The sequence below is a fragment of the Myripristis murdjan genome, chromosome 18 (genome assembly GCF_902150065.1).
Source record: "Myripristis murdjan chromosome 18, fMyrMur1.1, whole genome shotgun sequence".
Taxonomy (NCBI): domain Eukaryota; kingdom Metazoa; phylum Chordata; class Actinopteri; order Holocentriformes; family Holocentridae; genus Myripristis; species Myripristis murdjan.
The window spans coordinates 1,864,218-1,924,217 of NC_043997.1; the positions used below are offsets into that span (position 1 = coordinate 1,864,218).

Here is a 60,000-nt window from a genome sequence, read left to right on the forward strand (position 1 = left end):
GGCGGGGCTGCTGGTTGGACAGTGACATTCGGGCTGCTGATTGGACAATAACATTAAGACCTAGACCAGCAAAATAAACTCTTTTTTCTCTTTTTTTTTTTTTTTTTTTTGTTTGTCTTTAGGAGGGCGATGCACTCTCACCCACTATGGACCAGCCACCCCTGATTTGACGCTCGGTGATTGACAGCTGCTCTCCTGACAGGAAACCAGACCAACATGGAGCATCCTGTTTATTCCCAACAGGAAATCCAGAAACCACCAGTGTGACACGGTTAGGGTTAGGGTTAAAGCAGGTAATCTGTGGTGGGTACAGATTACAGCGCTGAGGCATCACTCCTCTGCACAATAATCTAAAAATACAAGTCGACTCGCTGTAAAACTTCCCTCATTTCCCTTGTTTTAGAGGAAGTGGAAACTAAAAATGTGCAGTGACTGGTCTGCATGCTGACTGTGAGTCACACACACACACACACACACACACACACAGGGTACGGTGTGTGTATAGTTTTATTGGTGGGATACAAGGTTATACAAAGCAAATTTTTCACTTTTTTTTTTTTTTACACAAAACATACAATCAGTTCATAAAGCACTTAAATCCATATAACCAAACAGTGACACTCTTCATCGTCATCATCATCATCATCATCATCATCATCATCAACATCAACATCATCAACAACAACAGTGATAACAAAGTATAACAGCTAAATCAGGAAGTGACATCACAAACAAACAAGTACACACAAACATACAGTCTCTCACATACACACACACTGATATGTGTGTGTGCCTATACACGACTACACATCCACACACACACACACACACCACAGTCTGGCCCTGTGTAATAAGCATGACATACAAAAAGCTGTAGAAAAATAGTTTTAAAAAACCAAACCCACAAAAAAACAACAACAACAACAACAACAACAACCACTTGGAATGTTCCAGACTTCAGATAGACCTTAGCGTGGGATCAGACACCGGGCAGCTCGCTGGGCAACAAGCTGGGCAACTTTCCCCGGGACAGGCAACAAGAGAGTGGAACCAGCAGCCGGGAGTGAAAAACCAAACCGACTTCAGGCGGACAGGAGACACACATCCTCACACATCCTCACACATCCTCACACATCCTCACACTGTCAGCACACACACATCCTCACACATCCTCACACATCCTCACACTGTCAGCACACACACATCCTCACACTGTCAGCGCACACACATCCTCACACATCCTCACACTGTCAGCACACACACATCCTCACACATCCTCACACTGTTAGCACACACACATCCTCACACTGTTAGCACACACACATCCTCACACATCCTCAGGCTGTCAGCACACACACATCCTCACACATCCTCACACTGTCAGCACACACACATCCTCACACATCCTCACACTGTTAGCACACACACATCCTCACACATCCTCACACTGTTAGCACACACACATCCTCACACTGTTAGCACACACACATCCTCACACATCCTCAGGCTGTCAGCACACACACATCCTCACACATCCTCACACTGTCAGCACACACACATCCTCACACATCCTCACACATCCTCACACTGTTAGCACACACACATCCTCACGCTGTCAGCACACACACATCCTCACACTGTCAGCACACACACATCCTGACACTGTCCGCGCACACACATCCTCACACATCCTCACGCTGTCAGCACACACACATCCTCACACATCCTCACGCTGTCAGCACACACACATCCTCACACATCCTCAGGCTGTCACTTAGCCAACTGCTAACATTAGCTGTCATTATGGATGATATAAAGCTAATGTAGATCAAATAAAGCTGATGTAGGTGAAGGCTAACATTAGCTAAAGGATGAAGCTGGTTTGAAGACGAGGTCACATCAGTGTCTTTCAGAGAGACTGAAGCCTCAGTTTGGTTGAACTGTATATTTTTTATTTTGTCTCAAGTCTGGCTTGTCTTTGTTTATTTTATATTTGACTTTCTCCTTCTGCTTCTCATCTCTAGTGCAAAGTAAATCAAATATGGCTGCCATGAAAAGAAAATGGATTCCAATTGAGAAGATGTTGCTATGGAAAAAAAAAAAATTAAATTAAAAACAAAAACAGCGAAAGCAGTGAGGAGGCCCACCAGGCCACGTTGCCCAAACAGCTGCCCGGTGTGGCACTGCATTTAGAAGCACAAAGTCATCACACACACACACACACACACACACACACACACACACACACACACACACAGACTGTAGCTTACTGAGGACGTCACACACACATGTACAGTACAACAGTGTACAGGTAACAAGGTTGTTTTCTTACTGCTAAGTTTAAGTACAGGCACTATAGAGTGAAGCATTGTGGGAAGTCGAGTGCTCAGCTCGCCTGCTGTGTTTTAGCTAGCAGCTCGTAGCGCTGACACTAAACTCTTATTTTGAAGCGCAATAATCGTTTGACAGAGACTCTTATTTTTTTTTTCCTCTAACCCTGAAGAATGAATGAAGTGATGACAAACTGGAAATAACATGTATGGAGTGTGTGTGTATATGTGTGTGTGTGTATGTATGTGTGTGTGTGTGTGTTGTGTCTCTGTAAAGGCAGTGTTGATATCCAACACACACACACACACACACACACAGTGCAGTTCAGTGTTTTGTCCACCGGGGGGGCAGCAGCTAAACAGAGGAGGACACACGGCGGTCAGCGGCTGATGGTGCGTTCCCTCTGACTGGAGAAGTCAGGATTTCTGGTTTCCCAGTCAGGAATTTCAAACGGAGCGCCCCCTGATGTTGGAATTCTGACTCGGAAAGTTGGAGGAACCTCACCCACCCCCGCCCTGCTCATCCAAGATGGCCGCTCCACACGTCCACAGCAGCAAAGGCCGTAGTGATTTACTGTTTAACTTGTTGGCACAGCGGGGCGTCGTCGGCGTACGTGATTCGTCATGTTTGAAATTTCCCTCTGTTCTCTCTTCTTCTCTGTCTCTGGTATCGTAATGACATCACTAACCATACTGCAATGAGATAGCTTAGCTTAGCTTAGCTTAGCTTAACGAGGGGCTCAGTGTTTTCCTTTGGGACGGGGGGGCAGACAGGACTCTTTGGGGTCGTGGTTCCGTTCTTTTTAAACCTCCAGGAGCGGCACAAGGAGCATTTTTTTTTTTTAAAAAAAAGTGGCGTTGATGTTATTTGTGTTTGTGATGTGCGCTGAACTGAAGGCCTCGTCCTGAGCAGCTGATATGAACACGTGCAGCGTTGCGCCCCCTAGCTGCTGCAGTGTCCGAATGCACAAAACATGTCATAATGCCTTGTTATCAACTGGCACTGCTAAGAGCGGCTAACCTGGCCCCGAACGGGACGTGACATCGATGCTCTAAAATGATCAGTCCATTTGATTCCAGATATTGATCAGTAACTGGACTGTCAATATTTCTAATGCAGACAGAATTGTGTGCTAAAGCCCCACTGACCGCTGTTCATCTGACTCTGTTTAGCCTCGGCGGCGCCCCCTGCAGGTGAAAACACAGAGGTATTTACCTCAGTGTCCATGGTCGCTTGGTGATTTTCAGTCTGATTGGACAACAAATTAGTTTTTGTTCGTTTTGACAAAATCAAGCGTGAGACAAATTTTTAACGACGATTTCTGAAAATGTGACTCAATCATTTTGTTCAATACGACGAGATTTCAGACACATGAGGCATTTTATGATACATGTCAGTGTTTAAAAAAAAAAAAAATCTTTATGTGTATCATGAGTTTGATCACGTGGCCTCAGCCTGAACTAATCACATTCGTTTTGAAAGGAGTTATATTAGCGTTACATTGTGTTTTGTCTCTGTCTTCATGATGATAATTTTGTTTCTTGTGAAGTGAATCGAGCAGCTACTTGACCACGACGAGGAACACGAGTGAGCATCAGTGAGACTAGTTAGAACTACCAGTTATACCAGTTAGCTTCTGAAGGCTTATAGTATGGATATATAGGCACAGATAGAAGAAGAGTGTGTGCATGTGTGTGTGTGTGTGTGTGTGTGTGTGTGTGTGTGTGTGTGTGTGTGTGTGTACAAACGCGAACAACGCAGACAGAGATCGACGATGACATCACTTCCTCTTGGAATGCTGGATGGTGGAAGCAGAGAGGAGGGAAGGAAGGCTGAGAGTCTCTCTCTCTCTCTCTCTCTCTCTCTCTCTCTCTCTCTGTGTGTGTATGTGTGTGTGTGTGTGTGTGTGTGTGTGTGTGTGTGTGTCAGTCCAGCAGGTAGGTGTGTATGTAGATCTGCTGCTGGATCCAGGGCGTGAAGTGTGTGACGTTGCTGTAGACGCCGGGGCCGAGCACCTTGCTGAAGCACACGCTGCCCCAGGACGTCAGGCCGAAGAGCGTCCAGTGAGCGCTGCTGTCCTCACACACCAGGGGGCCGCCGCTGTCACCCTGCGCGAGCACACACACATACACACACACACACACACACACACACACGTACACATTGTGCATTGTGGTTACCCAAGTAGTCCAGTCATTTTAGGCCAAAACTGGGGTCAACCTCGGACAAACTGCAAGAGAAGCAAACTCAACTGATTTTGGATCCTCAGTTTGTCCTGAGTGAGGGGAAAAAAGTCCCAAGGAATCCCACTGGTGGAAAGTTTTAAAATTAAAAGGTTACTATATATATATAGTAACCTTTTAATTCACTGTTTAAATGTCTGTTCTGGCATTTATTACTTATACAGTGGTCCCTCGTTTATCGCGGGAGTTACGTTCTAAAAATAACCCCCAATAGGCGAAATCCCTGAAGTAGTCAGCTTTATTTTTTACAATTATTCTAGATGTTTTAAGGCTGTAAAACCCCTCACTACACACTTTATACACTTTTCTCAGACAGGCATTAACATTTTCTCACTTTTCTCTCTTGTTTAAACTCTCAAAGTTCAAACCTTCGTAGAAAAATAAGTCCAGTATTATAGAATGAACGCATTCTGTACTGTACAGGAGACACGGCACAGAGGAGACTGATTGACAATGGTCTACAGTCCCTTAGCCAATCAGGACGCAGAACACAATGCACTGTTAAAAAAAAAAAAAAAAAAAAGCATGCAAAATTGCACTAAAAAAATCCGCAAAACTGCAAGGCCGCGAAAGGTGAACCGCGTTACAGCGAGGGACCACTGTATCCCTTATTAGCCCATATCAAATCAGATAATGTGTGATATGCATGTGTAAACAGAATAATTCAAAGAACTTGTAATAGACTTTTTTTCTTGTCTTTGTGTGTGTAATCATCTTGTGAATTTTTATAGTGATATCTGAAAGTAAAATGTTGACCCCCTTTCCCCTGTGTGTTAAAAACAGTGTTTTTGGTATTATATGGTCATATAGAGGTGATTTTCTAAACTTTCCACCAATGGGATTTCATGGGACTTTTTTCCCCTCACTCAGGACAAACTGAGGATACAAAATCAGTTGAGTTTGTCTGAGGATTTTTCATAAAATGACTGGACCAAAAACTAAGATTTAAAACTAGAGTTCAGAACAAAACTGTGCTCTTACAAAACCAACTGAAATTGAATAAAAACACACAGTTTGCGTCTGTGTCAGAACGAGGAGGCGCTGCTTGGTGCTGATGTTTATTGAGACAAAAATTGTGGATTCAACACGAAATTTGATGATTTGGTCTTCATGGTTTTTGTCAAAAGACCCGATTGGAAGAAAAAGACAAAAAGAAAAATCATGCATGAAATTGCGCCTGCTGGGTCGGTTGAGTTTATTGATAATATTGAGCGTGTGTGTATGTGTGTGTGTGTGTGTGTGTGTGTGTGTGTGTGTGTGTGTGTTACCATGCAGGAGTCGACGGTCCCCGCCTCGTAGCCGGCACACAGCATCCTGGTCGTGATCGTCTTCATGTCGAAGTAAGACTGACACTGGGACAGGGAGATGATGCGCACCTCCCCCTCCTGCAGCTTGAAGGGCACTGGACACACACACACACACACACACACACACACACAGAGAGAGAGAGAGAGAGAGAGAGCCCAGATTAGGCAAAGTTTACAGCTGCCACTCAGGGCTGTGCCTTAACCAGGTCGTCAGCGTTGTGTTAACGTTAACGAACGTTAGCTTGTTAGCACTTTGGTTAGTCTTGTTAGCTTCGTTAGCCAGCAGAACGTCTTGGTTATGGTTAGGAAAAGGTCAGGGTTAACATTAGGACACATTTGCTAACATTTGCTAATATTAGCTAGCTAAGTTAGCTAAAAAAAAAAAAAAAAAAAAAACACAGAATCTCCAAAATTAAAGTGGAAAATTTATAAGAAAAAAACTCACAAATTTATTTAAAAAAAAGAAAAAAACTTGAAAATGCTGAAATTATAAATTCACAATTTTACGAGAAAATAATTCAGAAAAATACTAATATTGTTATTAGACTCTAATGCTTAAAAAGGAACCACATGGCTTCAGAATTTTCTAGTTTTTTTTCTCAGAAATTTGTGACTTTAATTGTGAAATGTCAGAGTTTTAGAGTAGAAATTCTTAATTTTAATGTTAATAAGCCTTCGACCTGCAAAGATAAACATATTTTCAAGGCTAAAAAGCATTTGATACACTGATGTGTGTTTGTTTTTTGTGGTTGTAATGATTCTTGTTGTTGTTTGTTTGTTTGTTTGTTTGTTTTTAAATGTGTACTGCAGCTCATACAGGTGGTGCCATGTGCTGAATAAATGTAAAAGGCGGGATTTCACTTGAAATTCAAATAAAAATATTGTGGGGAGGAAAAAAAATCCTCATTTTGCATTACCAGTTTACTTGAAGGACACACACACACACACACACACACACACACACACACACACACACACACACAGGGTGCAGAACAGCAAGTCTATTTTAAATCTTTAGACAGCAGACTGGTGTGTGTGCTGCCCCCTGGTGGAGGCAAAGGCAACACACTGACGCACCAGTTCACTGTGAGAAACCTAACACCAGTTAACCCAGTCAAAGTCAGTGCAGTGGATTTTTTTTTTTTTTTTTTTTTTTTTTTTTTTCAAATTATGTCCAGGAGTTTGACAGAAAAAAATAAGGAAAAAAATATGTTTAAACTGAAGAAAACTGATAAAAAAAAAAAAAAAAAACAACCCAGAAAGGATGGTGATAATGAAACTTATAAAACATAAAACTTAAATAAAAATCTGTCCAAACTAAGGGTGCAGTGGACTGGTGTTCTTTAGTAAATTATGTCCAATATTTCTGGTTTAATGAGAGGAACACACACGCACACACACACACATCACCTAACAAGCAGACTGTGAAAAAAAATGTTGAAAAATACAAAAAGGACACACAATATAAACCATAGGGTAAGGAAAAGTGTATTTAAGTGTATTTGTAAGTGTAAGTGTGTGTGTGTGTGTGTGGGAGGTGATGTGGTGTAAGTGTGAGTGACAGAAGTGTGTGTGACGTGTCACAAACTCATATTTTTGCAGATGATTTTGCGTAGGTTTTGGGAGTGACTCGTGTACCTGTGACTGTGCGATGTGTGTGTGTGTGTGTGTGTGTGCTCACTCCGGTTGCCCATGTGGCCCCAGCCTGTGATGTAGCAGTAGGAGTCGGGGGAGGGCAGCTGGCCGGGCCGTGGAAGACAGACGGGTCTGACGAAGGCCGTCTCCTCGATCTGCAAACACACACACACACACACACACACACACACACACCTGATCAATACCACCCAGATCAATACGTTACCACAGCAACCACACCTCCAAATAAACTGATCAGTGCTAGAAATATCAACACTAAGGCTACCAGTCCTACCAGTGGCCTTATAAATATCATCAATAATCATGTAAATATGAAAGTGATGAACTTCTCTCTCTCTCTCCCTCTCTCTCTCTCCCTCCCTCTCTCTCTCTCACCTCGGCGTCCAGCTCGACCACGCTGATGTCGTAGTCGACCACGGCCCGGTTGTAGCGCGGGTGGACGATGATGGAGCGAACGCCCCGGCTCTGGCTGTGTGCGCCCGGGTGGTCCAGGTTATTCAAACCCAACACCACCTTCCACAGCTCGGCGCTCTCTCTCCTGGACGAGAGACACACACACACACAGGGAGAGAGAGAGAGAGTGAGAGAGAAACTCACCATCAGTTTGAACATTTCTTTAATCTCTTGTTCCTGCGACGGCGTGTCACCGCTGCAAAAACTCAAAATTTTACCAAGAATATTTGTCTTATTTCAAGTCAGAATATCTCATTACACTTAAAATAAGACACGATCACCTCAGAAGTAACTTGTATTTAGACAATTTTCACTTGTTTCATTGGCAAAATTTGTGAGTGGAAAAAGTGAAAATTCACTTGAAACAAGTGAAAATTGTCTAAAAACAAGTTACTTTTGAGTTGATCATGTCTTATTTTAAGTGTAATGAGATATTTTTACTTGAAATAAGGCAAATATTCCTGGTAAAATTTTGAGTGTTTTGCAGTCAGAGCCGCTGCAGCCAGAAAATTAAAATTCCAAGAAAAAATAAATTGAGATCAAAGTCGTAAATGTACGGAAAAACAATCAGAATACTCTGAGACTGAAGTGGTAAATTTATGAGAAAAAAGTCACAAATTTATGAGAAAAACTCAAAAATTCTGAGATTAAAGTTGGAAATTTTAGAGGAAAAAAAAAAGTTTTTCTTTTGCGACAGGATTTAGCCAGATAACAAAGATAAGCTTAAGAAAATGTATTTTTCTGAGTTTTTTCTCATAAATTTGTGACTCTATAATCTCAGAATTTTTAATTTTTTCCCCACAATTTATCTTTTTTTTCTCTCAAATTTTTGATTTTTTTTTCTTTTAAATTTAGAGCTTTGATCTCAGAATTTCTGGTGATTTTTTTTTCTTGCAGATTTGTGACTTTATAATCTCAGAATTTTCAAGTTTTTTTCTTGCAAATTTACGACTTTAATCTCAAAAATTTGGAGTTTTTTTTCTCCGATTATTACTACTACTATGACCCCAGCACGCCATCACACACTGACAACTCTTTGTCACACACACACACACACACACACACACACACTCACCCCTCGAAGCAGTGTGCGACGGTCAGCGCCCACTTCCTGCCGATCAGCACGCAGCCGCACACATGGCCACTCTGGCCGCTCTGCAGCGAGCACTGCCAGGGCCACGCCCCCCGCCGCGACACGCGACCTCCCAGAATCCTCTTCTTCCTGTGGGGGGCTGCCGACATCGCCGGACGCAGCCCGCAGTCTGAGAGAGAGAGAGAGAGAGAGAGAGAGGGAATGTTATTGTTTTTAAATTCTGGTGTTTGGGTTAATTCATTCCAGTGAAGTCGCACTAAATGACTTAAAAACAAAAACAACATTTCAGAACTGAAAAATAATTGATCATCCATTACTGATCAGATTATCTAATCGCAGCACCACATGATCGTCAAATCCCTCAGACGGTCCACATGAAATCTGAAATCCTCCTCGCTCTGGATTTCACTGAAGTCGCTGCCATTTCTTTGCATTTCAATTTCAGTTTGAATTTACGTTTGAGTTTCCTGAATAAAACATTTCAAAGTAAAGGTCTGAGCCTTTAACATGGAGACAGTTCACTGGAAACAGCTGTGAAACCCTGAAAGATCACCTGATTTCTTATTTAAGGGAGCTGTAAAACTGTAATAAAGATTAAAGTGGTAAATTTACGAGAAAAAATTAGATTAGAGTGGTAAATTATGAGAAAAAAAAAATAGGAAACTAGGGGTGTTTTATACTGTGATACCCAGCAAGTGGCAGCAAAGTCAGGCCATGTGCTTCCTGGACTAAAACATAAAAGTATTGTGAGTTTTTTTCTCAAAACTTCCTGAGTTTAATCTTGGATTCTGAGTTTTTTTCTCTTGATAATCCCCCTCTCCATATTTCCCCCTGTTATGACCCTGATAATAAAGAGTGAAGAAGGACTTGGATTTTTCTGATTTTCCCTCTGAGAAAAGCAAACCGGCTCCTTTAACTGGCCCTTAGCCTGAGCGCCACTAGGTGGAGCTGTAGTTCAGCGTTTGGCTCAGTAAAGAGGCCGGCAGAGAAACAGAAACAGAAAACAAACTGACAAGAAGCTGCAACTCAAATGAACCACAGGCCTTCTGACCCTGTTTGTCTGTAGAGAGCACCACTGCTACTGCTACTACTAGTACTACCACTACTGCATGTAGTACTGTAGTACTGTAGCACTGGGGTACTGGAGTACTGGGGTACTGGGGTACTGGAGTACTAGGGGTACTGGGGTACTGGAGTACTGGGGTATTGGGGTACTGGGGTAGTGGAGTACTGGGGTACTGGGATACTGGGGTACTGGGGTACTGGAGTATTGGGGTACTGGAGTACTAGGGGTACTGGGGTACTGGAGTACTAGGGTACTGGGGTACTGGAGTACTGGAGTACTGGGGTACTGGAGTACTAGGGGTACTGGGGTACTGGAGTACTAGGGTACTGGAGTACTGGAGTACTGGGGTACTGGGGTACTGGGGTAGTGGAGTACTGGGGTACTGGGATACTGGGGTACTGGAGTACTGGGGTACTGGGGTACTGGGGTACTGGAGTACTGGGGTACTGGAGTACTGGAGTACTGGAGTACTGGGGTACTGGAGTACTGGGGTACTGGAGTACTGGAGTACTGGAGTACTGGGGTACTGGGGTACTGGGGTAGTGGAGTACTGGGGTACTGGGGTACTGGAGTATTGGAGTACTGGGGTACTGGGGTACTGGGGTACTGCAGTAATTAAACCAAACAGCAGCTCAGATTAAGATTTAATGATTAAAGAGTTCAGTGAGACAGAGAGTTTTACCTTCTCTGGTGCAGAGGACCGACACTCTCCTCCTGGAATGACACGCATGGCTGAGAGACAGACAGGCAGAGAGACAGACAGGCAGAGAGAGAGACAGGCAGAGAGAGAGAGAGAGAGAGAGAGAGAGAGAGAGAGAGACAGGCAGAGAGAGAGAGACAGACAAGCAGAGAGAGAGAGAGAGAGACAGACAGGCAGAGAGAGAGAGACAGACAGGCACAAAGAGAGAGAGTTTGTTGTTAAAGGCTTGTCATAAAACAGTCTTGAGGTTTGGGTTCACTGTCAGTTCATGTTCTATGTTCTATGTTCTGGAACTTCACATCTAGAACCTAAGATGAATCCAACATGACAGAGAACCTCAGACACTCAGCCTGTCTGTGTTCTAGAGGGTTCTCAGCTGTTCTCTGAGGTTCTGGAGTTTAGACTTTAGGCTGCATTTACACCACAGGTCTGAATGTTCTCATTTAGACTGACTGCCAGTTTCCCTGAGACAGGCAGGTAAAAAAAAAACACGCAGGTAAACAACCATACGCAAGTAAACAACAACATGCAGGTACACAAACCGAAGTGACAACAACAACAACAACAACAACAACGCTGTAATGACTCCACTGGTCTTCCCTATGTAACGGTGCAGCCGCGAGGACAGGTGTGCTGTTTGTTCTGACAGACAGACAGGTGTGAACCAGGCTTCAGGTAAATGTAGCTTTGTTGAGAGTTCCGTTGAGGTTCCACTAAGGTTCTCTGTTGGTTCTATTATCATACTAAAGGTCTATTCATTTTAATCTGTGTGGTCTGGCTTCGTTCTACATGGTTCTGTCATGTGGTTGTTCTGTCATGTTGTTCTGTCATGTTGTTCTGTCATGTTGTTGTTCTGTCATGTGGTTCTGTGATGTTGTTGTTCTGTCATGTTGTTCTGTCATGTTGTTCTGTCATGTTGTTGTTCTGTCATGTTGTTGTTCTGTCGTGTTGTTGTTCTGTCGTGTTGTTCTGTCATGTTGTTGTTCTGTCATGTTATTCTGTCACGTTGTTGTCATGTTGTTCTGTCATGTTGTTGTCATGTTGTTCTCTCATGTTGTTCTGTCATGTTGTTGTTCTGTCGTGTTGTTCTGTCAAGTTGTTGTTCTGTCACGTTGTTCTGTCAAGTTGTTGTTCTGTCATGTTGTTCTGTCATGTTGTTGTTCTGTCGTGTTGTTCTGTCATGTTGTTGTTCTGTCACGTTGTTCTGTCAAGTTGTTGTTCTGTCATGTTGTTCTGTCATGTTGTTCTGTCATGTTATTCTGTCACGTTGTTCTGTCATGTTGTTGTTCTGTCGTGTTGTTCTGTCATGTTGTTCTGTCACGTTGTTGTTCTGTCGTGTTGTTCTGTCATGTTGTTGTTCTGTCGTGTTGTTCTGTCATGTTATTCTGTCACGTTGTTCTGTCATGTTGTTCTGTCATGTTGTTGTTCTGTTGTGTTGTTCTGTCATGTTTTTGTTCTGTCATGTTGTTCTGTCATGTTGTTGTTCTGTCATGTTGTTCTGTCATGTTGTTGTTCTGTCACGTTGTTGTTCTGTCATGTTGTTGTTCTGTCACGTTGTTCTGTCGTGTTGTTCTGTCATGTTGTTGTTCTGTCATGTTGTTCTGTCATGTTGTTGTTCTGTCATGTTGTTCTGTCATGTTGTTCTGTCATGTTGTTCTGTCATGTTGTTATTCTGTCACGTTGTTCTGTCATGTTGTTCTGTCATGTTGTTGTTCTGTCATGTTGTTCTGTCATGTTGTTGTTCTGTCATGCTGTTCTGTCATGTTGTTGTTCTGTCACGTTGTTCTGTCATGTTGTTGTTCTGTCACGTTGTTCTGTCATGTTGTTCTGTCATGTTGTTGTTCTGTCATGTTGTTCTGTCATGTTGTTGTTCTGTCATGCTGTTCTGTCATGTTGTTCTGTCATGTTGTTCTGTCATGTTGTTGTTCTGTCACGTTGTTCTGTCGTGTTGTTCTGTCATGTTGTTGTTCTGTCATGTTGTTCTGTCGTGTTGTTCTGTCAAGTTGTTCTGTCATGTTGTTCTGTCATGTTGTTGTTCTGTCATGTTGTTCTGTCATGTTGTTGTTCTGTCGTGTTATTCTGTCATGTTGTTGTTCTGTCATGTTGTTCTGTCATGTTGTTGTTCTGTCACGTTGTTGTTCTGTCACGTTGTTCTGTCATGTTGTTCTGTCATGTTGTTGTTCTGTCACGTTGTTCTGTCGTGTTGTTCTGTCATGTTGTTGTTCTGTCATGTTGTTCTGTCATGTTGTTGTTCTGTCATGCTGTTCTGTCATGTTGTTCTGTCATGTTGTTCTGTCATGTTGTTATTCTGTCACGTTGTTCTGTCATGTTGTTCTGTCATGTTGTTGTTCTGTCATGTTGTTCTGTCATGTTGTTGTTCTGTCATGCTGTTCTGTCATGTTGTTCTGTCATGTTGTTCTGTCATGTTGTTGTTCTGTCACGTTGTTCTGTCGTGTTGTTCTGTCATGTTGTTGTTCTGTCATGTTGTTCTGTCGTGTTGTTCTGTCAAGTTGTTCTGTCATGTTGTTCTGTCATGTTGTTGTTCTGTCATGTTGTTCTGTCATGTTGTTGTTCTGTCGTGTTATTCTGTCATGTTGTTGTTCTGTCATGTTGTTGTTCTGTCATATTGTTGTTCTGTCGTATACAACAAGCCAGCTAATACAGTAAAATAACACTCTATGTTGCAAGCAGGTACAACATTTTTATATACTTGTACTAAGTTTTAACTACTATTGGATAATACACTTAAACTTAAAGTATATCAAGTATGTTATACTTGGAGTATACTTAAACTTTATATTCCTGATAGTACATTCAAAGTAATCTGAAAAGTATACTTACCTAAGTATTAGTTCACAGAAAGTATACTTAGTTCATAAAAAGTATACTTATAAGTATACTTGAGTATACTCCTTTTTGGAAAGGAAGTTTTGAATGCCATGCCTATTTGTCACATTTGCTCTCACAGGGTTGGCGCCCAAACCCTGTAACACTTTCATTCAGTACCTCGCATTTTTCAGTTCTTCGTTCATTAAAGTGCATTTTTTTCCAAGAGTTGTTTATTCACATGAGATACCTCTCCACTCAGCTATTTGATTCAAAGCAGACTGTGCCAACTCAGTAGCCTAGTGGTAGAGCGTCCGCCCTGAGACTGGGAGGTTGTTCTGTCATGTTGTTCTGTCATGTTGTTGTTCTGCCTGTGTTCCCTGTGTTCCGTGTGTTTACCTTCTCTTCTCCAGTCTGGCCTGCAGAGCCGAGCCGTTCCTGTGGTTCCACTCCGGGTGGACGTGTAACCAACGACGACGGCCCTGGACGCCGGGCTGGTCCGGTACCATGGAAACAGAGGAGGGAACCCTGCAGGAACACACACACACACACACACACACACACACACACACGCATGTTCTGGTGAAGACAGGTTGTTTAGAAGAGAACACCTCCAGAACTCTTCACCATGTTGGCTTTATATGCAAATTATTTAACACTAAGATCAGAGGTGTGTGTTTCTGTGTGTGTGTGTGTGTGTGTGTGTGTTACTAACCTTACCCTAGTCCCAGCTGGTTGCAGGTCAGCAGGCTCAGCTCGTGGTTCCACTCGTCGGCACACACCTGGTACTCCGCCGCCGTCCTGAACACCGTCAGCACCGAGCCCGATCGATCGGACAGGGACACTGCACACACAACCAGATAAATACTGAACCTGATCAATCAGACAGGGACACTGCACACACAACCGGATCAATACTGAACCTGATCGATCAGACAGGGACACTGCACACACAACCAGATCAATACTGACCCCTATCGATCAGACAGGGATCAATACTGACCCCTATCGATCAGACAGGGATCAATACTGACCCCATCGATCAGACAGGGATATGATGATATAATATAATATAATGTGTGTGTGTCTGTGTGTGTGTGTGTGTCTGTGTGTGTGTGAGAGTGAGTGTGTGTGTGTGTGTACCACAGTCCCACTCGTCGGAGCTGTCTGAGCAGTGTGTGTGTGTGAGTGAGTGAGTGTGTGTGTGTGTGTGTGTGTGTGTGTGTGTGTACCACAGTCCCACTCGTCGGAGCTGTCTGAGCAGTGCTTCTTGCCATCACACCACAGCGTGCGGTGAACACACTGGTGGTTGTTGCAGGCGAGCTCGTTGTCCCGGCACATCGCTGCACGCACACACACACACACACACACACACACACACACACACACACACACACACCAACAAGAAGAGCAACAATGTAACCAACTGCACAGACTGTCATCAGCGCTCATTATCTGAACTGAATAGAAGTGAATTGAACTGAACTGAATTGAATTGAACTAAGTTGAACTGAATTGAATTGAACTGAACTGAACTGAACTGAATTGAACTGAACTGAATTGAATTGAATTGAACTGAATTGAATTGAACTGAATTGAATTGAACTGAATTGAATTGAACTGAGTTGAACTGAATTGAATTGAACTGAACTGAATTGAACTGAATTGAATTGAATTGAACTGAATTGAATTGAATTGAATTGAATTGAACTGAACTGAATTGAACTGAATTGAATTGAATTGAACTGGATTGAATTGAACTGAATTGAATTGAATTGAACGGAATTGAACTGAACTGAATTGAACTGAATTGAACCAAACTGAATTGAACTGAATTGAATTGAATTGAACTGAATTGAACTGAACTGAATTGAACTGAACTGAATTGAACTGAACTGAATTGAACTGAATTGAACTGAACTGAACTGAATTGAATTGAATTGAGCTGAGTTGAACTGAATTAAATTGAACTGAATTGAATTGTATTAAACTAAACTGAATTGAACTGAATTGAACTGAACTGAATTGAACTGAATTGAATTGAAATTAATTGAACTGAATTGAACTGAACTGAACTGAACTGAACTGAACTGAATTGAACTGAATTGAACTGAATTGAATTGAACTGAATTGAACTGAATTGAATTGAACTGAACTGAATTGAATTGAATTGAGCTGAGTTGAACTGAATTGAATTGAACTGAATTGAATTGAAGTGAATTGAACTGAATTGAACTGAACTGAACTGAACTGAATTGAATTGAAATTAATTGAACTGAATTGAACTGAATTGAACTGAACTGAACTGAATTGAACTGAATTGAATTGAACTGAATTGAACTGAATTGAATTGAACTGAACTGATTTGAACTGAATTGAACTGAACTGAATTGAACTGAACTGAATTGAACTGGATTGAATCGAACTGAATTGAATTGAATTGAACTGAATTGAACTGAATTGAACTGAACTGAATTGAACCATACTGAATTGAACTGAATTGAATTGAATTGAACGGAATTGAATTGAACTGAATTGAATTGAACTGAATTGAACTGAATTGAACCAAACTGAATTGAACTGAATTGAATCGAATTGAACTGAATTGAATTGAACTGAATTGAACTGAACTGAATTGAATTGAACTGAATTGAATTGACCTGAATTGAATTGAACTGAATTGAACTTAATTGAACTGAACCGAATTTAACTGTATTGAATTGAAGTGAATTGAACTGAATTGAATTGAACTGAAGTGAATTGAATTGAACTGAATTGAATTGAACTGAACTGAACCAAATTGAACCGAACTGAATTGAACTGAATTGAACCGAACTGAACTGAACTGAATTGAACTGAATTGATTTGAACTGAACTGAACTGGATTGAATTGAACTGAATTGAATTGAATTGAACTGAATTGAACTGAATTGAACTGAACTGAACTGAACTGAATTGAATTGAATTGAACTGAACTGAACTGAATTGAATTGAACTGAATTGAACTGAATTGAACCAAACTGAATTGAACTGAATTGAATTGAACTGAATTGATTTGAACTGAATTGAACTGAACTGAACTGAATCGAACTGAATTGAACTGAACTGAACTGAATAGAACCAAACTGAATTGAACTGAACTGAACTGGATTGAATTGAATTGAACTGAACTGATTTGAATGCCTAAAAATCAAAACATTAGGGCCGGGTGTTGCACAACAAATAAAACATAACAAAATGTAATGTGCACATGAAAAACAGTATTGCACATGGCATACTGTGATACTGCACATGTATTTTAAGTGTGTGTGGTGTGTTCACTGTCATCAGGGCTGCTGGGTGAAAAAAAGCTGTGTTTGAGTCTGTTTGTCCAGCCCTGGGTTCCAAATCTCATACTCCTATTTTGGACTTTGTACATAGTCTTTCTTTTTCTTACATACTAAGTAGTATGGTAGTATGGTAGTATGGTGGTATGGTGGTATGGTAGTATGGTAGTATGGGTACTGGAATGCAGGGCAGGTGATCAGTGATCATGTCTTACAGCAGTTTGCCTCGTCCACCAGCAGGGGGCAGTCTGGGAAACCATCACAGATCATACTGGCTTTAATACACACTTTACTGCCCGGACACTCCCACAGAGCACGCTCAGAACAACCTGAGAGAGAGGGAGAGAGAGAGAGAGAGAGAGAGAGAGAGAGAGAGAGAGAGAGAGAGAGAGAGACATGACTTCCTCACTCTATATACCTAAATATTGTTGTTATTGATGTTAATATTATGATCATTATTTAGTTTTCGTGTGTGTGTGTGTGAGTATACGTGTGTGTGTGTGTGTGTGTGTGTGTGTGTGTCTCACCACAGTTGTCCTCGTCGCTGTGGTCGTCACAGTCCAGGTGTCCGTCACAGCGTTTGGTTGCTAGGACGCAGCGACCTGACCGGCACTTGAAGTGGCTCGGGGAGCACTCTGTGTTGCCACGGCAACGCACGGCAAACAACAACAACAACAACAATCACATGACCTATTACATTTTACATCTCTGCATGTTTGTCATTATAATAATAAGAATTATTATAATTAAAGTTACATCACATTTAAAGTAACTTTATTTCGGTGTGTGTGAGTGTGTGTGTGTGTGTGTGTGTGTGTGTGTGTGTGTGAGTGTGTGTGTGTGTGTGTGTTTAAGACAGTGTTTTCCAGTGACGTTTTTTTTCACAGGGAGGAGTGTTGCCTCTGCCTTGCATCATTGTGAAGACACACACACACTCATACACACACACACACACACACACACACACACACACACACACACACACTGGGTACCGTCCACTCCGTCCTCTGGCAGCAGGCAGCTGCTGTTGCCTCCCTCCTCTGGAAACTGACTGCAGTCCGAATCCTCCGGCCACTGCAATCCCACAATGCCGAGCACCGACTCACACTTCTCCTTGGAGCTGCGGCACAGCGACCTGCACACACACACACACACACACACACACACACACTGAGATGAGAGCACGTCACACAGTCTGGCAGAGTTTTCCCTCCTCAGCCCAAAAATCAGTTTACCTTTAATTTACCTTTTCAGTTTACCTTCATTAAACTCTTCATTTAAACTGGTGACTGTAAGAAGCTGTGGAGGCGACTGACTGCTCAGACTGGGACACTTTTAAACTGTCCAGGTAGACTGAGAGAGAACACTTCCTGTTTACCTGTTTACCTGTTTACATGTTTACCTGTTTACCTGTTTACCTGTTATCAAAGTGCCTCCTGACCCCCCGGTCACGCGCTGTGCAGACACAAACATGACACTGCTGTCTCTGATGTGATCTGTAAGGAAACTGAGCGCCACCTGGTGGTGACCTGTCAGGTGTTCCTGTGTTACCTGCCGTGTTTTACCATCTGGCTGCTGCTGAGCTGCAGCTTGTAGTTTTCTGATTTTTCTGATTATTGCTGATCAGAGTTTGGTTTGATTTGCCCTCGGCTCGTAGGACAGAAGCTGACTGCTGCTCACATCGGCTCTGCTTACAGCTTTTACAGCTTTTTAACTGTCTCAAGTTTAAAATAAAGATGTTAATGGACTGTTTTGTCATAATTCTTTAGCAAGTTAGAGATTATCTGAGCAAAAGATATTAAGTTGGCACAACAAAATTTGTATGTAAAGTAAAAAATCTAAAGTTATCTGAACTGAAGATAGTAAGTTGGCACAGCTGTTGTTGTTTGAAATTCTTAGAATGTAAAACTAAAAACTTCAGGTTTTATGCCCAGGAAAGATCAATAATCAGAACAAGAGATAATAAGTTGGTACAACTGCAGGGGATTTTCTTCTGTAGCTACAAGTTTGAGATGAGACTCAAAACTCAAAAATCCTGCGCAGTGAGTTGCCTTGAAATTTGGGGTTTTCTCAACTTCTTCATTTCAAGAGTGTATGGAAACACACACACACACACACACACACACACACACACACGTCCACCTGCAGGGCGGCACCCTCTGGTGGGTGACGGGGTCACACTTGGGCACCAGCAGCGTGCAGGCGTAGAACATGAGGAACTGGTAGCAGCCGGTCTGGACGAGGGCGGGGAACAGAGAGGACTCCCAGGACACGGAGCTCTCGCGCTGGGACAGGTGGCCCAGGAAGTTGGGGAAGCTGGTCTGGTTGTAGGGCAGGTTCATGCAGAGCTCCAGGGTGATGGGCTCACAGCGCGCTGCCACACGGGAACAAGAACCACATGGGTCAGAACCACACCGGGTCAGAACCACATCGTGTTAGAACCACATGGGTCAGAACCACACAGGAAGAAGAACTACACCGGGTCAGAACCACATTGTGTTAGAACCACACCGGGTCAGAACCACACCGGGTCAGAACCACACCGGGTTAGAACCGCATAGTGTCAGAACCACACCGTGTCAGAACCACACGAGAACAAGAACCACACCGGGTCCGAACCACATGGGTCAGAACCACACCGGGTCAGAACCACATGGGTCAGAACCACATGGTGTCAGAACCACACCGGGTCAGAACCACACCGGGTCAGAACCACATGGGTCAGAACCACATGGTGTCAGAACCACACCGGGTCAGAACCACAGAGGGTGGAAAGAAAAATATGGATCTGGGGGAGGGGAGGAATATTCTGAGAAAAAAAATCCAAATTTCCAAGATAAAAATCATAATTTTTTCAGAGAAAAACTCAAAAATTCTGAGATTCTAAAGTCACAAATTTACAAGAAAAAGCTCTTTATTTCTGGACAGAGGAGCCACACGGCTCCTGATTCTGATTCTGCCTTTAATAAAGTTTACAGAAACTGGAAGGACAAGAAACCTGGAATAAAAAAAACTTCTCGACACATTTTGTCTGAAGCTCTTCTCCTCAGCTGACTGTCAGCTGGGCGTCGTGAAGGATCCAGAGCAGCTCACGTTGGAAAAAACAACAAAACAAAAACGAGCATAAAGGCACTTCGCTGTTGTCCAATCAGATCAACAGAGACTCCAAGACAATGGGAAAAAAAATAACCGAGAAAATTATAAGAAAAAAAATTAAAGTTTAAAGTTGTAAATTTATGAGGCAAAAACCTCAAATTCTGAGATATAAAGTGGTAAATTTGCAAGAAAAAAAAAAACTGTGAAACTAGTTTGTTCTCCTCCTGTTGAAAATCAATATGCAATATAAACAATATATAATAAAATGGAAACTTTATGAAAAACCCTCAAATTTAAGAGAAAAAATCAGAAAATTCTGAGGATATACATCTTGAGAAAAAAAATAATAAAATAAAATTCAGAAATTCCAAATTAATGAGAAAAAAACTAGCTGCTCTCCTCCTTTAGAAAATCAATATATAATAAAATGGAAAATTTATGAAAAAAAAAAAAAATTATGAGAAATGTCAGAGTAGAATGTGCTGAGGCGATCAGCTGCAGGCCTGAGACACAGCCAGCAGGGGGCAGCACAGGTGAATTTGTTTCTCCTCAAATTTTTGAGGAGACTTCAAACTCATATTTTTTTCTCAGAAACTTAAACCCCCAGCTCCATATTTTTCACGTACAATTTTCCAAACAAATTCTCTCATTTAAAAAAGAAAAAAGAAAGAAAAAAAACAGAAACCTAGCAGACTCACTGCAGTTGCTGCGCGGCTCACAGGCGGCGTTTCCTCCACACACAGCAGGACAGGAGGCAGAGACACAGCCAGGCTGACCAGGAACACACACACCTGGAGCTGGAAACACACACACACACACACACACAGAGAGAAGCATGAGGCCCGTTTGTCCGGAGAGACAGACAGGTAGGAGATAGGTGAACAGCAGACAGAGGTCTCACTCTGCTCTCTGTTGCAGTGCTCCTCGTCGCTGCCGTCCTTACAGTCGTCCTCTCCGTCGCAGCGGAACGCCGAGGGAATACACTGACCGTTCTTACACTCCAACAGACCCTGGCTCTTACACGCTGCACACACACACACACACACACACACACACACAAATGAAAGTTAAAGGAACACACCAACACTTTAGGTGTGTTACTTCAATCAATCAATCAATCAATCAAACTTTATTTATAGAGCACTTTTCATACCAAAGGAGCAGCCCAAAGTGCTTTACATAAAAAAACACGTAAAAGCAATAAAAACAATACAACAAACAATAGACACAAGATATACCCCCCCCACACACACACACTCATGCACATACACCCAAATTTAAAAACACTAAGGAATTAAAAAACACTGCGGAAACGCTGTCCTACACTCGCCACTTTGAAGTGAGGAAACACCAGAGAGAAGATAATCCATACTAAAGATTAAAATTCAGTAAATATTTAAAATAAATAAATAAATAAATAAATAAATAAATAAATAATTAAAATAAAATAAAATAAAATAAAATAAATAAAAGTAATGAAATAAATACAATTCAGTTAAAAGCAAGACTAAAATGGTAAAATAATCAAATAAATAAAATTCAATTGAACAAAAAAAAAGTAAAATAAATAAATAGACAAGTAAATAATAAAATAAATAAAATTCAGTTAAGAACCAGACCAAAAGGTTAAAAATAATAAATGAATAAAAATTTAGTAAAATAACATTTAATTAAAAGCCAGACTAAAAAGGGAGGTCTTGAGTTTGCTTTTAAAAATGTCCATATTCTCTTCTCTTCCCCGGCCTGAGACCAGATGTTGGACACCGTCTCCACCTCTGGACGTCCACTGGTTCACTTCCTGTGGGTAGCATCTCCTGTTAGCTTAGCATAAACACTTGAGGTCTATGGGATTTGTTAGCCTGGCTCTGAAGCTGCTCTGATTCACACAGAGGATCATGTGGAGCTGCTGCCAGGTTGTTTTTTTTCACTTTGACGGAGCCAGGCTAACGACTCCCATAGACTTCAAGTGTTTATGCTAAGCTAACAGGAGATGCTACCCAAAGGAACCAAACCACTGGACGTCCAGAGGTGGAGATGGTGTCCGACATCTATTTTGCATTTAGCGAGCAAAATAGATGTCAGATACCAAACACACTGACTAATGAACAAACTCGACTAAACGCCGACGAGCAGAGAAACGTGACGGCGGATGCGGTTGCCGTGGTTACGTACAGCAGTTGACCTCGTCGCTCTTGTCCAGGCAGTCGTGGTCTCCGTCACACAGCCAGTCTCTGGACACACACCTGCCGTCGCTGCAGCGGTGCTCACGGGCCGGCTCACACACTGACACACACACACACACACACACACACACAGATGTTATTTATCTACTGTAGCACTTCTATCAAATTACTCAAATCAAAATGATCAAAAAAACATTAATTCAAGTTAAAAGAAAAAAAAAACATCACTAATATCACTAAGATGCTAAGTTCTCCTTTCACTATCAATGGAAAATTAATACTCTGAGTTTTTTAAATGAATGTTTAAATGGTTTTAATATTCATTCTTCTGAAAGGGAAATAATTTAGCTTCTGTTTCATGGATCAGTTGCCCAAAAAGCCTTTAAAAAACTTTATTTAACACGTTGAAATGATCCTGCTCTAAGAGCCGGAAAATATAGGACAGTAAACAAATCCCCATTAGATCACACCCTGTTAGTGTGTGTGTGTGTGTGTGTGTGTGTGTGTGTGTGTGTGTGTGGCTTGGCAAATGGACAGGTGGTGGATTCCCTCGCTCTCTCTCTCCATCTGAGCTGTTAGCTGATCCCAGTTCCACTTAATCCTGAGCTGCCAAACTGCGTCACAGTGTGTGTGTGTGTGTGTGTGTGTGTGTGTGTGTGTGCGCCCTCACCACAGTTGAGTTCGTCACTCAGGTCTCCACAGTCGTCGTAGCCGTCACACACCAGAGCGGGCGAGAGACACCGACCAGTGCTGCAGCGAAACTCCCCATCCGGACAGACTGGAGAGAGAGAGAGAGAGAGAGTGAGAGAGAGAGAGAGAGAGAGAGAGAGAGAGAGAGAGAGAGAGAGAAAGAAGTGCAGCTTCATCGTCAAGAACAGAATTTTATATTTTATTTTCCTCTCTGCCACTTTGTTTTATTCCTCTCTTCCCTCCTTTCATTGTTTTTATCTTCTCTCCTTCTCTCCTCCGTTATTCCTCTGTTTCCATCTTCTCCTTATATTCAGAACAGAGGATTTTTAATAAGACAAACTCTGAATTCTTGAAAATCACATGTGGGGTGCCACAGGGTTCAGTACTTGGTCCACTGCTGTTTCTTTTATATATTAATGACCTAAGTTTCTACGTCTCTGAATTGTATTCTGTTTGCTGACGACACTGTAGTGTTCTGCAGTGGGGGTCATCTGGGACAGCTTCTGGACATGCTGGAGGAGGAACTCTGCTGTGATGCTATGATGGGAAATTTAAGTTTAAGTACTGATACGGTTCATTTCAAATTCTCGTGCTTTGCTCTTTCTGTATTTGTTGTGACGAGTGTAATTTTGTAATGTAAAAGGGGTAGGATTATATAAGCTTTGCTTCTACCTACACCATGGGTCGGCCATTAGCGGCCCCCGGGCCACATGTGGCCCGCAAGCAAAAACATCTGGCCCGTGAGATTGTTTGAACTAGAGAATGAAAATGAACAAAATAAATTATACTTTTTAAAAATCAGACTGACAGTCTCAAAACAGCTCTTTATTTGGAAACTTCATTTTTCAGAACAGAAACATTTCAGTCGATCTAAATTCTTATTTGTTGTATCTGCATACGAGGGTGAATAAGCGCATCAGCAAGGTGCAGCGTGGACGCTTAACATGAAAAAACAAATGATGTCAGCGGACAGCGCCTGGTGCTGAAATTCCAATATTATATAATATAATATAATATAATATAATATAATAATTATAATATAATATAATTTTGGTTGTGGCCCGCCATGTAATGGCTTGGAAAAAAATCTGTCCCGAGGCCAAACTTAATTGCCGACCCCTGACCTACACCCTTTCGGTTACATAGTCTAACTGAGAAATCAGTCTTTGAAATGTACCGAAATAAACTCATTCATTCATTCATTCATTCATTCATTCATTCATTCAAGATATTAATTTCCCTGCCAGAATGACACTGATTTTTTTCTGTGTCATCGACCACGAGCGTCAGATTAATAACAGAATAAAACTCAGGTGGTCTTTTGTTAAAAAATGATCATCTTAACTGTTAATGCTTGACCTCTCATGACCTTAACGACGGAGTCATGTGACCCTAACGACAGGGAGGAGCACCGATGAGGTCAAACAGGTCAAACAGCCTCGACTCCAGCAGCAGCAGCCTATTATAGCTTATATTATCTTATCTAATCTTATCTTATCTTATCTTATCATATCTTATTTTATCTTATCTTATCTAAATATCAGAGGGAAATCAGAGGCGAGGAGGAGAAGCTCCAGACAGTCCAGCTGACCTCCACTCAGCTCCGTCTGCATGTTATCCACATGTTGTCATCAGTCTGACACCTGTGAGTATCACAGCTCTAACAAACCACCAGCATCACACATCTGTGTCAGCCTTTATGTGAACATGTGGATTATGGCCTAAAAAACAAACAAACGAAAACAAAACAAAAAAAACTGGGGCTGTCACTCAACACATCATCACATGTAATTAAAGTGAGGACCTGAACGTGTCGTTAAAATTTAACACAAATAAACATAACATTGAACTTTGACCAGGATTTGACCTTTGACCCTATGCAACATTACACAACTAGACCTGAACAATTCATTGAAATATGATCAAAATCACAACATCCAAACAGCAGGATGAAGGTAAAATCTGCGACACATCGTTGTTGTAAATAAAGTTTTACGGTGCGACAACAAGCTGTTTTCCAGATGGATAAAAAATATTTAACACTCAGAAAAATGAAGATTAAAAAAATATTATTCCGACTAAAATTGTGACTCACATTGGAATCCTGATCAAATGAATTAAGGATTAAAATGAATCACATTTTTCGTCCTGCTCGCCTCCAGAGGCTGCAGGCGTCTGGTTTCTCCTCCTCCGTCTGCTCTCCTGTCGTTTTTTATTCTTTTCACTGATTTATTCTTTTAAATGGATCTGATCTCATGTCAGTTCATCATGTTTTCTTTGTGTTTGTGGTTTGTTTTTTATTTTATGTTTGTGTGAAGCTCGCTGGAGACAAACGTTCACAAAGACGCCAAGAAAACAGAGTCATTATTATTATTATTATTATTATTATTATTATCATTATTATTCTCAGTGTCTTTCTTTGTTGACTTCTTTTCTTTCTTTCTTTCTTTCTGTTTCCTTTCCTCTTTCACCTCTCTGATTGTTTGTTTGTCTCCTTCATGTTGTTGTTGTTGTTGTTGTTGTTGTTTTTATGACGGTCGGCATTTTCCCGCCGTAAAGCCGAACAAAGAGCGCGAGGAGGAGCAGAGGTCACACTCCCTCGCTCTTTCTTTCCCTTTACATTCCAGGAGTCCATCCTACACTCTCATTACGTCTCCATGACGACCACAACCGTGTCTCACACACACACACACACACACACACACACACACACACACACACACACACATAAATAAATAACACATTAACACACCCTCATTTGTTTCTCTGGAAACTGGATGCCAGCTCAGGCATGTTGAGTGTGTGTGTGTGTGTGTTGAGTGTGTGTGTGTGTGTGTGTGTGTGTGTGTGTGTGTGTGTGTTGAAGTCCGGAACTTCCCCACTGTTGCCCCGTCAATCACCTCCAACTCGTCACCACGACAACGGGCTAAAAAACTCCTCCTGCTATTTATACAGCCCACAGTATATTATGTGTGTGTGTGTGTGTGTGTGTGTGTGTCTGTGTGTGTGTGTGTGTGTGTGTGCGTGTCTCACCGCAGTGTGTCTCGTCGCTCCAGTCGTCACAGTCGTTGTAGCCGTTGCACACGAGCTTCTGGGGGACACAAATCCCCGTCGCACACAGGAAGTGGTCCTGCCCGCCGCACACAGCTGCTCGACCAATCAGAGCCAGAGGAGGGCAGTGATGTCATCAGACCATCACAACCAGTGTGAACATCCAACACAGTGTGTGTGTGTGTGTGTGTGTGTGTCACTCACAGGGTTTCCCTTTGATCTGTCTCGGGGAGTAGCAGGCCGGCTGGGCGGGGCCCGGGGCCGTTGCCGGGGGCGACGGCGAGGGCGAGGGCGCCAGCGAGGGCAAGGGCGAGGGCGTCGACCTGGAAGTGACATCACCGCCGAACTGCGAGCAGCGCAGGAAGTCGGGCCAGGAGGCGTTGAACATCTGCAGGACGGGCTCGCAGCCCTCCCTCGCCGCCTCGCAGAACGACGCACAGGGCAGCAGCACGTGCCTGCACACACACACACACACACACACACACACACACACACACACACACACACACACACGGAAAAACCTTATCTCCCATGATCCTCTGTCTGACAGTCAGAGGTAAAAGGTCATCGAAGCTACTGATGCAAACAGTGTGTGTGTGTGTGTGTGTGTGTGTGTGTATGACAGATCTAATTTTGGAGTGTGAGGGTGTGATTCTTGGCACACACACACACACATACACACACACACACACACTCGCTGCCCCACTTACAGTCCCACCAGCTGTGACTCGACCTGCGTCCTCCTCCGCTCACTGACGGCCTACATTTCCCAGAATGCATTTCGACAAACTCCGCTCCAGCTTCAGTCTGACATCATCGCCTCAGTTATAAATGATTTCCGAGGGCGCGGAGTGGGCGGGGTGGTCGATTTTCCCAAACCAATCAGAGCAGAGCGCCGGGTGTCAGACCTCAGACCTCACACTCGTGGGTTTGCATATGAAACGTTTTTGAACTGATCCTTTTACTGTAAGTCGTCGCTACAGAAACGAGCGATGTATAAAATAAATAACAAAAAACAGAAATCACACAAACCTCATGGGCGTCAGGCTTCTTCCGTGTTCCTTGACTCTTATGTGCACTTTGAACACTCATAAAACTTCACTTATAAAACAAAATAAACGTCTGTTTCCGTTAGTTGTCTCTGTACGCATTTTTTAAAGGTCTCCCCGGAAACCTTTGCTTCTAGAACATCAGTTCCGCCTCACTGTCTCATTGTTATGCTGCGTTCCAGGCCACCCGTAACTGGTGATTTTCCGGTTAAAAAGTGGGCGGGGCTATAGCCAAACCTGTGAATTCACGCGTGTGAACTCGATTGTGCTCAACGGACTCCGACTTCCTCGTTTGACGTCACGCAGTGTATGTTTTGTACACAAACAGGAGACGGTTGTTCTTCAAGTAGCCAACGGTGAGAAATATTGTATTGGGTAGAGATATAAAGTACTTTTTTATGTTTATGTTGTGAATACTACATATATCATTACCTGTTAAGTGTATGAAATTAGATAACACAAGCACGCCCACAGCCCGTTCCGCCATCGCCGGTTGTAACAAGAATGTTTGTGGGTTCTGCCTGGAACGGTCTGAAGTCGTGACTCGTGACTTTGAAGTCGTGATTCACAGGTACAATTCCCCGCTGGAACGTAGCATTATTTGTGGTTTTTTATTTATTTATTTATTTTTTTTGGAAAGGTTAAGAACCAAAAATTAAAGGGGCGTACACTAGTATGTTACAGTAAAAAGTGAACTGTGATGTGAGGCAGTTACACCCGATCCAGGTCCACTGTTGATATCAGCGCCGAAAAGCCGATGCTAACATCGGACCGGTGCGTCCCTAAAGCTGGCTTGTTGAGTTTTTAACTGCCAGACCTCAGAGGGTGAAGGGTTTTTTATCTGATGTACTTTTATCCTCCAGCGGCTCCCCTCAGGGCTGTGCCCTGTCACCACTCTTATTCATCTCGAAGTCAGCATGCTAATAGGTGTATCATTCAATTTGCCGACGACTCAGTGATTGTGTCACTGCTCAACAAAGATGGCAATAACCGTCCAGTGGTGAACGATTTTATTGATTTTATTGATCGGTGTGAGAGCTCATTTTTAAAGACTAACGTTCTTAATACCAAAGAGCTGATACCAAAGTTTTAATGTAGACATCTCTTTTATGAGGATGTCTTAATCTTGTTTTATTGAGTCTGTTTTAACCTTCTCTTTTATCTGCTGGTTTGGGTCCCTCACTGTGAAAGACAAGAACAGGTTTAACTGTACAGTGAGAATGTGTGGCAGAATCACGGGACACATTCTGGGGAGCTCTCTGTTCTGTATAGAGCCAGGGCTGCTGGGAAAGCAGGAGGCGTCCTGATTGGTCCCAGTCACCTGCTGGCCTGCCAGTAAAGGCTCCTGCCTTCTGGTCACCGATACATGGTACCAAAGGTCAGAACCAAAAGACTGAAGAACTCGTTTGTACCAGTAACACCTGGCCTCATTAATATTAATATGTTGTGATGATCGGTCCCCAAAACATTCATGCTCTGTGTTTATTACTGTTGTGGTGAATGTGTCTTCATGGGGATAATAAAGTTTACTGAGACTGAGACTAAGAGGCTTCTGGTCTGTTCACAGATTTTAGGCTCATTTTGAAAATTCAACAAAAGAAAATAAGGTGTTTACCGGCTGTTTGCTGAGACAGGCCTCAGCGATAAACCAACAAAATATCACATGAACCTCGAGCTGATCTGACCTGCTGGACGTGACTTCAGTGAGCAATAAAACCATCAATATGAAACTGTGTGTGTGTGTGTGTGTGTGTGTGTGTGTGTGTGTGTTACCTGTCGTGTGTGTTGTTCCCGGCGATACACTCGGGCAGTGCCAGCGAGCAGCCGAACAGCATGATGTGTCTGTAGCAGGACAGTCTGCTGAGGTAGCTGAAGAACCTGCACACACACACACACACACAAAGGGTTGAGGGTTCAGTTCCCCGCGGCAGACGGAGGAGGTGATGGTCGTCCTCGGATACGGTTACCTTAGCAACATGTCGACCTCTGAACTCTTCACCACGGCGACGGAGGAGGACAGCCATGTTTGGTTGTAGGGCAACATGTGACACTGAGGCTCCACGATGAGCTGACAACTTCCTGTTTGGAGAGAGAGAGAGGGAGAGAGAGAGAGAGAGAGAGAGGGAGGGAGAGAGAGAGAGAGAGGGAGGGAGAGAGAAGAAAGAATAAAACATAAACAGTGAGTAAACGCAGGCGGCTCAGCTCCGTGGTGCGTTTGGGTGTCAGATGTTGTTGCGATGCGGCTGGAAGCGCGAGTTAATGAACCAATCACATCCCCCCTCTGGAGCTCATTAGCATGCTCATTAGCATACTCATTAAGAGTAATGTCTTTGTTTGGAGCTCCCAAGTGAAGCTGAGAGACAGAAACAACAGATTCATTGCTGCTTATTGTTTTATAAATTCTGTAAAACACCAAATATTGCCTGAAAGCTTCATGTCACACAGTTAACAGGTAAACAGGTTATTATTAGTTATTATTTTATATGAACTCGCTCGTTTATCAGTTAGTCCGGTCATTTTAGGCCAAAATTGGGGTCAACCTCGGACAAACTGCAAGAGAAGCAAACTCAACTGATTTTGTATCCTCAGTTTGTCCTGAGTGAGGGGAAAAAAGTCCCAAGGAATCCCATTGGTGGAAAGTTTTGAAAATCACCTTTATATGACCATATAATACCAAAAAAACACCCTTTTAAATTAAAAGGTCACTATATATATATAGTATACAGTGAATTAAAAGATTACTATATATATAGTAACCTTGAATTAAAAGGTTACTATATAACAGTGAATTAAAAGGTTACTATTTATATAGTAACCTTTTAATTCACTGTTTAAATGTCTCTTCTGGCATTTATTCCTGATATTCCTTATTAGCGCATATCAAATCAGATAATGTGTGATATGCATGTGTAAACAGAATAATTCAAAGAACTTGTAATTGACTTTTTTTCTTGTCTTTGTGTGTGTAATCAACTTGTGAATTTTTATAGTGATATCTGACAGTAAAATGTTGAACCCCTTTCCCCTGTGTGTTAAAAACAGTGTTTTTTTGGTAATATGTGGTCATAAATAGGTGATTTTCAAAACTTTCCACCAATGGGATTCCTTGGGACTTTTTTTTCCCTCACTCGGGACAAACTGAGGATACAGAATCAGTTGAGTTTCCTTCTCTTGTCCTAGGTTTTTTCATAAAATGACTGGACTAAGTATCGGTAAGAGCACACAGGAAGATCTGGCTGAATATGAACTACCTCAAAATTTAAAATCTTAATTTATCACACAGGTTAGACATAATTAGCGTGAGCAGTAAACAACACGGTGTGTATGAGGGTATTTTCAGCAGCAGCGACTGTACAGACAGGAGGTCTACAGGAACACTACAGGGCCAAAACTAGGAACAAACACCAGCGGCTCCTCTCTTTCTCTTTAACTTTAACAGGTTAACTCTTCATTGTTTTTGATGCTGAGTTTAAATTCAGATTTTGTCGAGCAGACAGAAAGTTGTGATGCTGAGAATGAAAATCCCTCATAACGGCAAACCCTTTGGAGCGTTTGAAGTCTGAAAAGATTCATGAGGACGGCCTCAGAAAGGTGTGTTGACATTTCTGAGGTAAACATACATGACATATCAAAATTTACTCTTTTTATTTTCTTACGGTGGCAGCAGTGGCTTTGATTAGGGAGCGGATTTTCAGCAGCAGCGACGCTTCTGATAGAAAAACTGTGGGAATACGACAGGAAATACTACAGGCAGTGTGTGTGTGTGTGTGTGTGTGTGTGTGTGTGTGTGTGTGTGTGTGTGTGTGTGTGTGTGTGTGTTTGCATTCTCTCTCTCCATCTGCTGCTGTTTTTTTTCTCATTTTCCAGTTCAGTTTATAATCCTGTCTGCATTAGAAATACTGACAGGAACAGTCCAGTTACTGATCAATATCTGGATCAAATGATCAGTGATCAGTTTGTAGTGTTGAGCCCCACTGACCCACACATATCCTGCTGTGTTTAGTGCTCAGTGCTGCCCCCGGTGGACAGAGCTCTGACCTGCAGGCTGTGTCTCTGTCTGACAGCAGGACGTGGACGTGGCTCGGCGTTTATTCGCTTTCTGAGCATCTGATTGGACGACGAGTCGTTCTGCTGAGCGGCCAGCGTCCAATCAGAAGACAGGACAGCTGGACGCTCATTAGCATTCACCTCATAGAGTCAATATCACAGAGAGAGAGAGAGAGAGAGAGAGAGAGAGAGGGTGAATGAGGCTGAAGGACAGTAGAGGGAGAAATGGAGAGAGAGAGAGAGAGAGACGAGGGGAATTTTAAAAGAGAAATTGAATGAATGATTTATCATTATGGCCTTTGGGGATGATGAACACAGGAGCACTGCACTCGACTCTCATCTTCTCTCTCCTATCTCTCTCTCTCTCTCTCTCTCTCTCTCTCTCTCTCTCTCTCTCTCTCTCTCACGCACACACAGCCTCTCCCTCAGGTCAGTAGAAGAGGACAGAGGACAGCAGATCTGAATTCAGCTCAGAGGCTGTGGAGCTCTCTAATAAACTCTCTCTCTCTCTCTCTCTCTCTCTCTCTCACACACACACACACACACACACTCAAACAAACAAACACACACACACACACACACACACACTCACACACATAACTGCTTGTTCATTCTGCAGTGATGGAGACTAATGAGATTTTAGTGTTTGACAGAGAAGGACACAGCAGCACAGACAGATGAGAGAAACCAGACGAGTGACTCAGATTAAAGCTGTCTCTCAGATTAAAGCTGTGACTCTCACATTAAAGCTGTGACTCTCAGATTAAAGCTGTGACTCTCACATTAAAGCTGTGACTCTCAGATTAAAGCTGTCTCTCAGATTAAAGCTGTGACTCTCAGATTAAAGCTGTGACTCTCATATTAAAGCTGTGACTCTCAGATTAAAGCTGTCTCTCAGATTAAAGCTGTGACTCTCAGATTAAAGATGTGACTCTCACATTAAAGCTGTGACTCTCAGATTAAAGATGTGACTCTCACATTAAAGCTGTGACTCTCAGATTAAAGCTGTCTCTCAGATTAAAGCTGTGACTCTCAGATTAAAGATGTGACTCTCACATTAAAGCTGTGACTCTCAGATTAAAGCTGTCTCTCAGATTAAAGCTGTGACTCTCAGATTAAAGCTGTCTCTCAGATTAAAGCTGTGACTCTCAGATTAAAGCTGTGACTCTCACATTAAAGATGTGACTCTCACATTAAAGCTGTGACTCTCAGATTTAAGATGTGACTCTCAGATTAAAGCTGTGACTCTCAGATTAAAGATGTCTCTCAGATTAAAGCTGTGACTCTCACATTAAAGCTGCCTCTCAGATTAAACCTGCGACTCTCACATTAAAGCTGCGACTCTCAGATTAAAGCTGTGACTCTCACATTAAAGCTGTGACTCTCAGATTAAAGCCGTGACTCTCAGATTAAAGCCGTGATTTTGAGTCTGAGCCTGAATAAGCTCCTCCCCCTCCTCCCCTCGCCTCCTCAGCCTCATTCAAAGTGTCTCTGAAACATCTCACTCTGCAGATAAACGGAACCAAATTTCAGGAAAAGTTCATTCAAAGCAGCGCCACCTTGTAGCTCAAAGTGGAGCTCAAAGACAAAATAATCCAAGTTAATCCAACAAATGTAGCCCTCATTCCCCCCCCCCCCCCCCCCCCCCCCCCCCCCCCCCCCCAAAAAAAAAACATTTTTTTGCACCTTATCTTTCAGTTTTGTACAAGTGATGTGCCATGAGCCAGGAAGCAGGACTCACTCAGTTTGTTTACAGACAGAGCACAGACACCAGTCTGAGTGTTCAGGGATAAATCCTGCTGTTTGTCCAGAACGGTCTCTTGGAGCACTTTGTCACCCATTAATCCATTTCCTGTGGGTGTGGTCAGTGATGCTAACATCCACAGAGCACGAAGCAACAACAACAACAACAACAACAACAACAACAACGACAACAACAACAACAACAAGAACTGTCTGAAGTTCCTGAGGAAACTTGCTTCCCTGATGTGCCTGAAGTGGCCGTGAGCTGAGCCGCCTGCTGTGCCATCATAGATGGAGATTTATATGATATGTCATATTTTGCTAAATTGTTGCTATGGAGTTCTGGGTGGTTGCTAGGATGTACACGATGATTGCTAGGGAGTTACAAGGTGGTTGCTGGGGTGTTCAAGGTGGTTCCTAGGTTGTTGCTAAGGAGTTGCTGTGATACTTGAGGGGGTTGCTAGGGGTTGCTAGGGTGTTGTGAGTGGTTGCCAGGGTGTTGCTAGGCAGTTGCTGTGGTGTTCCTGATGGTTGCTGGGGAGTTGCAAAGTGGTTGCTAGGTGGTTCAGGGTGGTTGCTAAGGAGTTTCAAGGCAGTTGCTAGGGTGTTCAAGGTGGCTGCTAGGTGGTTGATAAGTGGTTGCTATGGTATTTGGAGTGGTTGTTAGGGGGTTACAAAGTTGTTCAGGGTGGTTGCCAGGGCATTGAACACAGTTGCTATGATATCTAGGGGTGTTACTATGCGGTTGCTAGGGTGTTGCTAGGGAGCTTGGGATGGTTGCTGGCAACTTTAGCAACCATAACAACTTTTTCATTCATTAAAAAAAAACATTTTTATGTTTGTATTTTTAAATTTTGGACATGAATCTGCATTTTCCAACACGTTCAGGTTCCAGGAAGTTAAAATGAAACATCACATCACAGTGTTGCCGTGGTTACCTGTGTCAGGCTCTGCGGTGGTGCTGATTGGCCAGGGCGTGCTCATCGACGTCACAGAGGTTAGCCAATCGGGTGCCTGGGTGAAGGGCTGGGTGGGAGGGGCCAGAGAGGAGGAAGGGGAGGGTGAAGCCGAATAGCGGCTCGTCACGCCGGATGTGCTTTTGTCGTCATCGTCATGGTTACGGAAAGAGGCGGTGACGTTCTCCGTCTCAGAGCGGGAGAGAAGGCTTGTGCGGTTGCCCTGGTAACTGAAGTCAGTATCAATGACGGGCTCAGGAGGCGCCACAGAGGGGAGGGGGGCGGAGTCAAGGAGACCACTGCCGAAGATACCTACACACACACACACAAACACACACACAGACAGTGTGAGTCATATGTTTGATTTAGAGTAAAGCTGAAAACTCCGTATCGTTCTACTGAACTTCTGATGACAATAAAGTTTTGACCAAATTAATTTGTTTTCCTTCAAAACAACAACAGAGCAAACAGAGCAAATTCGTGAAAATTAACCCAAAAATAAAAATGAACTTACAACAGAATGACCAGAAAATTACCACAAAAGTAAAATTTTAAAAAAGAATTACAATAAAAAAAAATCAAATCAGATTCAGTCAATTAGCAGAAAAAAATGACCAAAAAGTTCATCAAAGATCAAAAGAAAAAGCAGAAAAACCAAAAAACTAATTACAAGAAAATTACTATTTATTATTATTGTTATTGTTATTGTTATTATTACTAAATAAATTAGAAGAAATTTACGACAATAGACTAAATTAAATCAAAATATGATGAAATTAAAACTAAAATTGTAACTGAATTAAGCTAAAAAAAAAAAGACAAAATCACATTTCAATTTAATTTTTTTGATTCATGAAGTCGTTCATGTTTTTATTCACAGCCGATCGTCTGCAGGTTTTCAGTTTTTCCTCCCGCATGGCTTCACTGTCACATGTTCACCTCACACACACACACACACACATACACACACACACTGGACTCTGTGTGTGTGTGTGTGTGTGTGTGTGTGTATTAATAGGGTGAACGTGACGCACGGCACACACCTGTCTGTGGCATGTACAACACAACAAATGTCTCTCCCTCTCTCGCTCACACACACACACACACACACACACACACACTGCTTCTGTGTCAGTGTGTGTGTGTGTGTGTGTGTGTGTGCAGTGGGAAAATTCTATGTATAGTGTCACAGTGATCCAGTTACTATGGTGAATCAGACAGAATGATCTATTTACACTGCATCTGTCACACACACACACACACACACACACACACACACACACACACACACTCATCCTTAACCTATTACTATTACAGATTTTGTATTTTCTGCTTAATTTCCACTGAAACTGACTGTTTTGTGAAACAACTCTGATGTGGTTTGTGCATTTTTTAAATTCTTTGTTTGTTTGTTTGTTTGTTTGTTTGTTTGTTTGTTTGTTTACTTATTTACTCTTTTTATTTAAATGATAACGACTTTTTTTTTTTTAAATCAACTTTTACTGTGAAAGGCTCAGATGACAGGAGGCGAATTCTCACTTGGTCTCATTCAGCTGGAAGAAACCGAGGAGCTTCAAACACCATTAGGTGTTTAATGACACACACACACACACACACACACACACACACACACACACACACACACAGCTTTATTGCTCTCTGTGGTGTGTGTCGCTTCGTAAAAGCCTTTGTAAAGCTCCATTAGGTTGCCTCCTGTGTGTGTGTGTGTGTGTGTGTGTGTGTGTGTGTGTGTGTGAGCAGCAGGAGGCAGACAGCTGGAGAGGAGGAGGAGGTGAAAGAGGAGACGAGCAGACATTTCTCCGTCTGAATGTCAGACGTTTAGTTTCTCTTTGTTTTCAGCTCCGTGAGGCGTTCAGGGACATCGGGTCATCAGAGCCTCATGTCCAAAAAACAAAACTAACTTCCAGAACGTTCCTCTGCTCTCCTCTCAGAGCGAGCAGCCGCATCACTCCTCCTCCCTCTCCCTTCATCCCACCACGATATGAACGTGAACTCTCAGAGCCTTCGCACTCTGGAGAAGAAAAACTGTTTCTCCCAGATTTTTTCCCATAAATCTGAATCTTCATAATCACAAATTTGCAGGAAAAAAAACAGAAATTCTGAGATTAAAGTCATAAATTTATGAGGAAAAAAATCATCTCAACAGTCTCAGAATTTGCGAGTTGTCTTCTCATAAATTTGAGTTTATTTCACATAAATTTCCAACTTTAATCTCAGAATTTCTGAGTTTTTTCTCACACACTTGTGGCTTCATAATCTGAGATTTTTTTCCCCTGAATATTATTTTTCTCTCTGATTTTGACACTGCAGGTCTGTCCTCTGACCAGTAATGTGGAGCTTTTATTTTGTAAATGCATCTCAGCCCTGCAAACTGCTGGCTGACACACACACACACACACACACACACACACACACACACACACACACACTGAATGCAATAACAACAACAACAACAATAATAACCCACCAGTGAGCAACAAACTGAACAAGATCCTGAACCTGAAATGTTGAAGAGGACGAAGAGGAGGAGAGGAGGAGAGAGAGAGGAGGAAGAGGAGGAAAGGGAGAGGAGGGAGAGGAGGAGAAAGAGAGGAGGAAGAGGAGAGAGAGGAGGAAAGGAGGAGAGAAAGGGGGAAGAGGAGGAAGAGGAGGAAGAGGAGGAAAGGGGGAAGATGAGGAAGGACATGAGCGAGAGAAGAGGCAGAAAAACTGGAGAGGAAAGACAGAAAAGAGTGAAAGAGAGGAGGAAGAGGAGGAGAGGAGGAAGAGGAGGAAAGGGGGAAGAGGAAGAGGAGGAGAGGGAGAGGAGGAGGAAGGACACGAGCAAGAGAAGAAGCAGAAAAACTGGAGGAAAGACAGAAAAGAGAGAAAGAGAGGAAGAAGAGGAGGACGACCAGCTGCTACTGTGTGTGTGTGTGTGTGTGTGTGTGTGTGTGTGTGTGTGTGTGTGTGTGCGTGCGTGTGTGTGTGTGTGTGTGTGTGTGTGTGTGTCACTTTTACTACCTTCGTAAATATTTGAGATTCTCTCTCTGTCTGAATGTGTTCTGCTAACTCTGCCTCTGATTGGCCGAGGAGCTCCCTGCTGTCATGGTGACGAGAGAGGCAGTGTCACACACACACACACACACACACACACTGACGTACATACTAACTCACACACACCCACACATATGATGCAATTAAGTTGTGATGTTGTGCATAAACGAGAGAATCTCAGTGTGTGTGTGTGTGTGTGTGTGTGTGTGTGTGTGTGTGTGAGCTCTCCTCCTACACTCTGTCCCCTGTCAGTCTGTTCTTGTTCAAACTGATCTGCTGTCAGCTTTATTTATGTGTGTGTTTGATTAAAAACAATCATAATTAAATAATAACAATAAGAATTAAAGGGCGATTCCACTGAGTTTTATTTGTTTATTTGTTTATAATATATTTACATGTTGTTAAAATGAGAAGCTGCTGTCAGTCACTTCTGTTTCCTCGACTCACCAGAAACTTCCGGAGGCAGGAAGTGGTTTGACACCACAGCTAACGATATGCAAACGATATGCAAACGATATGCAAACGATATGCAAATGATGTGCCTGTGACCTCATCTGGTGATGTTTCTGAACAGCAACAGGAAGGACAGTTTGTAAGGAAATAAGTTCAAAGATGGATGGAGAGACAGACAGATAGATAGAGAGGTGGGTCTTTCATTCATCCAATCACAAGCTCCAATTCATTCGCTACGGTGGCTCAAAGGGACAAAAGTCACATTTGCACTTGACTGGTTAAAGACTTAAAGGAACACTCCAGCGTTTTGGGTGAAATCCCCCTTTTTCTCCCTTTTTAGTCATTAGCCTGGCCACATGATCCACTGTGATCCAATCAGAGAGCCGCTGTTTATTTATTCACTTTGACAGAGCCAGGCTAACGACTCCCATAGACTTCAAGTCTTTATGCTAAGCTAACAGGAAATGCTACCCATAGGAACTGAACCACTGGACGTCCAGAGGTGGAAATGGTGTTCAACATCTGGTCTCAGTCTGGGGAAGGGACGGTCAGAGTCCACTGTGTGTGTGTGTGTGTGTGTGTGTGTGTACCTGTCAGGGCCAGGACGAGCAGCAGCAGGCCGGCCAGCAGGCTGACCGTCGGGATGAGGATGTAGAGGAGAAGTCGAAGGTGATTGGTCGATCCCAGTTTGTGAGGACACGCCTCCGCTCCCATACCAGCCTCACTCTGGACACACACACACACACACACACACACAGAGAAAGACCTTCATCAAACGGGGAAAACGAGGACTGTTTAGACTCAGCCGACAAATGATGGGTTCCAGGATGTTTGTCAGGAGAACGCAGACATTATGAGGACCGTTTAGACTCAACCACATGATGGTGTATTAGAGTGAGAAAAAAAAGCTCACAGATTTCACAGATTCTGCTCTGAACAAGGAGATCCTGCTGATCTGACCCAGAATCAGCAGATTGTTTTCTTCTGAATCGGCCCAAGTCACAGCAACGTCTCTTCAGAGTCCAGATGCTGAGGAGGAGGTTGGGGTTCTGGACTCAGACCAGCAGGATTTCCTTCAGACTGGATCCCAACAGGAGGAGGACTACTGTTTTTTTTTTTGTTGCTGTTTTTTTTTCCTCATAAATTTGTAATTTTTTTTTTAAAAAAAAATAAATAAATAAAATTTGAGAATTTTTGATTTTTTCTCAAGATTTATGAACTCAGAATTTTCTATTTTTTTCTCATAAATTTGTAATTTAAAAAAAATAAAATTTCAGAATGTTTGATTTTTTTCTCAAGATTTATAAACTCAGAATTATCAATTTTTTCTCATAAATTTGTAATTAAAAAAATAAAATTTCTGAATTTTTGATTTTTTTCTCAAGATTTATAAACTCAGAATTTTCTATTTTTTTTTTCTCATAAATTTGAGGGTTTTTTTCTCATAAATTTTCCACTTTATTATATAGTGATTTTCTACAGGAGGAGATCAAAGTAGCTTTCACTGATTTTTTCTCATAAATTTACGGGTTCAACTTTGAAATTCAGAGTTTTTTTTGCAGCTCTGTATTTTTCTCTGAGCCTTCACCACTGATCTGCACATGTTAAATAAACAAATTAATTTCAAATTCACTTCCACCTCTAAAAACATGAATTTAACGTTCTAAAAATGTTAAATTAACAGAACTGTCGCTCGCTTTCCTCTGAGAAATTCAACTCCATCGAGCGTTTGATCTGAAATCTGATCTGATCATCTGATGAAATATGTTTGTGTTATAGATATTAAATATGTTTGTGTTATAGATATTAATGATGCTTTGTGGTGACGCGGCAATCTGTGTGTGCCTGCATTCACTGTCACCCAGAAACTCAGTGGCCAATGGGGACGCAGCGCTGGAGAAACCCCGCCCACCGAGACGTTTGGGCCAAAATCACAAACAGAAATTGAGGCCGCACAAAGAGACGGCAAAGTCTGATCAGAGAGAAAATAAAAATAAAAACATAAAAAGACAACAATTTAATTGATTACGCAATTAATTTGTTCATAAGTTGTACGTTTTATGACATTTTTTGCTCCGGTGTTTTTTTCCCTCTCTCTAATTGACTGAGGACATTTTGTCACACATCTGACTCTGCACTTTTTGCTTTTTGTTTTTCAAAGAAACTGGAAGAATCTGCTCCGGTGAGGACTGTGTAGACTCAACTGACAAAGACAGAAATATAATAATGACAATAATGATGATAATTTAACATTAATATGATGAGTGACCTGCTCATGCTGTGTTTTAGTCGGTTCTACCAAACACAACAAAATCCTGCCGCAATGAAAACTGTCACAGACACATCATGAGCCGCTCTCGGCCAATCAGAGCGCTCGTTAACGTCCGGGGGTTTGTGACATCATCGGTCTCTCTCTCTCTCTCTCTCTCTCTCTCTCTATGCGGGTGTGGGTGTTTCTGCCCTCACTCTTTCCGTCCGTCCGTCTCGAGGTTATTTTTAAACGCTGCCGCTCCCGCGTGACGACGAGCGGCTACCTGAAACCAGAGACGCTGCTTTAAATAGAGCTCGCTCTGCCGCCCTCGCTCTCTCTGCCTGTCTCTCTCTCTCTCTCTCTAACTTCACTTCTTTGTTTGAAGTTGCATGAAAATAATCAACTAAATTAACAAACTATCAAAAGTGAAAGATCAAATCTCTGTTTCTCTCTGGCATTTCCAAACATACAGACTGATCAGCTGATTGATTGATTGATTGATTGATTGATTGATTGATTGACTGATTGATTGACTGATTGATTAATGTCTCGAAAATATTGCCACTTTAAAAACTCAGAAACCAAACGCAACAAATGTGCAGATCTGCTCTTTTTTTTTTTAATTCCTCCTCCTCAGCCTCTGAGCTCTGCCATGAAACAAAAACTAAAGAAAAACCAGAGCATGAATATTTTTCCTTTCGTGTCTTTTTCAGTTTTCAGATGTTACTTTTCGCCCCAGAGAGTCAAACGTTCTGCTGAGAGGACGAGATCGGACGTCAATCAGAAGAAGAGGAGCGTCTCTGCAGGAGATGGAGAGGCTGACGCTTCACATCACAAACAGACAAACAAAACTCAAGTCGTTACATTTTCCATGAAAAAGGAAGAACAGGAGACGGCTAACAGCTCATTTAAAAAAAAAAAAAGGTTCATTTCATGACCCAACAAGGTGCTCAGTGGACGTACAGGGAGATGTTTAAAAAAGCGTTTTGAATCCTGGCTTTTTAATGTAAGAGGAGCTGCCTTGGGATTTCTGAACTTTCTCATAATTAGATTTTCCCTTTACATTCCTCCTGTCATATCAGTGTAAAACTCATTACTCATCATATCACAGGATTATTTTTGTAAATCATATTTTAAAGCTCCACAGTAACAAAGAGGCTGAGTGAGCAGACAAATAAACACAAATAATAATAATAATAAACAATATGACATTCAGTAAAGATCAGGAATCTTCCCGGAGTCTACACTTTATACTATATATATATATATATATATATATTTAAATTCTTATATAAGAAGTGAAATGTGTGTTTGCTGCCATTAAAACCTGCACACACACACACACACACACACACACACTGAAGTCAAACTCACACACCTCACAGAGAGAAATCACTCACATAATGTTTGCTTTTTTTTTTTTTTCTTTTCTAGCAACTCAACATTTTAGCGCATCCGGAATAAAATAATAACAGAAACTGAAAAAAAAAAAAAAAATAGAGACAGAATAAAGAGAGAGAGAGAGAGAGAGAGAGAGAGAGAGAGAGAGAGAGACAGACAGGCAGGAGGACCGGGAGAGAGACAGACAGGTCCGCCGGGGCTCGAGCTCGCCGTCTTACCGTGCCGGTTCCCGCTCCGCTGAAGGTGACACGCGGGCAGGTGTCCCGCCGCGCGGACGACATGACCCGCTGCTGCCGCCGCCGAGCGCGAGACCCTCCCTCTGCCCGCCGGCCGCGAGCACGGCCGCTAAACCCGGAGCACGGGACGCAGGCTCCGCCCCCCGCAGGACCCCCCCACACCTCCCTCTGCTCTGAGCCAGTGTCGCTCGACCACTCTCTCTCTCTCTCTCTCTCTCTCTCTCTCTCTCTCTCTCTCTCTCTCTCTCTCTCTCTCTCTCTCCCTCTCTCTCTCTCTCACACACACACACACACTTTACTGGATGAACTTAGAGGCACACACTGTGTATCTCTGACAAACACACACACACACACACACACACACACACACACGGTGAGTCACACACACTTCACACTTTCACCCACAGGAAGTACCTCACACACACACACACACACACACACACACACACACTCACTCACACACACACACACACACTCAAAGAGCCCAGATTTTTGACACGTGAGGAGGCCTTAACATGGGATTAACTTCACACACACACACACACACACACACACTTGCTCTGTGTTGATCACTAAGCTGTGATGTAAGGTAGGCACACACACACACACACACACACACACACACACACTTGCAGTCAGATCAACCACCAATTAATGAGCAAGTGCATGCTGGGACGTGATCCTCGTGCCTCAGTGTGTGTGTGTGTCTCACTTTCTCATTACTCTACACACACACACACACACACTCGTTCTCTCTCTCTCTCTCTCTCTCTCTCTCTCTGTGTGTGTGTGTGTGTGTGTGTCTCCCTTTCTTATTACTCCACACACACACACACACACACACACTCGTTCTGTGTGTGTGTGTGTGTGTGTGTGTGTGCAGGAGAGTCTTACAGGTTTGAAGGTTCTTCATCGGCGTCCAAGTCAAACACCTCGGCCTCCTCCAAGCAAAACACCTCCGTGTGTGTGTGTGTGTGAGTGTGTGTGTGTGTGTGTGTGTGAGTGAAACAGAGACTTGAGGAGCGTTTGATTCGTCTCCTCCTGCAGCAGGGAGGCGGGTGGAGTCAAAGGGTTCATGACTTTTTAATGAACAGAAACAAACGACTTGAGTTTTGACAAAATAAAATCACAAAATTACAAGAAAAAATGGAAAAATTGCTTTCTAAATTTTTTTTTGTCCACGGCTCCTCGTGTTGACTCTGCTGCCGCCTGCAGGTGATGACGTCACATGACCGGAGCTTCTGACCCCGCCCACATGGCTCCTGGCCCCGCCTATATGTCACTTGACTCCGCCCACCGGCCTTCTGGCCCCGCCCACAGGCCTCTTGAAGGTCGTCTTTATTTGTTAGTTTCAAACTTTGAAATCGGCTGTTGAATTTTGTTTTTCTTTTCTGACATGTGATTGGCCGCACGCCGTGTTCCTCACAGGAACAACAACCAATCACAGCGCCCGCTCTCAGCTGGGGGCGAATACGTCATCCACTTTCAAAATAAAAGGCAGCCGTTCTGTTTCATTAGCAAAGAGCTACCAACCTAACGGTGGCTAAAGGCTGGATTATCTGGATTTTCCCAAAAAACAAAAATAATCCCCAGATCCTCATCATCAGGACTCTTGTGGGCGTCGGCCTGCGGGCAGTGGGTGTGTCGCTCCCTTCTTATTTTTTCCTAGGACAGCACCATTAATGTTCTTTCCATCACCATTCTAGGAAACTTTGAATGTTGTGTTTGCAAACCACAACAAATAATCCTGCTCATGCTGCCTTTAAAGACCTCATGAAACGGACTCTTACTTTGTTGATTTGCTGTATTTCCTGTTCAAACCAACAGGACCTCAGTCTGGGAGACAAACACTTTTATTTTGAAGGGGCAGGTGGATGAGAGAGGATGTTTACAGACATGTGAAGGTTTTATTGGTTGAAATTTTAATTTGAAGCCACCAGAGGAGGATGACGATGTCACTGTCTGACAGGAAGTGGAGGTCATGTGATGTCGTTCGTTGCGCAGCGTCGAGGTTCGACAGGCAGGTGCGTGCATCAACAGGTGGTCGCAGAAAGTTCCCAGCTTCTGTAAACACATCATCAGACCAATACAGCAACGCGCTGATATTACAAAGATAATTAACTTTGGAATATTTGAGTTTTTGTTTTTTTTTTTGTTTTTTTTAAAAAAACAAGTCCGGTACAACTGGGCAACTTTCAATAAACAAATACAAAAATTATAATAAATTAGAAAATTGCCAACATTCAAAAAAGAGACTCTACTTACAGTTATTATAATCATATTCAATATTTTTCCAGGTCATTTCTTCTTTCAGTAATTTTCAGGTCATTTTATTGTGACCTCTCACCAATTTCTTTCATATTTTTGGGTCATTTCTTGTTTAGTGAACCTGCTCACCTTTTAAAGTGAAAATCCCTTCAGTTTTCAAACAGCCAGTGAACAAAATGAGAGGAACAAACTGTTTCTGTGATTTTATTCTTTCCTCCAAACTAAAAAGTGACAGCAAAATGAAGACAGTGAAGCTCATGAGCACAGGTCAGTCTTACAGTTTATTTCTCTCCATTACTTGAAAAACAAAGACAGAAAAAAAAATAATAAACATCAATCAGTTACATTTCATCACCTAAATAAAATCTTTGTCTCTTCAGAACAAAAGCATTTACCAATATCTTCAACATCTTTTTAGATTTAGCCGAGACGTCAGCTACCGTAATGAACTGATCCAGGAGCAGAAACAATCCGGTTGGTTTTAAAGACATAAACAGAAAAACGATGAAAAGTGACGCATCGAAGAATCAAACCGGAGACATCGAAAATCGTTTTGGACGAAAATCGCTAAGGCGTATTCTTTAGGTTGGTTTTCTTCCAGGAGGAAAAAATAAAAAATCTACAACCAGGATTTTTTTTTTTTTGCCGTTTTATGTTCTTGCAAACCAAAGATGACGGGACTTTGCTTCTGCTGGACGTTCGGGGGTTCGAGTCCCGCGTCCAAGCTGTAAAAAAAACTTAACCGTTCAACCCACAGCAAACCTTACAAAGTCACACACACACACACTGCATCAGAGGGATTTTAAAGTATTTTTATGTTTGTTTTAAATGGTCGACTTTTGACTTTCACAGAATATTTGTTGAGTTGATACCAAATCTCCGTATGAAAAGTTATTTTTGCAGGTAAGAAAAAAGACAGAGACACTGGGACTGATGGACTGATGGCTACAGCCCGTTAGCAAACGTTTCCTAACGTGAACCGTGACCTTCTCGTAACCTGAACCTGCTGAAGGCTGAGGCTCAACGTTGATATGAGACGTGTTCTTGGCTCAGAAACATTTAAACATTTCAGCGTTTTTTTTTTTTTTAAATCTGCAGAAACACAAAACGGCAACATTTTATTTTGGCGTCACGTTCGATCAAACCGCATCAAGGTCAAACATCAGGAGGTCAAAGGTCACGGCAGAGCCTTTGGAGATGAAGTTCATATCGCGGGGAGTTTTTGTTCGTAACACAAATCATCCTGCTTCACAGCAGGTTCATCTGTCAACATCAACAAACAAACAAACAAATAAACAACAAACAGGTCAAATCAGCGTGGCCGCCTTCAGTCCCTCCTGTCAGACTCACAGAGGCTGAGGCCACGCCCACACTGATGTTCTGAAAATGAAAGTCACTTAATGAAAACGTCCATCTTTGCTCGACACACACACACACACAAACATCGGTGTCGTGGAGGTGAGCGCGTGCAGGGAAGCAGGAGCCAATCAGCTTCCAGATGCCTCAACAACGATCCCAAAGCTGACAGGAACAGGAAGCGGGACGTCCCAACGAGGCCGAACGTCTCACATGAACCCGAGCTGCTGAACGGGAGGTTTCCAAAAGTCGACAGACGGCCGACACGAAAAGAAAAAGTTTTGAGAAAATAAAATTTGTGTGGACGCAGCCTGAGTGGAGAACAGAGAGCAGAGCTGTCCCACTAAAAGAAACAGAGAAACACCACAAAACAAAACAACAACAAAACAGAATGAAGCGTCACCGTCTGACAGCAGAAGCTAAACAGAACTGAATCAAACAGAGCAGAACGCCATGAAAGACACGTAAGGTCATCAAAGATCATAAAAACAGAACAGAACAGAACAGAATGAATTAAAGAAGGAGGTATTTCCATCTTTTTTTTTTTTTTTTTTTTTGGCAATTGTATGTTGATCTGTTGTCTAAAGACACAAACAGCTGGGGCTCGTTTTTCTGGTGGCATCAGGCACCGTCTTTAACATCATTTAACAACAACCAGGCTGACAGAACAGAGAGAAACCAGATTCAGTCAGGACAGATCAGATCAGGGACAGAACACAACGAACAGAACCAGAAGATACAGACAGGCACCTCTGTTCTCTCTCTCTGTGTGTGTGTGTGTGTGTGTGTGTGTGTGTGTGTGTGTGTGTGTGTGTCAGTCAAGGCCCAGGGCCCAGCAGGAAGTAGGCGGCGGCAGCTAGCCCCGCCCCCGCCCCTGCTAGCAGGAGGAACATCAGGCCCCGTCTCCAGCCCCGCCCCTGGCCTTGCTCGCCCCCCTGCTCCTCCCTCCTCCCTCGCTTCTTGTTCCTGCGGCCCCGCTGGCGCTTCTCGAACGCCTCCAGCTCCTCCTAATGGAGAGAGAGAGAGAGAGGCACTCGTTATTGATCCATCGTCACTTCATTAACTGGATTATGAGGCATTAACTGGCTGATCAGGGTTCCCACTCTGAGGGAAATCACTCTCCAGGATTTTTAGAAGAACACATTCAGAAAGCAGGCACCATGTGAGCTTTGGAGAACATTTCAATATGTCATTTAAACCAAACTTTTTTTTAATCAGTTTTTTTAATTTTCCAGGTGTTTTCAATGGCTGGAAAACTAGTCAATACATTTCCAGGTTTTCCAGGATGCCTTGTTGTTCAATTTGTTTGTTGCTCAGACTCACCTGCAGTTTCCTCTGCTCCTCCTCCTGAGCTGCTTTTTGCTCCGCCTCCTTCAGCTGCAACACACACACATACACACACACACACAAACACAGATGACTCACCACATGCTGGTAGTGCCACAGAAATCGCTATATATGCAGACGACACCACCTCATATCACACTATGATGAGTTCAGGCTCTCTAACTCTGCCCCAACAAACTCCAACATCCATAACAAACATTTTTTCCCCTGTAAGTTCAGCTCATCAGCGACCGAGCACAAAACAAACTAACCTCAAAGAGGAGAGATGCTTTGTACTGGACAAAATCAAATGTCACAATATTTTTGACTGAATACCTCAATATCAATATTGTGAAAACACCTAGCAACCACCTCACCATCCACGTACAATACTACAGTAAACACCTAGTAACCACCTAACATCCACCTACAACACCACAGTAAACACCTAGCAACCACCTTACCAACCACCTACAACACCATAGTAAACACCTAGCAACCACCTTTCCAACAACCTACAACACCATAGTAAACACCTAGCAACCACCTCACCAACCACCTACAACACCAAAGTAAACACTTAGCAACCACCTCACCAACCAACTACAACACCATAATAAACACCTAGCAACCACCTCACCAACCACCTACAACACCAAAGTAAACACTTAGCAACCACCTCACCAACCAACTACAACACCATAATAAACACCTAGCAACCACCTTACCAACCACCTACAACACCATAGTAAACACCTAGCAACCACCTACAACACCACAGTAAACACCTAGCAACCACCTCACCATCCACCTACAACACCATAGTAAACACCTAGCAACCACCTTACCAACCACCTACAACACCAAAGTAAACACCTAGCAACCACCTTACCAACCACCTACAACACCAAAGTAAACACCTAGCAACCACCTTACCAACCACCTACAACACCATAGTAATCACCTAGCAACCACCTTACCAACCACCTACAACACCATAGTAAACACCTAGCAACCACCTTAACAACCACCTACAACACCACAGTAAACACCTAGCAACCACCTCACCATCCACCTACAACACCATAACAAACACCTAGCAACCACCCACAACGTGATAGAAACCACAGAGCAACACCCTAACAACGACTTTAGCACCCACCTAGAACACCACAGTAAACCCTTAGCAACCAGCCTAACCCCATAGCAACAACAAAGTGAAACCTTAGCAACCACTCAGGCATCTACCTAGAAAACCATAGCAAACACCTAAAAACACCCTAGCAACCACCATAGCATCCATCTATAACACCATAGAAAAGATTTAGCAACCAGCCGGAACACCATAGCAACCACCTACACCTGGTAATTAAATACTAGCAATAATAACTTTTTATAAATATCATAAGAATACTACTATAAGCAGCAGAGTGTGTGTGTGTGTGTGTGCATGTGCGTGTGTGTGTGTGTGTGTACCTGACTGGCTTTCCTCTGCTGGTCTCTGCAGGCGTCGTCACACTCAACCACACACTGCTGCTCCCGGGATCGAGAGCACGGGAACTCCTGCGTGCACACACACACACACACACACACACACACAGGGTACATATATGATGAATGTCAAGACAGAGAAGTGTGTGTATGTGTGTGTGTGTGTGTGCGTGTGTGTACCTTCTTGATCCTCTTGCAGGGACACCTGACCTTCACCCTCTGCTGACATTTCTCCTCACACACTCCTGGATGACACAACTCCTTACAGCGATGACCGCAGCTCAGCTACACACACACACACACACACACACACACACACACAGAAAACACATTTCCATCACATTGCGGTTGTTTATGTGGTTCTCTCATTGAGCCAGAAAGGATTTTCAGTTAAACAGAAAACGGATGGGGACATATGAGAGAGCGCGCACACACACACACACACACACACACACACACACACACACAGATTAAAGGCATGATATCTAGTTTCTGCAGAGCTGCCAAAGGAAACATGACCCAGGCCGTGATGTTGGAAAAACCTGCAGCGTCTCTCTCAATGTTCCTGGATGTCTGAAGGTTAAAGGGACAGTTCACCCAAAGTGTTAAAAATACGGATTTTCCTCTCTCCCCAGATCTTCTCTCTGTGTACTTCGACCAGAAAAATACTGGAACTATTTCCTGCCAAACAACACCAGCAAACTGTATCCATCCGCTCCCAATGAGGCGGATGGATACAGTCTGAGGGTGTTCTTTGGCAGGGAATCTGATTATGTCAGGTATCTGGATCACTGATTTTAGAGAGAGCTGCTGAGGTTTTAATCCCATTGAAGTTTTGAGAGTTTGAGCCACGCTTTTTTTTGTATTTTTGGTGCAGCGTCCCTTTAAACTCATCACTCGGCATCTTAAAAAAGTCAATAATTCACATTTTCCCCGTCTCCGAGGCTGGTCAATACCACTGACTCATTGATTACTCTGCCAGCTGCTCAGGTTTCTGGCCTCGGATCCGTTTTGGACCCAAAAGTGCAAACCTGCTGCCTGACGCCGGGCGGGGCCGCCACAGTTTGTCACCGCGGCCAAAACCCAGAGCCCCGCCCGGCCCGGAGCCTGCACCGACCCCCGGCCCGGACCTCTGCTGCAGTTTTCCCCCAAAACCCTGAACCCGACTGAGCCGCCAGCAGACCAGCAGCACGAGACAAACAAACTTCCTGGACGCCTCCCCGCCCCGACTCGCTCTTTTTCCCCGAGATCAGAGATTTGGAGAGGAGCTCGAATCCAGACGTTTTACAGCCGACACAGAAAACATCTCTGAAAAAGCAACGCAGCTCTTCTGTCTAATCAGGAAACTGTGGGTTCACTGCTGACAGACGTTCAAACTGTTTCAACCTTTCAGATGTGGACGTGGTGCCACCACCCAGGCTCTGAGAATTAAAAATAGACCAAATATCCAGAATTATAAACATACACACAATCAAATTACTATAGAGTATACTATACTTTATAGTCGGCCCAGCCCCCCGGCCGAAAATTTTGAATATATGGAATTGAAATGCATCAATCTGGCACACTCTTTGAGACAAATCAAGAAGCTAGTATAACAATTTCAGAGTGTTTAACAAACTGCATTTTGATAAAAGGCAGTTGACTGGCAAACAACGATATTGATTAACTGATTTATTTGGGCATTAGATTAGTGATGGCTTACCTGAAATCAGAACAAAACTCTACCATTAGCTAGCTAAACTTCTCTGTCGGAGGACTTCTCTGTGGAAGGACGTTCTGTCAGTCGGCGAACGCTATGATGCTTAGAAATGTATCTAGCCAACTCTGCTGCACGCCTCACACCTCAAACATCAAGGGAGTCCAACTGCACGGGGGGGGGCTGGGTGCTTGTGTGTGAAAAGCGAAGCGAACAGCAAGTGGAACGAAGGAGAGATGGGAAGGCGGCCAGCGCACGGCATGGCAGCATAAAAACGAACACAATAATTACACAAATCCGTCTCTGATTAACGTTAGGGGATTTAGGGCCCTATCTTGTGCCACCCGCTATCCGCTGCCACGACCCGCTACCCGCAAATTGCGGATTTAGGAACCTCCGCTATCCCTAAACGGTATCTTGCGCCACCCGCTACCCGCTATCCGTTATGCCGACTGCATCATTTGTGCCTGGAGGTGCGTCGTGGGCGTGTTTCATGCGCTATCCCTAAAGTTGCTATCTTGCGCACACACTTTAGGGATAGCGGATAGCGGGTGGTCAGGACCACCCGCTATCCGCTATCCCTAAAGTTTGGGCTGTTACGAGAGCGCACCCAGGCGGCTTCAATGCGCGCCCCGACGGAGCCTCACCACGCACACGGTCGGACTGATACCGGGACGCCGCCGGAATGGACTGAGTATATTACTCATATAGACTGTTTAGAGGAAAGACTGTTTTAATTGGACACGTACGCCAGCACGTTTTATTGTTTTATCATAAGCCAGCAGCTGTGCTATATTTTTATTTTTAATATTTTATTTGCCCAATCTACCTTGTCAATAAATTAGTTTACACATAGTTCCACCTCTGCCTCTTGTGTGTGTGTGGTGTGGCCCGGGGATTTTACTCAATCAGTACAACCTTGTGACACGTCCACTTGGACACATGTGGCTCCACCTCCCGAATTAACTCGCCTATAATATAATATATAATATGTATATAAAGCCAACTTGCTTTAGCCTCAGTAGAAGCCCTGAGAAAATCTACCTCCCTCTCTCCATCGCGGGTTTAGGATTTAGGATTTAGGATAGCGCATCCTGCCCTTAAAGGCAATGGCACCTGGCACACTGATTGGTGTAATTGGCATAACGCCCACAACACACCTATTCATAATATAGCGGGTAGCGGAGGTGTTTTGCGGATAGCGGGAGGTGCACAAGATAGCAACTTTTACGGGGGAACGCCTCTTCCTAAATCCTAAATCCGCAAATAGCGGGTTTAGGGAGTCTGGCGCAAGATAGGGCCCTTAGTCACTTGGGGGGAGTTAGGTTATTAAGTCACTTGGGGGTAGTTTGGAAAGTCGCTATGTTGTCATTGTATCACTGGTATTTGCGAGCGCTTGTGTTTTTCGTGCTAGGCAATTCATACATTCCCCCTCCGCCTAGCCTACAGCGGATGTGTCGCGGCTGAAAGCCATCCTCTCAGCATAGGTGGTGTAGGTTCATTATGTCCTAAGTAGATTACCATAACGTTTTCTTTTTACGGACAATTTTAGAAAAACAAATGTTTTACCTTCTTGACAGTTTCGGCGTGAATCTTCCGCCTTCATCAGAAGTAACACCAGCTGATAAGGCACGTCACCATCTAACATTCTGGTGACGCTTCTGATGAAGGCGGAAGATTCACGCCGAAACTGTCAAGAAGGTAAAACATTTGTTTTTCTAAAATTGTCCGTAAAAAGAAAACGTTACGGCATCCTCTCAGCGTTCAAGCAGAAACTATTCGCTGCAGTGATTGGTTAATTCCGTTGTCAGTATTTCATGACGTACGGCCCAGTGCCCGCCTAACTCCCTCCGGACAATCCAAGCTAGCATCAACAACAGATTCCTAAAGGAGCCGCAGATTGAATATGTCGATGTGCGGTTTTTTTCCCACTTTCCTCGTTCATTTGATCTAGGCGGTCGGTGAAAACGTCTAGGGGATCTGCCAGGGACCGCCAGGGAATCCAGGGAAAACCCAGGGAAAACCCTGGATTCTGTGATTATTTATGAGTGTGTCGTGATTTACAAAAACACAATATTTTGGATTCCTGTGTTTGGATGTGAAGCTGCTCTGTGGGCTATGAGGAAACCCCGTCGAAGGATCACCGTCGGCTACAGGTGCTTCATTTGGACGAGCCGGCTTGGCACTTCTTGTGTGTGTGGGGCGGAGCCAAACAGCTAGAAAAGAGGGGGGCGGTGCTCAACCTCCAAACCTGACCGGCCAGCAGGGGGCGCAACAGTGAATTTTTAGATGCTGCCTTGCGCTTCAAAGAATTTCCAGCTGTGCACCGCCGCCGCCGCCCACCTGGGAGGTGCAGGTGAGTTTACCAAACGCTCCTCTCCTCATGACGGCGGCGTGTTTCTGACATCATCAACGTCAAAATGTATCAATGTTCATTTATTTCAGCATCAACAAGACGACTGGAGACACTCTACCAGTCTGATGGATCTGTGTGTGTGTGTGTGTGTGTGTGTGTGTGTGTGTGTGTGTGTGTGTGTGTGTGTGTGTGTGTAAACATTCCAGCGCTTCAATGAACGCTACTGTGGCATGTTTGTTATTCTAGCTCTGTGTGAGTGTGTGTGTGTGTGTGTGTGTGTGCTGAAGCTTTTAGAAGCTCAAGTTACAACTGCAGACTATGAAAACAGTCTTCTTACACACACACACACACACACACACACACACGCACAAAACATACATCTAGGTATGTGTTATACAAAGTGTGTATACAGCATGTTTGTGCACGTGTGTGTGTGTGTGTGTGTGTGTGTGTGTGTGTGTGTGTCAGTGCCAGTAAGTGTGACAGAATGAAAAAGCTAAATCATTCCCAGGTGAAGGCTGAGCACACCAGGAGGCTGTGTGTGTGTGTGTGTGTGTGTGTGTGTGTGTGTGTGTGTGTGTGTGTGTGTGTGTGTGTGTGTGTGTGTGTGTGTGTAGTCTGGCGCCACAGAGCTGAATTGATTACTAGAAGAGAGAGAGAGGGAGAGAGAGAGAAAAAGACAGAGAGAGAGAGCCTTCAATCGGCTGTGAAACATGACTCCTCTGACAGGACTGATGATTATTGATTATTGATGATTATTGATTATTGGCGTTAGAAAAAAAACAGGAAGGAAGTGATCAGAGCAGCAGGAGGGAGAGAAGGTCTGTGAGCTCCAGCACTATCACATTCTCCACATGGTGCGACACACACACACACACACACACACACACACACACTAATAGGAGGCAGGTGACTCCACTTCAATCCCTGATAAACAAAGCTCCCATGATGCACCGGGGTCTCACCAGGCCCAATTTTTACTTGTGACTTCATTTCAGCCGTGCCTTTTTTTTTTTTTTTAAACTACAACAGGAGTTAAAACCTGCAAATGTGAGTGTGTGTGAGTGTGTGAGTGTGTGTGTGTTAAAAATGTGCATCATTTTTGCGTTGTAAATGTAATTTCCTCTGAAAAAAAAAAAAAAAAAGCTGTTTGAAGCGGTGATGATGTGATTTTTGCTGCCGCCTGAACCAAACAAACATTTTCTTCTTTGATCTAGAAAATAAAAATAAATTTGTAGCTCAGGGTCAGGCTAGTGTGTGTGTGTGTGTGTGTGTGTCTGTGTACCTCTTTGGGACACTGGTTGTGGCAGGAACTGAGCTCCATCTTTGTGTGATCATCAGCTGATGTCAACTTCCTGCAGAGACACAAAACAAACGCACCTTTAATAACACTGATCATCACCAATAATCATCAATAATCATCAATAATCACATGATGATGATGATGAGGAAGAATTCATCAGCGTCTCATCAGAGAACATTTCTCCGTTTAGCGCTGTGATTAGCAGTGATACCCCTCGTCTCTGTTGCCGTGGAAACAGCAGCCTAATTTAGGAATTTCAATTAAGAAATCCCCCAGTGTAATTGAGTGTGTGTGTGTGTGTGCGCGCGCGTGTGTGTGTGTACTGACGTGCACTCCACATAGAGCATGCTGATCTTGCAGTGGCAGCGCTGGCGGATCATTTGCCCGCAGGCCGGGCAGTCGCCACGGTGACACGGGAGCGGGCAGGGGTGGGGGCAGCCGGGGGGGCGGGGCTTAGCGCAGCCCTCCTCACACACCTCACACTGCAGAGAGAGAGAGGGAGAAAGAGAGAGAGAATAAACAGCAGAAGAAGAAGAGCCGTGCGGCGAGCATGAGCACTGCGAGCCAACGCGGATAAAAAGAGAGAAACTCCGTCGACAGGAAGCCCCGCCCACACCGTTTGATGGACAGGAGCAGTGGCGTAATTTCCCTTTTTTCCCCCGTGGATTATTGATCAAAGGGCCCCTGTCAGATTGTTAGCCCACACCTCTGAACCCCTTTTACACCACAGAGGCTCCAGGGCTGGTTCAGAGCCGGTGCCTGACTCAGCACCGGTTCTTTGGTTTTCCACCGCCCAAGCACCGGCCAAACCGGTTCCAAACTGGTTCCAAACCGGTTCCAAACTGGTTCCAAACTGGTTCCAAACCGGTTCCAAACTGGTTCCAAATCGGTTCCAAACTGGTTCCAAATCGGTTCCAGGCGAGCACCAACTTGGAGCAGGGGCTGAACAGGAGGCAGAGAAAGAACCGATGACACGGCCCACTACATCATTGGTGGGCGGGGTTACAGACCCAAACGGGAGCAGAGAACGCTATAAACATAAACAATAATCCCCGAGAAGCCGTGGGTTACACTGATTTTACAACGTCATGGAACGCGGCTCAGCCAATCACATTTAAGGATGGGAAGCACCCGTTTTATAACTAAACATAGTCGTCATTCGTTCCTCTACTTATTTGTACTTTTTGTATATTGTTGTATATTGTATACAGGTTGTTCATTGTATATATATATACAATGAACTTCTATTTTATCTTTATTTTTATTTTATTTATTTATTTATTTATTTTAATTATTATCATTATTATTATTATTATTATCTTTATTTTTTATTTTTATTTTTTACTTGCACAGTGCTGGAGTTGTTGCAATTACATTTCACTGCTGCTGTACCTGTACATTCATGCATGTGACGAATAAATCTTGAATCTTGAATCTTGAATCTTGAATCCGACAGGTAGCCGGCAATAATTGCGTTTTTCGCCTCTGGATTGCAATGAAAGCTTGTACAGACACAAGCAGTATTTGCATCGCTAATAAATCCAGATCCTGCTCCACCCGGGGCCAGAAACTGTATAGGGAAAGCAGCGTTATATGGACACAAACTGTATCGGGAAAGCAGCGTTATATGCTTGACTGAGACGCGGCTCACGAACATCATCCCCGACTCACTGATCAGTTTCAGCGGCTTCAGGACAGGACGGGCGGACAGAGACAGAGACGCTGCAGCCACTGTGCTGTATGAGTGTGCAGTTTGATGTGTGTTGAAGTGATGAAGCTGCCGTGACAATGTAATTTCCTGCAACGGATTAATAAAGTATCATTCATTCATTCATTCATTCATGTTGGTTATTGTGATTCCGAGCGAGCGTCATCACGTTTTCCGCTGACGTCATGACGTGGCTCTGACGTGGCTCCACTTGGCTCTTGGTCGGTGGAAAAGCAAACCGGTTCTTTGTTGGAACCAGTTAAGCACCGGCTCTAGCACCAGCACCGAACCAGCACCAGGTTCTTTTTGGTGGCAAAGGGGGCAAGAGGTAGGTAAAAACCCGTTTGGGGAAAACGACACACACAAAGACGCACAGTGGAGAGGTGCAACTTTTTCAATTATTGCCCTACAAGAAAGAGCACTGCATTCATTTCAGGTTGTAATAATAATAATAATAATAATAATAATAATAATAAATAATAATAATAAAAAAGGTTGTGTGCACATGATCCATTTATAGACTAGCAGGACGATGTTCAGCAGCTTCATCCTGCATGGCTGGCAGCCTACTTATAGGAGCTTCATGTTAAATCTGTCAGTGACCGTCAGTCTGTTCTGATTTGATCTCACTTTACTGTCCTCCTCACTGGGGGTGTCACGACTTCGATTTTTACTCGAAATCGATCACAATTACATCATGGTCTCGAGCATCGAAATCAAAGAGAGGATCGACGATCCCCCCCGGTCGGTCACTAGATGGCAGGCATCCTCTGTGACTTTTGTTATTATTATTATTATTATTATTATTATTATTATCTTATTTGTTTTTGTTGTTTTCCACTTGACTGAGAACAAGATTGTTACTTTTATATTGTAAATAAATTATTTAAATTTGACCATTAGTGTCTATAATGTGATACATTACACAAGAATAATGAAAACTGCATCACTTATGAGACTATGTAGCCGACCTTTTGAAATAAAGAATTAATAATTTACAAAATTTAATGAATGAAACCATTGATCGTAGACTAGTCTCGTCTAAAAATGGCGTAGGCGTCTGTGCTTTAAGACGAAGAAAAAAAAAATCAAGGATCGAATCGAATCGAGGATTTGGAGAATCGTGACACCCCTACTCCTCACTAACGTTGGATTCAACTTTATTTTTGAAAAATGGATTTATTGGTTTGCTTTTTTTGGCTGCAACTGCTGCATCTTTTTGAATTCTTTATTTTTGTTTTAGTGCTCCTGATTTCTTCCCTGTTCTAGCAGTGTTAGATCGACGGTAGCCTGCAAGGTTTTGATACAGCGGTCGTGAATCATTTTTGACAGCGTCTGTTATTTAGGTAAGACAAAAAGGAAGTCACAAATATTAACGGTACATGGTGAAATTATTTATGGGCCCCCCAGGTCAGGCAAAGGGGCCCATGGGTCATAAAACCCAAATGACACTACAGGACAGGTGGTCTCTTAGAGGTGCAGAGCAGGAAACACGCGGCACCGTGCGCTTAGCAACAAAGGCGGAGACAAACGAGCAGCTGGAGTCGGTCCAGACCTCGGCTGAACCTCGGAGCTCTGAGCGATGAGCGTCACAGACGATCCCGAGGCCGACGCCACCTTGAACCGTCCTGACGCTCTGCCAGGAGCACAGAGGAGTGTGTGAGGAGTGTGTGAGGAGTGTGAGGAGTGATGGAGGATCCACAACTCAGCGCCCGCCTTACAGCTCCTTTCTGCTCCTTTACATCATCTTGCATTACCTCGTCTTGGATGTTCAGCAGTTAATCCACCAGAGGGCAGCGCAGAGTCCAAAATGTAACAAAAACAATCATGGCGACGGTGGAGGAAGTCGTAATAACGGAGCTGCTGCAAAGAGGCAGAAGAGGAGGCGGCGCTGTAGATGGTGGTCTATCTGTGCGGTCATTAAACACATCACCGCAGGAGGACGGCGGATTCTGTTCTCTTTCTTAATTTTAAACACGGTGTCTCAGGTGAGTTGCCATGACAACAAAAGCAGGTTAGGGGTTGAGGAGGAAGCCGGTTGGCCCAGGTGGATCTTCTGCTGGAGAAACCCTGTCACTGTCGCCGTGGGAAACCCTCACTCGCATTTCTGAATGGCGTTTCACATGTGAGCATGTGCAGGGAGAGAGAGCGGATAAGGGACTCTGACAGGATACACACACACACACACACACACACGTGCACACACACACACACACACACACACACTGTGCAACTTTCTCTTCTAGAGACTCGTTGAAGAACACGAAATAATTTGATGTCAACGTTTCCTCCAATAAAAAGTTTAGAAAAGGAAAAAAACACATCAGCTGCCGCCTGCGTCCACCCTCCGGAGTGGAAGGGCGGGGCTGTCACTGTCACCATGGTAACAGTCTGGATGAACGTCAAAGACACGATGGGACACAGTGCGATTATTGGGGGGCGCATGTATACTGTTTTATTTTTGTTTTGTTTTTTTGGAGTAATCACAGGAAGGTAACGCCGATTAGTCACAATCATCTGGTCTCTGGTCGCCATGGAAACATGCTAAGGGAGTACACCCCTCTCCTCCTCCTGTGTGTGATCAAACACACACTCAACGTGCAGCCAGGCACTACGGCGGCTCCACCAAATCACCTCCTAATGTGCTGCAGGGACAGGATCAGTGACCGTCAGGTTTCCTCAGAGGTTCAATAAAAACCTCCTGAGGGCGTCGGAGGGCGGGCGAGGCAGAGCTCCTCCACAGGTTTGGCAGAATTTGGATAATTTCTCTAAAAGCCTCCCTCTCTCTCCCTCTCTCTCTGTCTGTCTCAGCTGAAAAGCAAAGGAGAGCTTGATGAGGTGCCGAGCGAGCAGCTGCCCTCCGGCCGACGGGGAACAGGAGCACAGAGCCGACCAAAGAGGTGAGAGTTAAAACAAACGCACCCTCAGAAGGTTCACTGGTGGCCCTTAAATGCTCCTTTTCCACACCTGGTTCTAGAGCCGGTGCTTAACTGGTTCCAACAAAGAACTGGTTTGCTTTCCCATCGGCCAAGAGCCAAGCGGAGCCAAGTCAGAGCCACGTCATGACGTCAGCGGAAAACGTGATCACGTGGGTGTGCGAGACGCTCGCTCGGAATCACAACAACAAACATGGACGAGCCATCGTAGCGATGCAAATACTGCTCGTGTCTTTACAAGCCTACATTGCGATCCAGAGGCCAAAAACGTAATTATTGCCGCCTACCCGTCGTATTTGTGGTCAGAACGAATGACGACTACGTTCAGCTGTACGTTTATAGCGTTCGCTGTTCCCGTTTGGGTCTGTAGCCCCGCCCACCAATGACGTGGTGGGTCATCGGTTCTTTCTCTGGCCCCTGTTTAGCCCCTGCTCCAAGCTGGTGCTCGCCTGGAACCAGTTTGGAACCAGTTTGGAACCACTTTGGCCGGTGCTTGGGCGGTGGAAAAACAAAGAACTGGTGCTAAGTCAGGCACCGGCTCCAAACCAGCCCTGGAACCTCTCTGGTGGGAAAGGGGTATGAGTGACAGTTGTGGTTCCCGCCCAAACAGAGCCGGCACGCAGGGACCCACAAGTAAAACTCACTTCCATATCTGACAAAGCAAATATGATGACAGGCCACAATTTTATATTTTAAGACCCAAACTTTTTGTAATAACTTTCTAAGATTCACGCTTCTAAACAAAACCTGACTCTGCTCTGTTACTCATTTTTGTTATTTATTTTTTACTCATTTTATTATTTATTACCCAGGTTATTACTGCTGACAATGTGCAATATGTGGACTGTGATTCCTAACCTTTTACTCGTTTTATTCCCTCTGTTCTTTTTGATCCAGGTTTTTATGTGCACCCCCCTCCGCCGCCTGTCAGCTGCACATGTGCACTTCATCCCTGTCCGTTACACTTGTGTCTTGCACATGTGTGGTGCTGTATTCTGTTGTTGTGCAGCTGTATTTGGCACTTTGAGCCCACAACGAATTTCCTTCGGGACAATAAAGGGTTAGGGTTACGATTATATATCTAATTGTATCGGACTTGATTATTAGGTTTTGCATATTTTGCGGGGGGGAAATGGGAGTGGCCTATATTACGAAATTCAGCTCAATGTAAGGAACCTTTAAGGCAGGTAGGGTTTTAGAGTGTGTGATGTTCAAGGTGGAAGTTACAGACCAAGAAACTGCAAAACATGTTGACTTTTATTACAGCGCCACCTTCATGTGGACACTTTCCTACCTTGTGTGTGTGTTTTTTTTTTTTTTTGGCCTAGAAACACTTTTACATATTTTTATACATCGCTTTTTTTCACTTTACTGGAAAGCACTTTGAGCTGTATGATTGGGGCTGTATAATAAACTAGACTTTATAAAGTTTCTGAAGAAACTTTGAATGTGCTTGCCACCGTTGCCGACCGCCTAGACATGTGTAAACCGCCAGCCCTATGCTGTTTGAGGGCTGTGTAGTGTTGTCGCTCAGGGTTCAACTCCCCAGGTGGGGAGTTGAACCCTGGTCTCCTGCATGGCAGGCAGAGACACTATCCACTGAGCCACTGGGGCTTGTGTGGGCGGAGCCAGAAATGAGGCTCTATGAAGCACACAGCATGAGTGACAGTGCTGCTTCTGTGAAAAATCACCTAAAAGTAGTGGTCAAACTACTGCTTTGTTCTCAATGACAGTAAGTCCGAGCAGAAAATAAAAGGTATCGTGAGAAAGGCAAGGCTTTTTTCCTTTTATTTTCCAACTCCCAAAAATGCCCACCCTAGAGCGAGTTGAAAAAGTGTGTCCTTCTGCTTCTCTCCCGAGACTTTGCATTCCAGATATAATGGGAGTCTATGGGGGAGAGAGCTGGCACTCCTGCCTCGTTAAGTGTCACTGTGTAAAAAGTTGAAGCTACTTTGCTGTTATATTTACATTTTTCAAAGCACAACTATTTTTACTACAATTTTATCCCAAATTTATGCATGTGGAGTGAAAATTGTGGCCAGGAGAGCAAGTTAAAGACAAAAGTTTTAGGCGAATTTTAAGGGCTGCTCCACTCTAGCCCTCAGGAATGCCACTCTAGCTCACGCAATACACACTCATTCAAAAGTCAGAGGCGGCTCAAAAATAACTCCAAACTTAAACTGTGTTTTATGGCAAACTAAAGCAGACATGAAAAATTGAAGATGACACACATAAAGTTGAACATCTGCTGAGTCATTTAAGCTTTGAATGGAGTCTGTGGGCCAAAGAATGAGGGAGCTGTGAGACTTTGAAAATGCATGAGTGTCTGCCGATTTCCCATTA

At 43.4% G+C, this 60,000-nt stretch overlaps 2 protein-coding genes across 3 annotated transcripts in view; both read right to left on the reverse strand.

The window, feature by feature from the left end:
- Positions 1-4,248: 4,248 nt before the first annotated feature.
- On the reverse strand, positions 4,249-41,282 carry corin (corin, serine peptidase). Its single transcript, XM_030076508.1, has 24 exons — positions 41,197-41,282; positions 37,917-38,052; positions 33,799-34,128; positions 29,038-29,149; positions 28,844-28,948; positions 26,226-26,476; positions 26,004-26,117; positions 22,951-23,058; positions 22,270-22,380; positions 20,999-21,121; positions 20,796-20,894; positions 19,144-19,375; positions 17,994-18,136; positions 17,529-17,636; positions 17,217-17,330; positions 14,908-15,018; positions 14,396-14,519; positions 14,075-14,203; positions 10,832-10,881; positions 9,066-9,252; positions 7,913-8,075; positions 7,563-7,671; positions 5,843-5,976; positions 4,249-4,439 (listed from the first exon to the last, which is right to left on the reverse strand). Exons 1-24 carry the CDS (start codon positions 41,257-41,259, stop codon positions 4,257-4,259), a joined length of 3,339 nt encoding a protein of 1,112 aa, XP_029932368.1. The 5' UTR covers positions 41,260-41,282; the 3' UTR covers positions 4,249-4,256.
- A 2,468-nt stretch (positions 41,283-43,750) lies between these two features.
- The window catches only part of nfxl1 (nuclear transcription factor, X-box binding-like 1), a 38,101-nt gene continuing 21,851 nt past the window's right edge, over positions 43,751-60,000 (reverse strand). For both annotated transcript variants that reach the window (XM_030076343.1, XM_030076344.1), the window contains exons 20-25: positions 53,341-53,495; positions 52,996-53,065; positions 47,836-47,940; positions 47,641-47,727; positions 46,162-46,215; positions 43,751-45,845 (exon numbers count right to left, since the gene is read on the reverse strand). In XM_030076343.1, coding sequence (XP_029932203.1) covers positions 45,657-45,845; positions 46,162-46,215; positions 47,641-47,727; positions 47,836-47,940; positions 52,996-53,065; positions 53,341-53,495 — 660 coding nt within the window. In that variant the 3' untranslated portion in view covers positions 43,751-45,656. The remainder of the gene's footprint in view (positions 45,846-46,161; positions 46,216-47,640; positions 47,728-47,835; positions 47,941-52,995; positions 53,066-53,340; positions 53,496-60,000) is intronic.

Excerpts from the sequence above, each read along its gene's own strand:
- corin (XM_030076508.1), bottom strand. The coding sequence starts at position 41,259 with ATGTCGTCCGCGCGGCGGGACACCTGCCCGCGTGTCACCTTCAGCGGA. Across the intron at positions 38,053-41,196 it reads GCGGAGCGGGAACCGGCACG|AGTGAGGCTGGTATGGGAGC; the intron begins GTAAGACGGCGA and ends GTGTGTGTCCAG. Across the intron at positions 20,895-20,998 it reads GCACTGCAACAGAGAGCAGA|CTCCAGGTGTGTGTGTTCCT; the intron begins GTGAGACCTCTG and ends GTGTGTTTCCAG.